Consider the following 72089-nt stretch of genomic DNA (forward strand, 5'->3'; position numbering starts at 1 on the left):
TGCCGCGTGGTGGTTGATTTGTAGACACTCTGGCTTGATGCGGAGAGCAGCCATTCTTCAATTTTGTTCATTAAATTGATGCACGATCAATCACTACTGAAGCGAGATTGTAGTCCAATTGAAGGCTTGAATGAACAAGTAGTTACCCCAGCAGCTCTGGTAAAGAATGACTGCTGTGGGTGAAACACAGACTCTTATGCTCCACATGCTGGGTGGAACCAGCAGGCAGGTTCTACCACTCATACCGCAGTATAAGGTACATGAAATGAAATCAAATGAAAATCACTTATTGTCATAAGTAGGCTTCAAATGAAGTTACTGTGAAAAGCCCCTAGTCGCCACATTCCGGCGCCTGTTCGGGGAGGCTGTTACAGGAATTGAACCGTGCTGCTGGCCTGCCTTGGTCTGCTTTCAAAGCCAGTGATTTAGCCCTGTGCTAAACAGCCCCTGACATCCTATCGAGATACCGCGATACCCCAAATATAGCCTACCACACACCACTCTTCCCAACACCATCTCTGCCCAAACACTCACTCACGGCATCCCTCCCAACCATACTCAATCATATCCTGCCATCACACTCAGACCTCAACTCACTCAACTCCTCCTACTTGGATTTCTTCACTTTACCTGGATGAGGGAGCTGGATTGCAAAGCAATGATAATGATGATGACTAAAAACGATAAAAGGAAATAATTTTATAAATTAGACTCAAATCTGAAACCAGTAAAAAACATTAATTCGGGTAGAAGTGGCTGTCAGGGACTAAACCTCAGGCATCCGTTCCACTGCATCCCGTCCCCAGTGGCCCCCAGGCTGACCAGATCCTCCCCACTGGCCCTCATCACCAGCAATATACCACCCCCCCCCCCCCACACCCCCCGGCCCAGCTCAGCTCCTCAGACTGCAGGCCTTGTCCCTGCTGTCCCTTGCTGGCCCGACTCCTCCCCACTGATCCTGATCACCAGCAATACCCCATTTCCGACCCCAGCCCAGCTCAGCTCCTCAGCTCCTCAGCCCCCAGGCCTTGTCCCTGCTGTCTCTTGCCAGCTCCACTCCAAGAAATCTTTGGATCTTCACTGTCTTCAGGTGATGTCCCGGAGGACTGGAGAATAGCCAATGTTGTTCCTTTGTTTAAGAAGGGTAGCAAGGATAATCCAGGAAACTACAGGCCGGTCAACTTTAAGTCAGTGGTCGGGAAGTTACTGGAGAAAATTCTTCGAAACAGGATCTACTCCCATTTGGAAGCAAATGGACGTATTAGTGAGAGGCAGCACGGTTTTGTGAAGGGGAGTTTGTGTCTCACTAACTTTATAGAGTTTTTCGAGGAGGTCACAAAGATGATTGATGCAGGTAGGGAAGTGGATGTTGTCTGTATGAACTTCAGTAAGGCCTTTGACAAGGTCTCTCATGGCCGACTGGTACAAAAGGTGAAGTCACACGGGATCAGGGGTGAGCTGGCAAGATGGATACAGAACTGGCTAGGTCATAGAAGGCAGAGAGTAGCAATGGAAGGGTGCTTTTCTGATTGGAGTGCTGTGACAAGTGGTGTTCCGCAGGGATCAGTGCTGGGACCTTTGCTGTTTGTAGTATTTATAAATGATTTGGAGGAAAATGTAACTGGTCTGAGTAGTAAGTTTGCAGACGACACAAAGGTTGGTGGAATTGCGGATAGCGATGAGGACTGTCAGAGGATACAGCAGGATTTAGATCGTTTGGAGACTTGAGCGGAGAGATGACAGATGGAGTTTAATCCGGACAAATGTGAGGTAATGCATTTTGGAAGGTCTAATGCAGGTAGAGAATATATAGTGAATGGTAGAACCCTCAAGAGTATTGACAGTCAGAGAGATCTAGGTGTACAGGTCCACAGGTCTCTGAAAGGGGTAACACAGGTGGAGAAGGTAGTCAAGAAGGCATACGGCATGCTTGCCTTCATTGACCGGGGCATTGAGTATAAGAATTGGCAAGTCATGTTGCAGCTGTATAGAATCTTGGTTCGGCCACACTTGGAGTATAGTGTTCAATTCTGGTCGCCACACTACCAGAAGGATGTGGAGGCTTTCGAGAGGGTGCAGAAGAGATTTACCAAGATGTTTCCTGGTATGGAGGGCATTAGCTATGAGGAGAGGTTGAATAAACTCGGTTTGTTCTCACTGGAATGACGAAGGTTGAGGGGCGACCTGATAGAGGTCTACAAAATTATGAGGGGCTTCGACAGAGTGGATAGTCAGAGGCTTTTTCCAAGGGTAGAGGGGTCAATTTCTAGGGGGCATAGGTTTAAGGTGCGAGGGGCAAGGTTTAGAGGAGATGTCCGGGGCAAGTTTTTTACACAGAGGGTAGTGAGTGCCTGGAACTCGCTACTGGAGGAGGTGGTGGAAGCAGGGATGATAGTGACTTTTAAGGGACATCTTGACAAATACATGAATAGGATGGGAATAGAGGGATACGGACCCCGGAAGTGCAGAAGATTTTAGTTTAGACGGGCAGCATGGTCGGCACAGGCTTGGGGGGCCGAAGGGCCTGTTCCTGTGCTGTACTTTTCTTTGTTCTTTGTTCTTTGTCCTCCCCACTGGTCCTGCTCACCCCCTACCTTGATTTCCAGACTCCAGGCTTGAGCCCCCTACTACTCGCCTTCCATAGTCCCATCCCAAGGGCTACCTCTCCCTCTCACACCTTCCTGCCTTACTTCTTCCTCCCACTCTGTGGCCCCACTCCTCCTTCCTGTCCCTCCTCAGCCCCCTCCTATCTTCCCATCCCTTTCACTGGGCGCGCTCCTCCCTCCTGCCTGGCCCATCTCCCACCCTCCTTCCCCCCATGGCCCCCACTCTATCCTCCCACACACCTTGCCTCAGCTGCTCCCTCACACACTCCTCAGACTGGTTCCTCTCTCCCATTCCACCTGCCTTCTCTAACTAGCCCGCCAACCCCCAAGCCCATTCCGCAGGCCTCAAACCCTAGCCACCAGGCTTCCAACCTGCTTCCATCCACAAACCCATCTAGTGGCAGTGAATTCTACAGTGGAGACAGAACCAGGAAGTCAGCCCAGTGCAGGGGGATGCTTTGCAAGTTGCACATGGGAATATCCTCAGCATCACCCAATCACAGAAAGTGAGTCAGATTGGCAGCAGATTAAAGAGAGAGGGGCTGAGTGACAGCTTGCCCAGGCCAGGTGGAGAACAGTCAAAAAATGATCCATTTCCCCCCCAAAATGGGATCCTGCCAAATGGCAGATGTTTCTCATCCCTGAATTCTGCCCCCAGTCCTTGGCTTGAAGGAGAAGGCATTGTCCCGAAAAACTTTCCATTTCTAGTGAAGGGCCCCATATCTGAAACATTACTTTTTTTTTTCTCTCCCCAAATACCATCAAACCTTCAGACGGTTCCCAGCAAGTTCTGCCTTTGTTCCAGATTTCCAGCATTTTACTTTGTGACTTGCCTTACCCTTTCTGCTGACATCCAGTTTTGAATGCTTTCAGCATGGCTGCTAGAGCAAACTAAGTCAGTAACTGAACACTCAGCTGAAAACACATGAAGGCTTTCCTCCAGTCGTGCTGACAGTTGCTGGAAGCAACTTCCCCATTCACGCCCCCCGCAATCTCCTCCAACCTATTAGCAACCTGCTTCTGGGAAAATTGATGGCTGTGACTGCTTCCCCCTGCACCCCACCTCTCCTCTCGAGTGGGTTTCCCCCCCCCCTTAGAAGAAAAATCAGACCCTCAGTTAAGTGTCTTACTTTTATGGGGATTAATCTATGTATCTACCTGTAGGAGGCATATGACAATAGCATCGCCTTGTAATCTGGACAAGAAACCCATGTCGTTTACAAACATACAATGGGATTCTATTCCCTGGACTAAGTGTTGATGCCGGGGCAGGATTTGTGGACTTCCACGACAGTAAAACTGGCGCCACATCTGGACCGATTCAGTGACTGTGAAGGGGCCAGCACCGGGGCAACGTGGAACACAATCGATTCCAATGAGAAACGGAGTGGGATACGCCAGATTCCCGATTAACACTCAGGAGGCTGACAAGATGCAGCTGCATATACCCGCTTCACTCCCCACACACACCATCCCAGCCAACAAAATGGCTGCCAGGAGAGCGGCACCCAGCTTCACTGATGCCGAGCTGGTGACCCTCCTGGACGCGGTGGAGGAGGAGCGGGCCATCATGTACCCTGGCCCAGGAAAGAGGCTGCCAGCCGCCATCGTTTGCCGTGCCTGAGCACAGGTGGTTGAGGTGGTCAGCGCCACCAGCAACACCGTCCAGACCGGCCTGCAGTGCCGGAAGAAACTGCACGACCTCCTGAGGGTGGCCAGGGTGAGTAGGCAGCACTGTGCCGCTAGCACTAACCCTGTCCCACGCACCCGTTAACTGACACACACCCCCGCCCCCCCTACACCAGAAGGGCAGGCGAACCCCCACCCTGCACCACATGCCGGCACCCACACCAGCCGCCATGGCCGGGTGCCCTGGACGTTGAGGCCACCAGCGTTCCAACCCCTGGTCTGCATGCGTCGGACTGTTTAACACTCATTTTCTGTTTCTCTTCCCCGGAAGAAGGCCGGCCATAACTGCTGGGAGCGGGAGAAATGTTGAGAGGGACCGCCAGACAAAGAACAAACAAAGAACAAAGAAATGTACAGCACAGGAACAGGCCCTTCGGCCCTCCAAGCCCGTGCCGACCATGCTGCCCGACTAAACTACAATCTTAAACACTTCCTGGGTCCGTATCCCTCTATTCCCATCCTATTCATGTATTTGTCAAGATGCCCCTTAAATGTCACTATCGTCCCTGCTTCCACCACCTCCTCCGGTAGTGAGTTCCAGGCACCTACTACCCTCTGCGTAAAAAACTTGCCTCGTACATCTACTCTAAACCTTGCCCCTCTCACCTTAAACCTATGCCCCCTAGTAATTGACCCCTCTACCCCGGGGAAAAGCCTCTGACAATCGACTCTGTCTATGCCCCTCATAATTTTGTAGACCTCTATCAGGTCGCCCCTCAACCTCCTTCGTTCCAGTGAGAACAAACCGAGTTTATTCAACCGCTCCTCATAGCTAATGCCCTCCATACCAGACAACATTCTGGTAAATCTCTTCTGCACCCTCTCTAAAGCCTCCACATCCTTCTGGTAGTGTGGCGACCAGAATTGAACACTATACTCTTAAGTGTGGCCTAACTAAGGATCTATACAGCTGCAACATGACTTGCCAATTCTTATACTCAATGCCCCGGCCAATGAAGGCAAGCATGCCGTATGCCTTCTTGACTACCTTCTCCACCTGTGTTGCCCCTTTCAGTGACCTGTGGACCTGTACTCCTAGCTCTCTTTGACTTTCAATACTCTTGAGGGTTCTACCATTCACTGTATATTCCCTACCTGCATTAGACCTTCCAAAATGCATTACCTCACATTTGTCCGGATTAAACGCCATCTGCCATCTCTCCACCCAAGTCTCCAAACAATCTAAATCCTGCTGTATCCTCTGACAGTCCTCATCGCTATCCGCAATTCCACCAAACTTTGTGTCGTCTGCAAACTTAGTAATCAGACCAGTTACATTTTCCTCCAAATCATTTATATATACTACAAACAGCAAAGGTCCCAGCACTGATCCCTGTGGAACACCAGTTGTCACAGCCCTCCAAATAGAAAAGCATCCTTCCATTGCTACTCTCTGCCTTCTATGACCTAGCCAGTTCTGTATCCACCTTGCCAGCTCACCCCTGATCCCGTGTGACTTCACCTTTTGTACTAGTCTACTATGAGGGACCTTGTCAAAGGCCTTACTGAAGTCCATATAGACAACATCCACTGCCCTACCTGCATCAATCATCTTAGTGACCTCCTCGAAAAACTCTATCAAGTTAGTGAGACACGACCTCCCCTTCACAAAACCATGCTGCCTCTCACTAATACGTCCATTTGCTTCCAAATGGGAGTAGATCCTGTCTCGAAGAATTCTCTCCAGCAATTTCCCTACCACTGAAGTAAGGCTCACCGGCCTGTAGTTCCCTGGATTATCCTTGCTACCCTTCTTAAACAGAGGAACAACATTGGCTATTCTCCAGTCCTCCGGGACATCCCCTGAAGACAGTGAGGATCCAGAGATTTCTGTCAAGGCCTCAGCAATTTCCACCTACAGCCTCCTACAGCACAGGAACCTACAGCCCCTTACCACAGCTGAGCTGAGGGCCCTCGTCACAGTTGGCAGTCCAGAGGAAAGGGAAGTCGTCAGGGTGGAGATCGGCTGCGAGCGAGGAAGTGAGACCCCACTTAGGTGCAGTTCCCCAAGATACATGTGTCAATCTACCCTTCCCAACACCACCCCACATTACCCTCACCCCACCCTAGCTCCATCCCACCCTCTCCCTCAGTCACACTCTGTGGTAAACCACTGTGTTCCTATATTAAGGGTTGTACGGGAGAACCTGCTCTACAGGTTCACCTGGGCCCCTGCATGCAAGCTCCGCCCAGGAGCCGGGTTATAAATATGCGTGGCCTTCAGCTCGCAGCCATTTCGTCGTCTGCTGTAGGAGGCCACACTTCAGATACTAATAAAGCCTCAGTTTGAATTCAACTTCGTCTCCAGCCAAATTGATCGTGCCTCACACTCTCAATCTCACACCACCCTAACCCCCTCCCTCACCCCCTCACCTCCACATCACCCTCATGCTCACCCCCACACCACGCTCATCCACACTTCGCCACCGGCCCGCGGTCTTGTGTCTTGCTGGTGATGGGACAGGTCCATCTGGTATCCCCTGCTCACAGCCAGTGCTGCACCCACAGCCACAGCCTGAGCCCCCCGTGTGCTGAGCCGTGACGATGACAGCAGCTCGGACAGCAGCATTCTGGAGCTCGAGTCCGGGAATGACACAGATTTCCCGTCGCAGCTGTCTCCAACACCCTCCACCATCCCAGAGACACTCACCTCGGTTGGGCACTTTAGTGAAGAGGCTCCTGGACACCTTCTAGTGTGCACCACACAGCTACTCCGGTACATCAGATGGAGGTGGGAACACCCGAAGGCGCAGTCAGTCGGAGCGCAGGCCACCCCAAGTGCTAGCTGCTGTCCAGACGGGTTTTGTACTCTGGAACGGACGGTCCCATCGATTGTGGAGATGCAGCTGCAGAGCCTGGGACTACATGAGGAGCTGTCGGCGGGCATCCAGCACATGCAGGTGCAGTTGGAGGAGTCCAACCGCATGCAGGAGCAGGAGATGGTGCTGACCATAAGTGCAACTCAGGCCAACGCCGCACGAGTGGCGTCCGTGGTGGAGTCATTGGGGGCGAGGATTTTAACTATGGATCAGCGTGTCCAAGGACTGGGGCAAGCTGTGCAGGCACTGACCAAGGCCCAGGACAGGATGGCCCCTCACAGGCAACCACGTGCCAGAGCCCCATGGAAATTGCAGTGGCGTTCCTGAGCATGGGCCAGTCACAGCAGGCCATGGCTGGGAACGTTGGCGGCATTGCCCAGTGAGGCACGATCAATTTGGCTGGAGACGAAGTTGAATTCAAACTGAGGCTTTATTAGTCTCTGAAGTGTGGCCTCCTACAGCAGCTGACGAAATGGCTGCGAGCTGAAGGCCACGCATATTTATAACCCGGCTCCTGGGCGGAGCTTGCATGCAGGGGCCCAGGTGAACCTGTAGTGCAGGTTCTACCGTACAACCCTTCATATAGGAACACAGTGGTTTACCACACCCAGGCACTGGCCGACGTGGCGCAGACACAGAGGGAGGGGGCCCAGTCCTAGAGGGAAAAGGCGCAGTCACTAGCTGATGTGACACTGGCCCAGAAGGTGGTGGCACAGTGAATGGGTTATGAGGCGATGTCCCAGACGGCGATGGTCCACTCCCTGTGCTCCATGGCCACGAGCATGCAGAGCCTACCCAAGACCAGAGCGGGAGGTGCCAGAACGCTGCAGCGCCTCAGACTCCCTCCTCCTGTCCCTGATGCATCTGGTGGGTTGTGGGCAGAACTGGGCAGTACCATGCCACCTGGGACACCCAAGCAACAGCTCGGCCCACCCAGACCCGGTCGCCTCAGGAGACGCCAGCCAACGGGAACCCAGGCTGCAGGACGGGAACCACAGCATGCTGCCTCCACTCTTGATGTACCCATCTGGGGATCCACCTAGACATAGCGTTATGGCCGTAAGGCCAGCAAGTTAGACACCAGTTAAGTCGGCACGAATGCAGGGCACAGTTCAGTTATACGGGCTCGGGCATGTGTCTGTAAATGTTTGTGCACATTAAACACCTGTCAACACAATCAGCCTCGGTGCTGTGTCAGATGGGTGTGAGGGGTGGGCTGATCTGGGCTGATCAGAGTGGGTGGGGGGGAATGGTGAATGAGAGGTCTTTGTGTGTGGGCTGGGCTCCCCATTCCTTCTCCCTGGCTGCCCCCACCACTGCCAACCCAGGGGTCTGATGGCACCGTGTGCTGGGAGGACCAGTTCGCATGCAGGGATCATTCAGGTGGACTGTGGAAAGTGTTACAATGGGCAGGTGTCAGACATTGTCATCCGATGTGGAGCACCAGAGCTCATCGCTGAGCGAGTTGTCATCATCCTCCATCCCATGCCACACCCTGTAGGCGACAGGTGTGTATCACGGAGGGTGTTGCAGGCAGGGAGGTGGCTGAGGGGGAGGGGGTGTGGGGGTGTAATTCTGTGTCCATGCCACTGGCCAGTTTCCCCGCCATCCCCAGTCGATGACCTGGAGGTGATTATAGCGTCCCGTGCACATTGGCCCTGGTGCACACATTGTGTGGCCTCCCTTGCTGCCTGGGCCCATGTCCTGTCCATCCTCACCCTTCCCCACATCCTCCTCATTGGAGGAGGCCTGATGTTCATCCTCCTCCTCCAGCATATTGCGATGTTGTGAAGGACGCGGTAGGCCACCACGATGCGAGCGACCCTCTCAGCGTCATACTGGAGGGCCCCTCCAGAGCGGTCCGGGCATCTGAACCGCATCTTCAGGATGCCGAAGCACCGTTCGGTCACACTCCTGGTCGCTGCATGAGCGTCGTTGTAGTGGGTCTCGGCATCGGTCTGTGGCCTCCGGATTGGTGTCATCAGCCACAACCGCAATGAATAACCATTGTCACCCAGGAGCCAATCCCCCCCACACTCAGCCGGCAGGGACGGGGGCAGGGGTGGGGTTCCGCTCGAACAAGAAATCATTAGTGTGCCAGGATGAAGGCATTGTGGACACTGCCCGGGTATCGGGTGCAGACGTGTACGATGCGCAGCTGATGGTCACATATCAGCTGCACATTCATCGAGTGGAACCCTTTTCAGTTTGTGCAGAATGGCCTGTCATCTGCAGGTGCTCGTAAGGGGAAATGCATCCCGTCGATCGCCCACTGGACACGGGGCATGTCGGTGATGGCAGTGAACCCTGCTGCCCGGGCATCCTGGTGGACTTGGTCCACATTGAAGTCGATGTATTGCGCCGACCGGGCATACAGGGCCTCCATGACAGTGCGGATGCGCCTGTGCACCGAGGTCTGTGAGATCCCTGACAGGTCCACACTTGGTGCCTGGAAGGACCCCGTGACGTAAAGGTTTGGGCTGACAATTACCTTGATGGCCACTGGAAGCGCGTGTCCTACCCCATACCCCCACGGTGCCATGTGTTCCATGATCTGACAGATAAGTTGCCAACCCCTGCTGCCAGGGGTACCATCAGCTGGCACTGCCCTTGCCAGCAATATGCTCCGTGTCCCCCACCCACGCCCCCATAGGGGCTACATTGGGCATTCTACTGGATGGGCCGCCTGATGCCCGGCCGGTGGGTGCAAGGCGATTGATTGGGGTTTGGAAAGTAGGGACTGGGGTGCGGGGGTGGTGGGTGGGGGCACCCATTCAGCCGGTGGCACTCTGCAGAACCATGGTCCTTGGTGAGTGGTCAATGAGGTGTGCAACAAGATGTCTGCCTTGCACGCTGCGGCAATGGCAGTCCATGCCTAGACACCGCCCCAGTTCCATGAAGGCTCACCCCAGCTACATGTCCCATTCCCTCGTCTCGCCACCCAGCCCTGGAAAGCCAGCCCCCCAGCACAGCCAGTCCAGCCAGTCAGTCTGGCCTGGCAGCCCACAGCCGCGCCTCTCCGTGTCCTACCTCCTTTCTCTCCCTCATCGGCCACAATGCCGGTTTCATGATTTTTAAAAGCGCAAGTGAACCTTGCCAGCGGGAATTCGGCTCATCGGAGGCGGATGATCGCGGAGGCCCCGGAGAATACCGGGTCGGTCCCGCTAATGATATGCCAATGGTGTTTACTGTACGTGCGTTCTGGAATGCAATGACGCCGCTGTTGAGTGACAGAGAATTGCTATTTGGCGTGAAATTGGCATTCCCCACGATTTCGCCATCGAAACCGATTCTCCGCCCAATCGTATTTCCTGATTTCGCAGTCGACCGACGGAGAATCCCATCCCTATTGCTTTAATCTCCCCTGATGGTGGATTCAGTGCCAGGAGACGTGGGGAGAATTGATGCAGATTGTTGAACTGCTTTTTCCACATCAAGAAGAATTTGCAGAAAAAAAGGAACAATTTCACTTACAACTATCAATGCAACTGGCGGTAATTTTCACCTTCATGGAGAGCAGGAAACTGGCCATTATGGATTGGCCACCCATTCTGCAGCCCATCTGATCTTTTGTTCCTTTGAGGTAAGTCCAATGGAAATTCAGGCAGGTGTGCAACAGGCGGACAATTCTCTGTTGCTGCCAGAAGTGAAAATTACCTCCAGATTATCTTCGTATAATCTAAAAATATGGAAAATATTATGCAACCCCACTTTGATGGGCCATTCTGTTTTACTTAAAGCTAATATCCTAATTCCTATGTATTCTATCTTTCTCTTTGCTTTTTGCTGTCTGACAGTCCCTAGTTTTTGCAACTTTTTTTGGTGGAATATTAACGGTCCGGTTCCATTTCTGTGACCGGACTCTGGCAGTGTTTGAGGCCCATTGTAACTGAAGGAAATCAGCTATTTCTGATAGTTACACTTCTCGGATGCAAAGTAAGAATCTTTTATTGCCTCTACTGATTACAATTGAGAGAAACTTAAATCTATTCTCCATGAAGCCTTGCCAGCAAAAGACTTAAAGAGAAGTAATTTATAAAACAATTTTAACTTTCAAAAATACAGTAATGGTTTCTTGCTTGAGGCAAAGACAGCTTGCGCAGACTTCAAGAGTTTTAGAAGGGAAAATATGAAAATAAGGATAGCGAATATTCAAGTAAAAGTACAGATTGATCCGGATAGAAAATGGCTGTCCGAACTCTCATATTTAAGGAAAATGTTATCAGTCTGAGGCCATCTGTCCATACCTCTATGTTGTCCTGATTGGTTTGAGCGAGTTTCAAATACATTTGATTGGATAGTTAACTGTCAATCCTCAATGTGCAACATAAGTTTTAAATGTTTCATGTTTGAATTTTTGTGTGTGCTATGGAATGTGATTTTGTGCTGTAATCGCGTCTGGTTCTTACTGGTTTTCTGCTGAGTTGACTTTCATTTTATCCATATTCTGAACAATGGTGGCTTCATATTGCTATAGTGCTTATTTCGACCTTGATCTGATTACTGGTACAGCTCATTTCTTAATATGAAACTAATTTTGAAATCTGTTCATTAGAACAATAGTCAGTTCATATTGTCAGTAAAAATGTTGCATTTATCTTCAACTAGTTTGTGGATGTGTCAAGCTCTGTACCTCTGTTTAAGTTATGTGTTTTGTCATGGCCTAAGGTTATGAATGAAATCCTTATTTTAAAATGGATTTTAAAGACTAGGTTTTAATATTTGCATTAAAATGGCCTTTTACCGAAGAGAAATAGCTGATTTCCTTCACCCATGTACCTGTACGATCACCCTGGAGACAGTTAATTAAGGAGCTGCCTCCACATTCACCAACCCATTGAGGAAGATGGACAGGCTCTGCAGGTGAGAGGACTGGTCAGAGCTCCTTGAGTCTGTGGGGTGCCGACTATTGAAGGTGGCTGCTGCCAATATAGGTGGGGCAACAAGGGCGTCACAAGTTTGGAGGCACCCTCTGAAGACTTTGGAATTATTCAAATAAAGTGTTGCCAAAGCTGCCAGTCCCTTAGTGCTGAGGGGGACCCCCCTCTCTATTATAGATAGTGTCCTTTTGACACCTGCAGCCCTGGGATGGGAGATTTAAAAGAGTTTCTGATGGACCTCACCCTACCACTGGGAGGCAGGAGTTCCATTTGTTGTCTGGAGGATTCCAGTTATCATCAATTTTCCCGACTCAGGAACTCAGTTAATCCTAATTGGTGACCTATCGCTGCAGGGTATTTGGTGTCAGACTGACCTGCCACTGTTAAGAACCTGGAAGTGGGAACGTGTCGGGTAGACAACCTGGATCACAACTTCCAGAAATTACACATCTTCCTGCCTTCAAAGCTGCCTTCAGAGTGGTTGATAAGATTCCACCCAATGTTTTAAAAGTCTGACTCCAGTATCAGTTTTAGTTAAATTGCATGGCCTGTTCCTCAAGAGTGGAATCCATCAGTCTAACATGGCAATGATCGCTACTGAGTTCAAATGAATCGAGCTGATGCAGCAGCTACAAATGTGAATGATCACAGGAATGTCAAACTATCTTTCAATGTCTCCAAAACCCACCGCAGTGTGATTCCTTGGCTCTCAAGATGAATAATATTGAAGCTTAAAAGTGCAACCAACTGCTGTTCTGAAGGAACGTTTCTGGAGGATCTTTTTGTGCTGCCCCCAAACCAAGGCTTCTCATGCTGCCCAGCTCTGCTGGTCAAAGGGAGTTCCTGCTCACCTGTTCTAACTCTGGCATAATAGCCATGGAACCACCTCCCAAAAAACAATGTAAATAGCATGCATGTTGGTTTTCTGATGTTTCCACACATCGGGGAAAGTCCCAATTGAAATTCAACATCCATTGTCTCAATTCATTCAGACCATTCCTTGTCACTTGAGTATGAATGAACATTGGTTTGAGTTTGAATAAACCTTGTTGTGAGTTTGAATGAACCTTGTTTTGAGTTTGAATGAACCTTGTTACCTGCAAAGATCAGGATGAACCGTGGTTTCTCATAAACAGAATAATATTGCTCTAAGTACACTACAATTAAAACTGCTTACAAGAGTTTTCCAAAAGCTTATTAAATTTATGACTCAATTGCCTTTGCCATTACATGCTGTATGGTGGAAGATATTTTCCCTTGTCTCTGATGTCGTTGTATTGTCAATTCTCTCTGACTATCCTACTTTCATTTCTGACTCTTTCTTTTCTCTGTGATCTCTCTCCCCTGATTAACATTTCTTTGTCTTTCTCTGTATATTGTATTCTACTTCTGTCTCTACCGCTGCATTTGAGGGAGAAGTGATTGGTAGTTTTCTTAAGAAAAACATTTGAATTTTATCTCACTAAAGCTTTTGAAATTTGCCCTGTTATTTCTCAAAATTATTTGAAGCGAAGATACTGAGCAGAAACTGAAAAGAGCTAAAGAATAATCTCCTTAGTACAGATGATTGAACAACAGTAATGTATCAGATAAAATTAAACATTCTGCACTTGCTGAGGCTCAGCTCACACACCTCTGAGCAGAAATTTAAATTCTGAGCCCAGGTTTTTGGAAGTGTCTGAGGACTTCAAGTAAAAATTGGAATGAATGAATTTTAAAACACAAAAGAAAACTCAGTGGATAAATTACATCACATTATCGTGAGTTGTCATTTAAAAACGTTCATTAAACATTTTGTTTAAACCCTTATTTGGGATATTAAAATTGCAGTTGCTAAGGATTAATTGCAGATGAAGAGAATTTCACCTAGTATTTCAAGCCTTCTAGGAAAAACTAGTTCACAACTTTAGGGTGATGAACTCACCGCAACATAGTAGTTATTATGTACCATCCGTGTGTCAGTTTTCACATGTATGCTGTTGCACCACACGTGCCAATACTAAGGGTGGCACGTGGCACAGTGGTTAGCACTGCTGCCTCACCGCTCCAGGAACCCGGGTTCAATTCCGGCCTCGGGTTATTGCCTGTGTGGATGGATGGATTGCCCCGTGTCCGGATGGATTGCCTCTGGTTGCCCCAGTTTCCTCCCACAGTCCAAAGATTTGCAGGTTAGGTTGTAGCCATCTTGGATGGCCACGTTCCGATTACAAAATGGACACCTGCAAAGAATGCAGGGAAAATTGGACAATGCTAAGAAACAAACAGGTGCAAACTCTGTCTGTTGATTAGAACTTTAAACTCTCAGACTAAACAGAAACTACCAAACAATCTACATATTAATGAGCCATCTCCAGGGACAAAAGGGAAACATTTAAATACACAATGTTAAGGCAGACTCACCGGCGCCAGAAGAAGCAAAGACAAAGCAGACTGACAGTCACCAAGACACGCCCAGCGATCAGGGAACCACCCCTCTATTGGAGGAAAATTGATACAGATGAATGGGAAAGATCCAATTAGTTGAGGCCAAGTTCAAGGCCCCCCCAAAAGCGCGCAAAGCCCCTTTTCCGTATAAAAGGTATCCCCCAAGGGAAACGCTCTCCTTTGGCTTTGGCTCTCACCGAAGAGAGAGACCTGCCTAGCAGCTGCACCAGACCAAGTAAATCCCAAGTCAATGCACGCTACGAGATAGACGCTCCTAGTTGCTACCCTGTAAACAGCTCAACCCAGCAGCCTCAGAACCGAACAACGACCATTGTTCTTCTGACTCAGTGGGTGCCCGAAGCTAAGTATAGGCTTTAATAATAGTGGTAGTTTAGGTTGTCAAGTTTATGCATGAGTAAATTTGACTGTGTGTAAATCAATGAGCATTGCTTTTGAACTTACTAACTGGTGTATCGAGTCATTGATCAGTATTCGGTTCTGAATCTTGTGGCGGTGTCGAAAGATACCTGGCGACTCTTGAGCAAACGTGATTAAACAGAGCCAAATTAAGAGCCAACCAAAAGTTAGCAACATTTACTGGCGACCCTGGTGGGACTCGACTTAGAAGTGGCCTAACCACTCCGAGAGAACCCAAAATTTGAATTGAGAATCCAATTGGGAACAGAAAGAAAAACCACAAGCGTCAAAACAGCACTGATCAAGCCTCTGAGATGTGAAGTGTGTTATTGCATGCATACTAACAGGGATATAAGGTAAACCTGAGAGATTTTGTTGCGTAAAACTGTCGGGGGTTTTGTAGGCCGGAAATTAGCGTAAGCCATACCCGTGTTTACATCAACACTTTATCACCCCCTGTTCCAAATTCAGTAGAGATCCTAGTAGAGAAAAAAGCAATGAAGGCAATGGAACGCCTTATGAACCCCCAGGAATTCAAGGTCGCAGCGACCAGCAGTAGAGTAGGACAGTGTCCGGTTTGGGAAGAAGAGATCAGGAAATATCTCAAAGGGAAAGGTTGGCCCCTTTGGAGTGAATTCTGTGATAATGAGGAAACAGGTCCCGGGAGTATAGGACATACTTGGTGGGAGAACCTGTCAGAGATTCACAAGAAGAGCTTAGTGAAAGCTCGCAATCCGATGGTAATCATCCCTGTTTGGCACAATTGCGAGGCACAGAGGAGGTTGTTAGGACGCTCCGTAGCGAGATGGAGGAGAGAGACAGAACCAGTGAGGTAGACGTGAGTGAGGTAGAGAAAGAGAATCGAGATCTGAAAGAGCAGTTAGCAGCAAGGGACAGAGAGGTGGATGATGCCAAGTGGGCACATCAGTCTTGTCTCACGCATTTGAACAGCTTTCAGACACAATACGATAAGGCCTACCAGGACACGCAACGTGCGGTCTTGGTAAGACATGAAATAGAACAGCAAGTTGAGAAATTGCAGAAACAGTGCAATGATTTAAAAGCAGCCCTACGAGCACTCCATACTTCCACGACGGAACAAAGGCAGAGCTCAGTAGACCACGCAAAATGCCGGAAGCAAATTGCAGAATTGCAATGTCTGCTGTCCGTGCAAAATGGATTTCAGAGTACATTCGGACCCCAATCAGGTCAAGAAAACGGCCCCGATTGGCAGGAATTGAATGAGACTGCCCATAGATACGTACATGGGACATGTACGCAGGAAAACCCCCAGAAAAGGAAAACGCCCCAACCCCCAACCGAACAGGCATGACACACCCCCATGAATCCTGTGACCACACAACGCAAGGCCGCAGGAGGTGGAGAAGCAGACTTCCTTTACACAACCCAGTTAACCGTGACCCAATTACGGGACGCGTGTGAAAAAATGACACCGTTCTTTCCCACTTCAGACCCCCACCAATTTTTCGTGAAAGTCAAACAACAGGCAACCATGTACGGCCTGGACGAAAAGGAGCAAGTGAATCTCACAGTTTTACGCCTCGACCCTTCAGTCGTAGCAGCCCTTCCCGACCCACAGAATGTAGGAGGAGGCACACTCCAAGAGATGCACACAGTGATCCTTGATGCGATCGGCTTTAACAGAGGGGACCACATAGAAGGCCTAAATAAGTGTTGCCAAAAGAAGACAGAGCACCCCACAGCGTTTGCTGGACGTTTGTGGATTCATTTCACCGCAGTTTTTGGAGAGTTAGCCCGCGCCCATTTGTCCCCAGATAATATGGCAAAATGGACCCGAATTCTAGTCTCCATGCCACAGAAGCAGGACGAAAAGCTTGTGCAAATTATGACCCCTCAGATGAGGCCCACAATGAAAAATGGGTTTTGAAGAGATTGTCCTGCGCTTGGGAGCAATCAATTGCAGGCAAAACCGCATTTATAACACCCAATGACGAGCAGGCAGAAATGAACCCAGTTAAAGCACACCAGAACCCCGCATGGGTAAATGAGGGCAGGAACAGCCAACCTCAGCCAAAACCTCAAGAATGTTATAATTGTGGACAGCTGAGACACTTTGCCCTAGAAGCAGCAGAGAAACCAACAGACAGACACCCTAAACAAGAATAGGGCAAAGCCGATCCATTCCGTTAGCGCCCGTTCAGAGAGTACAGACATGAACGGCACAGACTGACAGTGTTCGGGCTCCCCCAACTTGGGTCTGCGACACCCTTTGGGACAAGTCCGGTAGACCGGTAGTAGCAGGCAAAGTCCGGGACAACCCATAGAATTTCTTTGGGTCACGAGGGTCCCGCACCACACTCAATTCCTCCACGATGTTCCAGCGAGACACGTGGCCCACAACAGACACCATCATACTCAGCGGTTTTACAAGCCATTTACAACAGGGACACATCACGACCCCTATATCAATACCGATAGGTAACATCACAACCAAGCACCCCGTAGTTTTAGTTGATCCATCCAAGACAGCAGAACATATCCTTGGGATCGATTTCATGAGCCCCCATAACCTTTCTTTTGACCCAGTTAACAAGTGTGTTTGGAAAATGGCAAAGGCAGCACGTGCCCCAGCCACGCTCACAGTAGGAGAATACGTAAATAGGATTAGCTCAGTAGGAGACTTCTGGTTCAACAAACAGGTTAGGGCAGTCCTGCAGGAACATAAAGCAGCATTTGCACAGCACAAGCACGACTGTGGCAGTTTGGCTGGCTTTGTGAACATTACAGGTCCCGACCTTAAACCCCAGAAGCAGTACAGATTTCCCCAGGAAGCAGAGGGAGAAATCTCCAAAGTAATAGAGAGTTTGTTGGATCAAGGCGTACTCAGATCCGTAGCCTCCACAAACAACACACCGATTTGGCCCGTCAGGAAACCGGATGGATCATGGCGACTGACCATTGATTACCGGGAACTGAACAAAGTAACCCCAGCAGCAGCCCCCACGGTAGCCACGAGTCCCGAGACCATGCTCAAACAGGGACTCCAGTCAAACTTTTTTTCGGTTTTGGACATTAGAAACGGCCTTTAGTCCATTCCATTGGCTAAAGCGTGCCAGTACAAATTTGCCTTTACATTCCAAGGGCAACAGTACACGTGGATGTGCCTTCCACAAGGATTCCACAACTCCCCCTCCATTTTCCACCGACAGCTGGCAAATAGTTTAGCAAAATTTTCCCGCCCCGATTGTCTGGTCCAGTATGTAGACGACTTCTTGCTACAGACAGACACAAGGGAGAGCACATTTTGCTTCTCACCGAACTCCTAGCACTCCTAAAAGAAATTGGTTGGAAAGTCAACCCAAGAAGGCCCAGATTCTGAAAGAAAAAGTGATTTACTTGGGAACAGTGATCACTCATGGTAAACGCGAGATGGAGCCCAAGAGAATTGACTCGATTGTCAAATTGCCCCTTCCCCACAATGTCTCAGCCCTCTGGTCATTTTTTGAACTGGTTGGTTACTGCCGAAACCATATTGATGGTTTCGCCACTAAAGCAGCGCCCCTTTCTGAACTTCTCAAGAAGCAGGCACCTTGGGAATGGCTTCCACAGCATACAGATGCCATGGATGCTTTAAAAAGAGCACTCAGCACAGCCCCCGCACAACAGGTCCCAGATCCACATTCCCCCTACGCTATCGCGGTAGCATGCTCCGACCGAACCCTTTCGGCTGTGCTCCTCCAGGAACGCCATGACCAGTTACGCCCCGTGCATACGCCTCACACATGTTAGACGCCATAGAGCAAGGATTTTCTGCCTGTGAAAGGCACCTGCTCGCAGTTTTTTGGGCAGTACAATACGTCGCTTACATTACAGGACTCAACCCCATCACCATCCTCACAGAACACACACCGACACGGCTATTGTTAGACGGCCGACTTAAAGATGGCACAGTCAGCCAAATCCGCGCAGCCCGTTGGACCCTTCTTTTGCAGGGACGGGACATCAGGGTAAAGAGAACCAAAACCCACACATTCCTTGCCGATAAATTGCAGTATGCAGGCACCCCTTATGAATGAGGGATCATCACCACGAAACAGAACACAGGCCCATTTATTCCCAAAACACCCCCCAGGAAAACAGGTAGTACACCCCAGAGACCCCAGCCCACAGACACGTGCGCACCCCTAAGGATTTAGGTGGATGGCTCCTACACAGTGTTACATGGAAAGAGAATTACCAGTTGCGGTATATATGTAGAGGACGCGCCCTAGATGAAACTTCCTTAAAGTTGCCAGGACACTTAGGCTCGCAGGCAGCAGAGCTGGCAGCGATTGCATATATTGTAGACCACCCAGACTCGTTCCGGACCCCAGCAGACATCTACTCAGACAGCATGTATGTCTGCAATAGTTTGACGGAATTCCTACCCCTGTGGGAAGCAAGAGGATTTGTTTCTGCGGACGGTAAACCCCTACCCTCAGCCCCATTACTCCGCCATATCTTAGAGACAGTGAAGGATAGAGAATACGGCATAATTAAGGTTCGCAGTCAGCACCGTTCTTCCTCCCCTGGTAACGATAAAGCAGACGCCCTAGCGAAGGCAGGCTCCAGGCATGGTTATTTCTGGAACCCCCCTGAAAGCACCCCAGTACACGCAGTTCAGGTCTCACAGACCAACATTCAGGATTTAGCGCAGGCCCAGAAAGAGGACGAGAAACTCAGGGAAGTTTTAAACGGAACCTTCCCAGCCCCGTACCACAAGTTTAAAAACACAATCACCACACACGACGGTGTGATTTTAAAGGATGGCATTTATATGGTTCCCAGACAGGACAGGAACCAGATCATTTGTCAGTTCCATGACCATCATGGACACCAAGGAATTGTACCCACCCTAGCCCACCTCATGCCGCTTTGCTGGTGGCTTTATTTAAAAATAACCCCCGTGCAGAAATTGTTACAAGTATGTGTTGGTGGTCACAGACACCTTCACAAAATGGGTGGAAGCATTTCCATCACAAACTAATGCAACGACGACAATGGCTAAAATATTAACACACCACATCTTTACAAGATGGGGCCTCCCAGGCAGTCTAGAGTCCGACCAAGGCTCCCATTTCACCGGGCGTGTAATGAAAAACGTCCTCACGATTTTCGGCATCAGACAAAAGTTCCATATCGCATACCACCCCCAGTCAAGTGGTACTGTAGAACGAATGAATAGGACATTGAAAGCCACCCTCAGGAAAATGGTGCAGCAGAATAACAGCACCTGGGATTCAGTACTCCCATTTGCTTTAATGTTTTTAAGAAACAAGGTATCGACACCAACAGGATACACCCCCCAGACCCTCATGACCGGACGCCCCATGAAAGGCACTGAGTATTTATTAGGACTGGATTTGGCCAGCCTCGCAGTTACAGCCCTCACGCATGAAAAATGCGGTTAAACAACTGATACAGAACATAAAGGCAGCCCAACTCGCCGCAGCAGTGAGACTTGGAACCAGGAAGAAACAGAGCAAGGCTTGTTTCGACAAAACAGTACACGCCACTGAGTTTACAGTAGGGCAACAAGTTATGCTTTCCCTTTACAACCCCAGTTCATTCCTTTCCCCAAACTTTTCCGGACCGTATACTCCATTTCGGACAAAGTCAGCCCCTCAGTATACAAAATAACCTATCCCAATAGTAAGTCTGCATGGTTTCATATAAACCAGCTCAAGGCTTACGGCTCGCAGAATAACCATTTACACCACATCCTGCTCGCAGCAGCAGACGATCACGCCCCGCCCACAGATGACGTATTCCTACCCTCCCCCAACCACTCCAGCCCATCCTCAGACACGACTTCAACTCCGCCCCCAGGGGCACGACTCCGCCTCTACCTTCCTTCAACCAGCAGCGACAGCGACAGTGACAGCGATCACACGATGACGATAGCCACAGCACACCACGTTATGACTACACCCCTGCATCAGGCCCCACTCCCAGCGAATCTGAGCATGATTCTACCGACCCCTTTGAGATCACTTATATCAAAGCCCCTGACCCAGACCCACCGCCCGACGATTAGGGATTGAAGCATAGTAGCTCCAACCTCGACACACGATTCTTGCACCAAGACAATTCGTTCAGGCTCATCCGGAATGATGAGATGGACCCCAATTCGCCCCAAGCAGCTTTAGCACGGTTACTACAGTCAAGAGTTTGGCAGCTGGGAGAAGATGATGACTTAGAGTCTGACTCCCACCAAACGAATCCCTTTGCGACCCTGTTCGCTTTTGAGCAGTGAGGTGTCCAGATGATGGAGAAAAAAGGAACCGATGGAGAGATACGGTGTCCTTTCTGATGGAACCTTCACCATGTTGTTGAATGTTTGTTCATTAGTGTTATCGTTAAGTGTTGTTCGTAAACTCTAAAATTTTCACGACCACACATCACCACTCCTTTAACGCTCCCCGGCTGTTAATGGAACAAGTTTGTCCTGAGACAATAGTTCAGAGGAACTAGTTTGTCCCCAGAAACTTGTTAATGGAACAAGTTTGTCCCAGACAATATTTCAGAGGAACTAGTCTGTCGACAGAACCCGACTCATAATTGCTTTCCTAATTCGAGAGGCAGCCCCCACGACGACCACATTCTTACCCGTTCTTGCCGGTTGCCCAGGCAGTGGAGAAACGGCATTGGTCCCCACCCTGCCTGAGGACCCTCCCTCTGGTCAGCTACGCTCGGGTAGAGCACATACGGCATTGATCACCGTCCCACCCGGGGATTCCACCCATTTCTTACCCGCCGCAGCCCATACGCACCCCATTTTGGCTCGTTACGTTTGAAATTCTTTTGTTTAGTTTTGGCAATCATTAGGTTGCTTCCCTATGCTATTTACATCCTCAAACACTGGGATGGTAAATCACACAGGCTGCGAGATGGCTCACAGTACAGCAGTATTTTTCTTAGATGTCTAGTCCAAATATTCGTTTTTTTTAAAAATGAGGGAGTCACAGATGGTGACCAATTATAAAGGGAAATTGGCAATAAAGGACAGACAGACAGACATGCAAGATCTTAAGCAAGATAATAACAAAAATTATGCTTGTGTTCACAGAACTCAGAAACCCAGGAACCCCAGAGGAAGACAAAGAAGAAGTTCAACAAAGATGAAGACAGCCTTCGTGTTCACATGGATCTTAGCGGCATCCCTTCATTTGCGCGCGGACGCTACCTCCTTGACCCCTACCACACAAACCGTAAACGATTCTCACCCCTGTAATACACGGAACCCCGAGATAACTAGCCCAGCGACAGCTAGCAATACCCCGACCTGGTGTGATAGGTTTATCACCTGGTACTCACTCTCATATGTAGTCGAAGCACTCTGAGTGCTGGCAAGACTTTGCAGTGTCGTGCAAACGTTTAGAGCCAGGAAATGGCGAAGGAGAGCGTACCGCTCTCGCACCCCGGTATACAGATTTAGGTCCCCCATTTTCGGATTTCACCAGACCCCCGAACCCATTGGGACGGTTTAAAGAACATCCATTTTGTTTAATGTATTCTATGGAATAAAGAGATGTAAACCTCTGTGTCTGACTGCCAGGCCAGAGAAATTTGTGTGCTGCTATTTTGTACAGTTTAAGATGTATAGATTATTTTTGGATGGCTTGTATTTTTGGATTGTTTGAATGAGGATAGGTTATTGAGAATAGTTAGAGGTTCCAGTTTTTTTATTTTTCTGTAATGCGTGTATTAATGTCATAGCGCCCCGTAGAGTTTTATGATAATGAATGTATTTTAAATGGTTTAGGTAAAATTGTGTTGCATAGGATAGGAAGTGTAGAGCCTAAGTATGGGTGCCCCGGTTATCAGAGGATGAAAACGCCATAGTAATGTGATCCTTCACGCTTCACGTTGAGGATCACAAGGAGGGTGTGTAGCCATCTGGGATGGCCACGTCCCGATTACAAAATGGACAGCTGCAAAGAATGCAGGGAAAATTGGACAATGCTAAGAAACAAGCAGGTGCAAGCTCTGTCTGTTGATTAGAACCTTAAACTCTCAGACAGGCCAAAAACTACCAAACAGTCTACATACTAATGAGCCATCTCCGGGGACAAAAGGGAAACATTTAGATACACAATGTTAAGGCAGACTCCCCGGTGCCAGAAGAAGCTAAGACAAAACAGACTGACAGTCACCAGGACACGGCCAGCGATCAGGGAACCACCCCTCTATTGGAGGAAAATCGATACAGATGATTGGGAAAGACCCAATTAATTGAGGCCAAGTTCAAGGCCCGCCCAAAAGTGCGCGAAGCCCCTTTTCTGTATAAAAGGTATCCCCCAAGGGAGAACGCTCACCTTTGGCTTTCACCGAAGAGAGAGACCTGCCTAGCAGCTGCACCAGACAAAGTAAGTCCCAAGTCAACGCACGCTACGAGATAGACATTCCTAGTTGCTACCCTGTAAACAGCTCAACCCAGCAGCCTCATAACCGAGCAGCGGTCATTGTTCCTCTGACTGAGTGGGCACCCGAAGCTAAGTATAGGCTTTAGTAATAGTGGTAGTTTAGTTTGTAAAGTTTATGCATGAGTAGATTTGACTGTGTGTAAATAAACGAGCATTGCTTTTGAAATTACTAACTGGTGTATCGAGTCATTGATCAGTATTCGGTTCTGAACCTTGTGGCGGTGTCAGAAGATACTTGGCGACCCTTGAGCAAACGTGATTAAACAGAGCCAAATTAAGAGCCAACCAAAAGTTAGCAACAAGTTGGATTGGCCACGCTAAATTACCCCTTAGTGTCCAAAGGTTACGGGGATTGGGGTGGAGCTGTGTGTTTAAGTAGGGTGCTCTTTCAAGGTCCAGTGTAGACTCGATGGGCTGAATGGCCTTCTTCTGCACTGTAAATTCTATCATTCTATGATCACCTCACTCAGTCACTCCACTGCCTCTAAGTTGTCTAAATGCGTGTTTAATGTCCAGTACTTGAAGATGAGTATTTCCTCTAATTAAATACCGGGAAGACTGAAGGCCCTTTTTGAGTCCCTGATAGAAGGTCTGTTACCTAGCCATTTCTGTTACCTAGCCATTGACTCCATTCATCTGCTTGACAACTGCCACACGCCATACCAGACTGTGCTTAATCTTGGTGTCATATTTGATCAGAGATGTGTTTCTGACCACAGAGTCGCACCATCACTTAGACTGCCTATTTTCACATCTACACCATTGTTCAACACCATCCCCTCCTCGGCTTATCTGCCGCTGTAACCCACATCTGCACTTTTGTTATCCCTAAACTTGACTATCCCAGCCCGCTTTCTACCCACACTTGAAGCCACCCAAACCTCTGCTGCTTGTAACCCAGCTCAAACCACATCCCATTCAAACATTCCACCTGTGCTCACTGACATAGCTTGGCCCCCAATAAAGTAAAGCCCTAATTTATTATTCTCGTTCTTGTTTTCAAATCTCATCACAGCATTGCCCCTCTCTACCTGTGATCTCCTGCAGCCCTGTAACCCGTCAAATTAGCTGTTCATCCCAATTTTAATCATTCCAGTATTACTGATCATGTTTTCAGCTGCCAAGGTCCTAAACTCCCTCCATCTCTAAATCTTGCAGCCTCTTTCCTCATTTAAGATGCTTGTTAAAATCTACCTCTATGGTCAAGCTTTTGACCATCTCCCTTTTCACTCCTTAGGTGGCTTGGTCTCAAAATTTGCTTTTTAATGCCATTTGGGACACTTTATTACAATAAAGTTGCTTTATAAGTACAATATGCAGCCCTTAAGTGATATATTCAACAATGAAAATACCAATTCCAGGGCAGCTCACAGGTTTAATGGATTTGTAAAGAGTTTTCAACTAAATGTGCAAACAATATACCAAATTTAATATATAAGGATTAGAAATAAAATTGGCCCCAAATATCTGAAGGGTGACATTTCAGTATGATATCCCCACCAGGAACTCCACCATGGATTTTGGTGCACAGGGTCAAGAGAATATCCTTCTATTTTAATAATCTTAGTCTAAGGTGGCTGCACATGCATGCAGAATGTGAGAGGGATTTCCCACACTGAATGGGTGTGGGGATGGAATGGGGAATTTTGCATCTCTTCAAGGTTCAAGGCTCCATGTGAAATCCAAGACCAGGGGCGAAATTCTCCGGTATCGGCGCGATGTCCGGCGACTGGAGCCCAAAATGGCGCAAATCAGTCGGGCATCGCGCCGCCCCAAAGGTGCGGAATGCTCCGCATCTTGGGGGGCCGAGCCCCAACTTTAAGGGGCTAGGCCCGCGCCGGACTAATTTCCGCCCCGCCAGCTGGCGGAAAAGGCCTTTGGTGCCCCGCCAGCTGGCGCGGAAATGACATCTCCGGGCGGCGCATGCGCGGGAGCATTAGCGGCCGCTGACGGCATTCCCGCGCATGCGCAGTGGAGGGAGTCTCTTCCGCCTCCGCCATGGTGGAGACCGTGGCGAAGGCGGAAGGAAAAGAGTGCCCCCATGGCACAAGCCCGCCCGCGGATCGGTGGGCCCCGATCGCAGGCCAGGCCACTGTGGGGGCACCCCCCCGGGGCCAGATCGCCCTGCGGCCCCCCCCCAGGACCCCGGAGCCCACCCACGCCTCCTTGTCCCTCCAGTAAGGTAGGTGGTTTAATCTACGCCGGCAGGACAGGCATTTTAGCAGCGGGACTTCGGCCCATCCGGGCCGGAGAATCGCGGGGGGGGGCCCCACCAACCGGCGCGGCGCGATTCCCGCCCCCGCCGAATATCCGGTGCCTGAGAATTCGGCAACCGGTGGGGGCGGGATTCACGCCAGCCCCCGGCGATTCTCCGACCCGGCGGGGGGTCGGAGAATCTCGCCCCAGGTCCCCAAGTGGACCTATTTTCCACCAGCTAATAAGTCAATAGCGCCTCTTCCCACCTTCTTGTGTCACTCACCCTGGGACATGTGATTCCCATGTGCCAGTCAGGTGGCAGAAAGATAAGTAGATGGCTTCTAATAAGGATGGGTACAACATTTGATGGGCTGTATTGCAGCATATAATCTTGATTTTCCTCTAGTGCTCCATCAAGGCAAGAACCTACACAGAGGCTGCCTAGTCTTACTGATATTCATGTTCCACAATTGCTTCTCTCTAAGAACAAATAGATTTGCAAAGATGATTTTATTATCTTGGCTGACAGAACATATTGCTTGGTATAGAAAGCTACATATCGTCACGATTGTACTGTTGAATAAATGTGAACATGAATACTTGATGCCTTACCTTAGTCTCAAGGAGTAGGATCACAGCTCTCTGTTGGAGTTACAATTTATATCTCAGAAAGAGCCCCAGGAGTATTAAGATCTCTGATCCAGGCAAGGTTCGGCCCCCAATCCTAAAACAGGGTTACAATCTCACCGCAGAGGCACATTAGGATCTCTGACCCTATAGACAGGATTAGGATCTCCCCTCAAGGGGCTGGATTCGACGCAGCCCCATGCTGAAATCGTGTCTGGCTCGAGGGCAGAGAATCGAAGTTCCCGATCGAATCGTGCCCGGCACCGCTCCCGCGATTCTCCGGGCCCTGGAGAATCGCTCATCCCCGAATTACGCTGCGCGGCTGAGGGGCCATTGCCTGAGGCCCTCCCAGCGATACTCGGCTCCCGACCGGCCGAGTTCCCGACGGCGTGGAACTAATGTGGTATGGCCGATCGGGACTCTCACGCGGCAGCTGAGGACTCAGCCCTGGTGGGGTGCGGGGGGATCGACTTCCGGGGGGTGGGGGGTGGCTTATAGGCGGCCGTGGAAGCGATTGGGCCGGTCCGATGCAGCGACGAGCGGCCAATCGGTGGGGGGGTGGGGGGCCTACATTGTCCGTGTTGGTCAGCGGTCCGAGACCGCCATGGCGCTTGGCCGCTGGAGGCCGCTGCCGTGCACATGCGCGAACTTGGAACTGTAAGTGCGGTGGCCCGTATCCGCAGCCAAAGCTGAGAGCTTCACAATGGGTCCCTGCTAGCCCCCTGCAGGTAGGTGAATTGCCTTTTATTTTTTGCATGAAACAGGGGAATTTTTACGCCGCTTGGGGACATAGCCCCATTTTGGAAGAATCCAGCCCAAGATTGGAATACTGGGTTAGGATCTCCCCTCCAAACTGGGTTAGGATCTTGTGGCAGCGTGGCCCCTTTAAGGGCATGCCCTCACGGTCCATGTGGCTGGCTTGGGGCCGATCATGCAGGAGTGAGTGAACCCCAACCAATGTGGAGAAAGCACGGTGGCCTTATCAGAATGAACCATGGAGCCAGAGTGTGAAGGCCTGTATAGAAACTCTGTGCCTGCATATAAGTTACCCTTGTTAGTGGCCAATAAAATCTTTGTTCCTTCGCACTGAAGTCTAATGGTATTGCCTCAAGCTACCACATTGGCAGCGATTATTAACTGGATCAATCGCAAGCCTGCAGTAGTTGAATTTGAGGGGAAACGAGAGCTCCAAAATGAACAAAGTTGGAAAGCATCCATGATATCATAAAACAGTGAGTGAAAAATACTCATGATTGGGAAGTTGGACCCATTCAACCCATTTGAAGATGGGAGCCAATATATTGAGCGGCTCTTACTTCTTCACAGCAAATGAAATAATGGGGGAGGATAAACAAAAAGTTTTCCTATTAACAGTTTGTGAGCCAACAACCGACAACCTGATAAAATATTTGACATCTCCAGAGGTTCCTGACACAAAGTCGTTTGACCACTTGGAAAAGCAAAGCTTGTCAGGGAGCATTTCAACCCCATGCTTCACCGACACAAGTTACCCTACACAGGCCGATCGAGATTGCTCAGGTAACCGAGTGTGCTGAGAGGGAACATCAGAACTTCAATACGTTAGGGTAGCACGTGGCACAGTGGTTAGCACTGGGACTATGGCGCTGAGGACCCAGGTCCGAATCCCGGCTCCGGGTCACTGTCCATGTTGAGTTTTGCACATTCTCCCCGTGCCTGCTTGGGTTTCACCCCCACAACCCAAAGATGTTCAGCTTAGCTAGATTGGCCATTCTAAATTGCCCCTTAATTGGAAAAACAAAATTGGGTACTCAAAATTTCTATATAAAAAAAGAACTTCAATACGTTCAAGAATGCGAGCTGGACCAGTTGCCGGGCAGTATGGCTGCAAGGTGCGCAGCCAGGTCGACAGGCACAGAGGAAGTTCAGCCACCATCCTAGGAACAGACCCATGCATTTTTCAGAATGGGCAGCCCCCATCATCCCTGTATTAAATCTGGACCCCTTGGCCTGTGCGAAGTACGAGCGCACAATGGAAAATCTTGTTCAGGGCATCCCGAAGGTTGTGTGGTCTGCCTGGGTGATGTCTTGATCAGTGGAACATCACATGAGGGGCTCCTGCCAAGCTTGGAAGAGGTGCTGAAAAGATTTAGAGATGCGAGAATCCGACTGAAACGCGAGACGTTCACTTTCCAAGCTAGTAAGGTCATTTATCTAGGGTTCAAAGTAGACTCAAAACACCTGCACCCACTTGAAGGCAAGGTGAGATTGATGAGTCCAGCACCTAAGAATGTGGTAGAATCAAAGTCCTTCTGAGGGATGATAAACTATTACGGTTGTTTGATTCCCAACCTAGCAATGACATTGGCGCCACTACACCACTTGCTCTTGAGAATCATTAGCATTGGAAGGAACCATAGGAGCAAGCGTTCCAACACATTAAGCAGGTCTTACAGTCATTGAGTCTGTTGATTCACTCTTACCTGAGAAAACCCATCACTCTGACTTGCAATTCATCGCCATATGGGATTGGGGCAGCCCTATACCAATAAATGGAGGATGGCTCACCGAAACCAATTGCCTTTGCCGCTTGAATGCTTTCTGATGCCGAGCGTAAATGCGCACAGATCGATAAGTAAGGACTCGCTGTAATGTACGTCACCAAGAAATTTCACTGGTATGTTTATGAGCAATGTTTCACAGTGATAACGGACTACAAGCCCCTACTCGGGCTCCTTTGTGAAGATAAGCAGATACCGCCAATCGCCTCTGCCAGAGTACAATGGTGAATCTTGTTGCTGGCAGATTACGATTACATCTCTCAGCATAGACCATGAACACAAATTTCAAACACTGATGAGCTGAGTTGGCTCCCACTTCCTTGAGGTACCTCACTGGTACCTCACAAAATCGTACTGGCACCCTGTCAGTTACATCTGGTCATACAAAGAATTGGACACAACAGGACCCATCCTGTCCAAAGTGAAACTCATGACCTTGATTGGGTGGCACCACGATAAATCTGATCAGTTAAGACTTTACATTACTCATAAGAACAACTCAATTGTGAGGATGGAGTCATACTCTGGGGAGGTCCCGCTGGTGTATGAATTCACTGGGAGGAGTTGTAGCACTTTGTCAGAATGAATGACATTTGCTATGTCAGAACTGCCCCCTATTCACCCTGCCTCAAATGGGTTAATGGAGAGAGCTGTGCAAACATTCAAGGCAACTATGAAGAAACATTCCAGCAGAGCATTACTTCTTAGATTGGCCAACTTTCTTCTGTCTTATAATGTGACCCCCTATGCCACTACGGGCATCACACTGGCAGAATGACTTATGGGCCCTCGCCTCCAGACCCGATTGGACTTGTTTTTCCCGAATTTGGTGGGGAGGGAGGAAGCATGGCAGGCATCCCAGAGGACAAGGTCATGAGTGGGCAGCACGGTAGCTTTGTGGATAGCACAATTGCTTCACAGCTCCAGGGTCCCAGGTTCAATTCCGGCTTGGGTCACTGTCTGTGCGGAGCCTGCACATCCTCCTTGTGTGTGCGTGGGTTTCCTCCGGGTTCTCCGGTTTCCTCCCACAGTCCAGAGATGTGCAGGTTAGGTGGATTGGCCATGATAAATTGCCCTTAGTGTCCAAAATTGCCCTTAGTGTTGGGTGGGGTTACTGGGTTATGGGGATAGGGTGGAGGTGTGGACCTTGGGTAGGGTGCTCTTTCCAAGAGCCAGTGCAGACCCGATGGGCCGAATGGCCTCCTTCTGCACTGTAAATTTTATGAAAAAAAAAGGACACAGCATGTTTCACAAAAAGGAGACAGGTCAGCTGGGAGCAATTATTTGGGAAGCAGATGGAATGTGAAAGTGGTGTTTTTGAATGTTAGAGAAAGAGAATAACTAGTATTAACTGAGACGGAGTGGCAAGAGAGTGTTAATATTTACTGAAATGAAAAGTAAAAGAAAGCCGACATATATTTCAACAAGAGATTAGTTCCATCTTGAAATTATAGGTTTGGAGTTGGTAAAGGATTCCAGTTTGCCATGAGGGATGAATGATGGTTCTCACTTAAATGGATAGTGAATGAAGAAGGAAAATTACAAGGAGAAAATATGCCACTGGAAGGTTTGAAGAAAAGAAAGTTAATACCAGAAAGAGTGAAGAGTTGGATGGGGTAGTGTTTCTTTGCATTGCGTTGAGGGGGATAGATGGCCTCTGATGTGAGAGTTGAATATGAGGCAGTAACTGCTGGGGTAGCTTTTCTGGTAGTGGTTGGTTTGTTGAAAGTCCAAATTTTTGCTTTTCCTCATTTTTTAAGTTAAATACCAATTGCATGTCTAAATGTGTATAAAATTAAACTTTTTTGAAGTAAATTTAGAGTTTTCAAAGAAAACATGGTCTTGGACCCCTTTGAAATGAGAGGTGACCTTATTCAGATGTATAGGATTTTCAGGGGGCTTGACAGGGTAGATGTTGAGAAGTTGTTTCACCTTGTGGGAGAGTCCAGGATCAGAGGACATAACTCAGAGAAAGGGGCAACCCAATTAAGACAGAGAAGAGGAGGAGTTTTTTCTCTGAGATGGTCGCGAATCTGTGAAGTTCTTTACCACAGAGGGCTGTAGAGGTTAAGTCGTTAAGTATGTCCAAGGCTGAGATCGACAGATGTCTTTAATCAGTAAGGAAATCAGTGGTTATGGGGAAAATGGAGTTGAGGATTGTTATAACAGATCAGTCATGATCTCATTAAAAGGGATGTGGTAGCACAGCCCCTTTAACAGGCATGCCCTCTGTTATAACCTGCCTACTTACCATTGGCTGGGGACTAATGACTATCCCACAATCCTGTGGTGAGCTTCCCCAATGAGGGGGGCGGATAAACCACTAGTAAACTCCTAGTATAAATAAGCTGGCCAGTTCAGGAACCAGGGGGAAGGAGTATGTAGCAAGGGAAGTTACTGCTACTGTTATGTGTACATGGTATAGTAAATAAATAAATGTTATTACTTTGTATCCTTAAAACTCGTGCTGGATTCTTCGTGGCCCTTACAAAACCCTCATAGTTCATGTGACTGGCTTGGGGCCTTCATGCGGGAGTGCACAAACTCAAACCAATGAGGAGAAAATGCAGGGCCCTTGGAGCAGGGTCCTGGTCAGAGTGAACCTGGAGCCAGAGACTGAAGACCTATATTGAGACTCTATGTCTATGTTATGTTCGTGTACTATGATAATAAATGAATCAGTGTACGACAGAACATCTAGTTCAAGACGAGTTATTTAATGTTGAATAAACTGTGGATAAACTAAACATTTGCTAACCAAATTGAGGATTTAAAAAAAAATTTAGAATACCAAATTATTTATTTATTTTTCCAATTAAGGGGCAATTTAGCTTGGCCAATCCACCAAACCTGCACATCTTTGGGTTGTCCTTTTATAAGGTCGCACCACTGCTCATCTTTGGGTTGTGGGGGTGAAACCCATACAGACACGGGGAGAATGTGCAAACTCCACACGGACAGTGAACCAGAGCTGGGATTCGAACCCGGGTCCTCAGCGCCGTGGCAGCAATGCTAACCATTGTGCCACGTGCCGCCCGTAATTGTGGATTTTTGAACAATGCTGTGGTAGTCACCACTGTTTGTATAATACTTGTATTAGAGGTAATACGGTAATGCTCCTGTACTACAGGTACGGCCATGATGTGGAGATGCCGGCGTTGGACTGGAGTGAGCACAGTACAAAGTCTTACAACACCAGGTTAAAGTCCAACAGGTTTGTTTCGATGTCACTAGCTTTCGGAGCGCTGCTCCTTCCTCAGGTGAATGTAACGAACAGGTACGGCGGTAGATCCCTGCCTGCTGGTTCCGCCAAGTAGTCGGAGTATAAATGTGTGTGCACACCGAGCTTAGCAGCTGCAGGAGGCAACACATCTCTGCTTAATAAAGCCTTGATTACTCTCTACTCTCGTCTCGTCGTAATTGATAGTGCATCAATTTATTAAGCAGAGATATTACAACAATGGAACTACGCATCCAGCCTGATCGCCTACAGCTGCACCCACAAGCAGCCAACGCTTGTCGGCCTTCGACCACTGGCTCGCTTATTTCGAGAGCTACCTCCGATCCGAGTCAGACCAACCCTCGGAAGAACAGTAACTCCAGGTCCTATTTTTCCCCTCATCCGGGATGCGCCTACTTACACGGAAGCAATGGAGCTCCAGAAGGGACATTATATTCGCCCAATCAACAAACTGTACGCCAGACATCTCCTGTCCACGAGACAGCAACTCCCTGGTGAGTCTTTAGAAGATTTCTGGCGTGACCTGCACATCCTGGCGAGGAACTGTGATTGCCAGGCAGTCGAACATACTGAAGTTTTAATCAGGGACGCTTTTGTTACAGGCATGGGGTCAGCGTACATCCACCAGTGCCTATTAGAAGGGGGTATCCTCGACCTTGCGGCAACCAGGCAGCTCGCAAACTCACTGACTGTTGCCTCCCGTAACGTACAGTTGTACACCCCTGACAGCACAGCGCCCTCATGGACATCGTGGGCCCCACCAGCAGCCACCCCCAGCCAACCCTAAGCCTGCGCCGCATGGCAGCCAGCCTCCCGGGGGGCACAAATGCTATTTCTGCGGGCAGACAAAGCACCCTGGGCAGCGCTGCCTGGCGTGGAGCGCAATCTGCTAGGCCTACAGGAAGAAGACACATTTCGCAGCGGTGTGCCAGGCTCGGTCGATTGTCGCTGTATCCAGGCCCATCGTTCCTGCACCCCCCATGTGCGACCCGTGGGCGCCGCCATTTTCGTCCCCGCAGCCCACGTGCGGCCTGTGGGCACTGCCATCTTCCTCCCAGCAGAACACGGGCGGCCCGTGGGCACTGCCATCTTCCTCCCAGCAGAACACGGGCGGCCCGTGGGCGCCGCCATCTTCTTCCCATCAGACCACGTGTGGCCCGTGGGCGCCGTCAACTTTAACACCGCCTGCCACATGTGCCCATGGGCGCCAACATCTTTGCCATCATTTTGGACGACGCCTCAGGACCCCGGCTCGTCGGGAACCTCATCTGGCCGCTCATCGCCTGCCACCGCCGCCGACCAGCCCGGGGCCTACCAACTACAGCCGCAGCTCGCCTCCATCACGCTCGACCAGTCCCGGCCGCACAACCTCGCAACCGCGACGACGATGGTTAAAGTCGATGAACACAAGACATCCTGCCTTCTTGACTCCGGGAGCACGGAAAGCTTCATTCACCCCTCTACAGTAAGGCGCTGCTCTCTCGCGGTACACCCCGTTACCCAAAGAATCTCCCTGGCCTCCGGATCCCACTCCGTGGAAATCCGGGGGTACTGTATCGCCACCCTCATCGTCCAGGGCGTAGAGTTCAGCAACTTCCGGCTCTATGTCCTCCCCAACCTCTGCACTGCCCTGTTACTCGGCCTGGACTTTCAGTGCAGCCTCCAAAGACTAACTCTAAAATTCGGAGGACCCCTACCACCCCTCACCGGATGCGGCCTCATGACCCTTAAGGTCGACCCACCTTCCCTGTTTGCAAACCTCACCCCGGATTGCAAACCCGTCGCCACCAGGAGCAGACAGTACAGTGCCCAGGACAGGACCTTCATCAGGTCAGAGGTCCAGCGGCTGCTGTGGGAAGGTATTATTGAGGCCAGCAACAGCCCCTGGAGAGCCCAAGTGGTAGTAGTAAAGACTGGGGAGAAACACAGGATGGTCATTGACTACAGTCAGACCATCAATCGGTACACGCAGCTCGACGCGTACCCCCTCCCACGCATACCTGATATGGTCAATCAGATTGCATAGTACCGGGTCTTTTCTACAGTGGACCTGAAATCTGCCTACCACCAGCTCCCCATCCGCAAGGCGGACCGCCAATACACTGCGTTCGAAGCAGACGGCTGCCTTTACCACTTCCTTAGGGTTCCCTTCGGCATCACTACCGGGGTCTCGGTCTTCCAACGTGAGATGGACCGAATGGTTGACCGGTACGAGCTGCGGGCCACGTTCCCGTACCTAGATAACGTCACCATCTGCAGCCACGACCAGCAGGACCACGACGCTAACCTTTTCAAATTTCTCCACACCGCCAAACTCCTGAACCTCACGTACAATAAGGAGAAGTGCGTGTTCCGCACCAACCGCTTAACCATCCTTGGCTATGTTGTGGAAAATGGAGTTCTAGTGCCCGACCCGACCGCATGCGCCCCCTCATGGAACTCCTCCTCCCCCACTGCTCCAAGGCCCTTGAACGATGCCTGGGGTTTTTCTCCTATTATGCCCAGTGGGTCCAGAACTATGCGGACAAGGCCTGCCCACTCATCCACTCCACAGTTTTCCCCCTGACGGCTGAGGCCCACCAGGCCTTCAACCTATCTAGGCTGACATCGGCAAGGCCGCGATGTACGCGGTCGACGATACCTTTCCCTTTCAGGTTGAGAGCGATGCATCGGACGTCGCTCTGGCTGCCACCCTCAACCAGGCAGGCAGACCCGTGGCATTCTTTTCCCGCACCCTCCATACCTCCGAAATTCGCCGCTCCTCTGTCGAAAAGGCGGCCCAAGCCATCGTAGAAGCTGTGCGGCATTGGAGGCATTATCTGGCCAACAGGAGATTCCCTCTCCTCACTGACCAACGATCGGTTGCCTTCATGTTCAATAATACACAGCGGGGCAAGATCAAAAATGATAAAATCTTAAGGTGGAGGAGGATCGAGCTCTCCACCTACAATTACGTGATTTTGTATCGCCCCGGTAAGCTCAACGAGCCCCCCGATACCCTATCCTGAGGTACATGTTCCAGCGCACAAATGGACCGACTCCGGGCCCTACACGATGGCCTCGGTCACCCAGGGGTCACCCGGTTCTTTCACTTCATAAAGGCCCGCAACCTGCACTACTCCACTGCGGAAGTCAGGGCTGTCACCAGAGACTGCCAAGTCTGCGCGGAATGCAAACCGCACTTCTACCGGCCAGATTGAGCGCACCTGATGAAGGCCTCCCGCCCCTTTGAACGCCTCAGCATGGACTTCAAAGGGCCCCTCTCGTCCACCGACCGAAACATGTACTTCCTGTACATGTCGATGAATACTCCAGATTCCCCTTCACCATCCCATGCCCCGATATGGCATCTGCCACGGTCATTAAAGCACTCAACAGCATTTTCGCCCTGTTCGGATTCCCCGCTTACGTCCACAGCGACCAGGGATCTTCCTTTATGAGCGATGAGCTGCGTCAGTTCCTGCTCAGCATGGGCATTGCCTCGAGCAGGACGACTAGCTACAACCCCTGGGGAAATGGGCAGGTGGAGAGGGAGAATGGGATGGTCTGGAAAGCCGTCCTGCTGGCCCTGCGGACTAAAACTCTCCCGGTTTCCCGCTGGCAGGAGGGCCTCCCCGACGCACTCCACTCCATTTGATCATTACTCTGCACTGCAACTAACGAAACCCCCCATGAACGTCTCCTTGCCTTCCCCAGGAAGTCCACCTACGGGGTTTCACTCCCAACGTGGCTGGTAGCTCCAGTACCCCAACAGCCGCCAAGACACAGTCTCCCTCAGGGACCTGGCACCAGCTGGATCCCCACATCTGGCCCCACACCACCCGACACCTCTCCTCCGATTGCCCCGGTGCCACCCCCCACTCTCCCCCCAGCGCACCTCACTACAGCCCCCACCCCAGGACAATCCGTCCTACCGCTGGTTCCACCCGGGGATGAAGATGGGGACAACACGCTCCCGGAGTCACAGGCGACCAAACCGGCGCCTGCATCACCACCGGGACCGAGGCGCTCACAGTGGAGGATCAAGGCACCTGACCGGCTAAATTTGTAAATTTTCACCAGACTGTAAACTTTAAATGCTCACATACCTGTAAATAGTCTTCCACCAACCCCGCTAGACTCCTTTTTAACAGGGGGTGAATGTGGTAGTCACCACTGTTTGTATAATACTTGTATTAGAGGTAATACGGTAAGGCTCCTGTGCTACAGGTATGGGGGTAGATCCCTGCCTGCTGGTTCCGCTCAGTAGGCGGAGTATAAATGTGTGTGCACACCGAGCTGCTATCATATCTGGTAGCAGCTGCATGAGGCAACACATCTCTGCTTAATAAAGCCTCGATTACTCTCTACTCTTGTCTCGTCGTAATTGATAGTGCATCACATGCTACTAACAGCTCCTGTAACTCTGATCAAGACTGGCCCTGTTTGGTTCCAGTGTCCTGTTCCTCTTGCATGACATTTGCGGTCAGAGGCTATATACACTTTTATATACACTGTTATTACATATCATTACATCCTCTTTCCTTGAGTTTTTAAAACATACTACACATCATTTCTGTGAACAATACACATGATATGAGTAACAATGTACTTTACACAATTCACAGATGTTATTGTCCAATCAAAGATTCAGCCACTCTGGTTTCTTTATCTTCCTTGTCGATCTTCTCAACCTTAGACTTCATGAACCCGTGTTACTACTTTGAACATCTGTCGGTGTATCTGATAAGGCTGTGTCACTGTTTTGAACAGTGTTCTGTATAATCAAGTCTGACTCTTCTAATGTTTGTGCTGGTTCAGGTTGGTACAAGTCTTCACTAACACCATCGTCTTGCTGTTCTTGAGCAGATTACTTTGTTTTCAATAGTGCCTGACGATTTCTTCTCAAAATCTGCCCTTGTTCGGTCATTACCATGTATGATCTTTGACTTGCCTCTTGTAGTACACTAGCTTTTCTAGACCACCCATCAGGATCCTCAATCGTTACAACATCGCTTGGTAACAAAGGTTTAAGATTCCTGGTTGTTTAGGGTGGCACGGTGGTGCAGTGGTTAGCACTGCTGCCTCCAGCGCTGAGGACCCGGGTTTGATCCCGGCCCCGGGTCACTGTCTGTGTGGAGTTAGCATTCTCCCCGTGTCTGCATGGGTTTCACCCCCACAACCCAAAAAGATGTGCAGGGTAGGCAGATTGGCCACGCTAAAGTGCCCCTTAATTGGAAAAAAAATAATTGGGTACTCTAAATTTCTAAAACATTTTTTTAAAAGGACTCCTGGTTGTTCTATATCATGCCTTCTGTTATTGCTTCTGAGATTCCAATTTACATCTTAACTTTTCATTTTGCCTCATATTTGTGTGGAATGGCAATGTGGTATGTAGCTTGCGATTCATCAGTAACTCTGCATGTGACAAGCCACAGCTTAAAGGTGAAGTTCTGTAACTCAATAGAGCTAGATACAGATATTTTTTGCTGTCCATCGCTTTTTTTAATAGCTGCTTTATTATTTGAACTCCCTTCTCCACTTTATCATTCGATTGGGGGTATAATGTATTCAAAGTAATGTGTTCAAAATCATATTGCATCGCAAACTCTTGCCATTCTTTGCAATTAAACATGGACCATTGTCACTCACCAGTTTTAGGTATGCCATGTCTTGCAAACGTTGATTTTGTATGCATTATCACACAACTTGCCGAGGTGCTTGACAGAAGGGTTATTTCTGGAAAATTTGAATAATAGTCAACTAATATCAGATATTCTTTGCCATTGAGATGGAATAAATCATTCCCAACTTTTTGCCAAGTTGCTGATGGTGTTTTAGCTATTTTCATTTGTTCTTCCGCTTGCCGGTGCTGATACTTTTGACACATTTCACATTTTACTATCATGTCTTGTATATCCTTGTTTATACCAGGCCAATACACAGTGGGCTGGATTCTCCGATTCTGTGGGTATGTCCGTAGGATCTGTCTGGTCTTACGACCAGAAAGTTGGCGGCGCCCCGCACCGATCCACTGGTGGGGGGCCTAGCAGCCGCACAGCGGATACGTCCGCAGAATGGCCTGCCAAAAACTGCGCCCCGTAATCCCCCTCGCCAGCCCCCACCAGTCCCTGCCGAAGCCCCCCCTGCCAGCGGAACGGCTCCCCCCCGACTGTGGCGGTGCTGCACACAGTCCCCAGCCACCAGCGAGTTTCCCGAAAGTTGTGAGGACACGCACCCTACGCCGTTGGGAACTCGGCCCATCAAGGGAGATTCTCAGGTGACGTCCTGAGGCCTTCCCGACGGTGTGCAGCGTATACGCCGCTTTTGAGGGGGCGGAGCATCGCAAAAACGGCGACACCCACGATTCCAGCGTAAAAATGGATTCTCTGGCCGATCGCCGCACGCCGATCGGAGAATACAGCCCAATATCTGTGGCTCTCCATTTGCACTTCTCAATCCTGAGGTGACTCTCTTGAATTCGTTTTAGCAAATCGCTGCGTAGAGGCTGCAGAATCACAATTCTTTCTTGCCTTAATAGTAACGCATTTACTACATTTAGCTCAGATGTGATTTCATGCCATTTTGTGCATGAATCTTTAGTCCAGCCATTGTCGAGGTTTTGTATTATCATCTGCAACACCTCAGGCTGGATTCTCTGTTTCTGAGACTAAGTGTTGACGCTAACGCAGTATTTGTGGACTTTCACAACAGAAAAATTGGTGCACCACACATGCACCGATTCCGCTACTGCTAAGGGACTAGCACCGGCGCCATGTGGAACACAATCGATTCTAATGAGAAAAGATGCTGAATTCACCGGTTTCGTGATTTGCACTGAAAGGCTGACAAGCTGCAGCCGCATATACACACTGCACTCCCCACACACTCCATCCCAGCCAACCAGATGGCAGTAAGGAGAGCAGCACCAAGCTGGCGGACACTGAACTTCAAACCCTCTTGGATGCCATGGAGGACAGGAGGGTGACCCTATACCCCGGCCCAGGAAGAAGGCTACCAGCCTCCACCGTTTACCGTGCCAGGCGCAGATGGCAGAGGCCGTGAGCGTCGTGGGAAACACCATCCAGGCGGGCCAGCGGTGCTGGAAAAATCTGCATAACCTCCTCAGGGCGGCCAAGATAAATAGGCAGCAATGTGCCCCGGCACCAACCCCCATCCCATACACCCGTAACCCTACCCCTCTCACGAGGACGGCCGAACTTCCACGCTGCAACACATGCTGGTACCCATACTGGCTACCATGGCCGGGTGTCCTGGCTACTGAGGCCATCAGCTACCCATCCCCTAGGCTGCATGTGTCGGACTGTCTAACACTGGCATTTTCTGTTCCCCCCCCCCCACCTCCCCCAGGATAAAGGCTGTACATAACTGCCGGGAGAGGGAGAAGACAGGAGGGGGACCTGCAGCTCCTCACCGTGGCTGGTCAGAGGGCCCAGGATGTGGTCGGCGGCCCAGAGGAACAGGAGGTCGCCGAGGTGGAACTCGATCACGTCCATCTCCCTCACACTACCATCACCCCCCAGACCACACTCACGCCAACACCACCACATCTCACCCACACACCCACCCCCACTCCACCCCGGCCCGCAGTCTAATCATGGGTCTTGTCTTGTATCCTGCTGGACCTGATGGAGATGGGGCGGTCCATCAGGAATCCCCCGCCCCCAACCAGTGCCACAGCCGAAATCTGCCCCCCACTCCCGTGAGCCGACCAGAGAGAAGGAGAGCAACTGGGATACCAAACTTCCGTCCGAGACTCAGGAGACCCCGGAGCTCGGGTCGGAGGATGACGCAGATTTTGCCTCACAGTTGGTATCCAACACCCCCCACCATGCCAAAGATGGTCGGAGGGCAGTCCAGATGGGTCTCAAGCTTCTGGAACAAACAGTCCAATCCATAGTGGAGATGCAGTCGCAGAGCCAGGGACTACATGAGGGGTGATCGGCGCGCATCCAGCATCTGCAGGTGGAGGAGTCCAACCGCGTGCAGCAGCAGGAGGTGGTGCTGACCTTGTGTGCCACCCAGGCCAACCCTGCATGGGTGGTATCCACGGTGGAGTCGTTGAGGGCGAGGGTTTTGGCTATGGATCGGCATGTCCAAGGCCTGGGCCACTCTGTGCAGACGCTCACCACTTCACAGGCAACCTTGTCCCAGAGCCACCTGGAAATCGCAGCGGCACTCCTGAGCGTGGCCCAGTCACAGCGTACCATGGCTTGGAACGTTGGCGGCATTGCCCAGGCGCTGACCGAAGTGGCGCAGACACAGAGGAAGGTGCTTCAGCCCCAGAGAGAAATGGCGCAGTCACTGGCTTATGTGAAACAAACCCAGAAGATGGTGGCACAGTCACAGCGTAATGTGGCATAGTCACAGACGGAGATAGGCCACTCCCTGTGCTCCATGGCCGCTAGTGTGCGGACCATGGTTGAGATTGGGCCTCCAGGACTGGCAGTGGCGGGTGGGCCTCGGGGATAGCTCCCCTCGCACCTCTGTCACATGGAGTAGCCTGGGGGCCGGAACACTGCAGTATCTCGGACTCCCCCACTCCTATCTCTGGTGGATCTGTTGGGCAGCAGGCAGAATGGGGCAGCACCATACCATCTGGGACACCAGGGCAGCAGCCGGGTCCATCCAGGCCTGGTCGCCCCAGAAGGTGCCCACCAATGGGGACCAAGATCACCGAGCGGGAAACACAGCAGGCCATCTCTATTTCTGCTACAGTGTCTGGGGATCCACCTAGTCTTAGCATTAGGGCTCATAAGGGCAGGAAGTTAGACACTAGTTAAGTTGGCACGGTGCAGGGCACAGTTTAGTTGTAGGAGCTAGGGCACAAATCTGTATATATTCATTCACATTTGACACCTGTTGCCACCGTTACAACCTGCCTCAGTTCTCTGGTTGATGTGTGTGAGGGGTGAAGTGCTCCCGTGGGCAGGATCAGATGTCATCATATGATGCGGAGCACCAGTGCTCATCGCAGAGTGGGTTGGCATCATTCTCCAGCCCATGGACCAGACCTGGTGTTACTGCCAACCCAGGGCCCAAATCCCGTACTGTGCAGGTATGTATCACACAGGGGGTTGCAGCGGGGAAGGGGAATGAGAGGGTGTGGGTCCGTGCAATGTCCGTGCCCCTGGCCAGCAACCCCCCCTGTTGGTGAACCTGGAGGCGATCAGAGCGTCCCGTGCACGTTGGCCCTGAGGCACACATCATGTGGTCTCCCATGCCTGCCTGGGCCCCAAATCCTGCCCACTCTCACCCTTCCCTGCATCCTGCTCGTTAGATGAGGCCTGACGTTCATTCTCCTCCTCCAACATATCATCCCTCTGCTGTGCGATGTTGCGGAGGATGCAGCAGGCCGTCAAAAGAGGGCGACCCTCTCAGCATCATACTGGAGGTCCCTTCAGAGCTATCCAGGCTCCTAAACCGCATCTTCAGGAGGCCGAAACACTGCCCCTTCATGCTCCTGGTCACTGCATGGGTTTAATGGTAGCGGGTCTCCACGTCGGTCTGTGGTCTCCGGATAGGCATCATCAGCAACAAACGTAGTGGATAACCCCTGTTGGGGGGGCGCCTCGAATATGTGAGGAATCGTCGAGTGTGCCAGGATGAAAGCGTTTTGATAATGTCCGGGTACCGGGCACAGACGTGTATGATTCGCATCTGATGGTCACATATCAGCTGAACGTTCATTGAGTGGTACCCCTTCTGGTTTGTGCAGTGCAGCCTGTTATCTGTAGGTGCCTGTAGTAGAACATGTATTCCGTCAATCACCCCCTGGACATGGGGCATCCCATCGATGGTGGCGAATCCTACTGCTCGGTCACCCTGCTGTGCTCGGTCCACATTGAAGTGGATGTTTTGAGCTTACTGGGCATACAGGGCCTCCATGATAGCACGGATGCACCTGTGCACCGAGGTCTGTGAGGTCCCAGACAGGCCCCCACTCGGTGCCTGGAAGGACCCCGTTGCGTAAAGGTTCAGGGTGACGGTCAACTTGACAGTCACTGGGAGCGGGTGTCGTCTCCCATACCCTCATGATTCCAGGTGTGTCTCTCTGCTCAGCCGGAGTCTTCGATGCCATGCCCGGTCCGGAAGATCCTCGAATGCCAGATGGTGCTGGTACACACATGTGGCCCCTACTTGGCATCTCTTCCTCCTCGGCCTGTTGGGAAGCCGGCTCTCCAACCTGGGCAGCTGCCTCCTACACCTCTGCTGCTCGCTCTGCTGCTGCCCACTCCACTGTCGCAGCTTCCTCCTCCTTGAGCAGCTCCAGCTCGTACAGCCGCAGAACATCCCCCAGAGCTGCGGCGGATAGTAGGAAGGCCACCATTTCTGGTTGACCTTTTATGCAGAGGTCAATACAGAGTCATCGCCCCTGGCGGGGGGAGTTCGTAGTCCACGAGGACCACGGAAAAAATAATCATTCCCACCCCGCAGGTCTCATGCGGAATATTACAGCCTCCTTATTTAGGGGGCTCTGTGAGGGGTCTTTTTATTTAGGGGGTCTCTGTGGGGAGGGTCCTAGTGAGGGCTGTGGTTGCCAGGACTTGCATTGTCGGGAGGCCGGGGGGGGGGGGGGGGGGGGGGTACATCCGAAGGACTTTGGGGGAAACTGCCTTAAAGAGTAACACCCTTGGCCCACCACGAGGTCCACCCCATCAAATACACGCTTGTCAGGACCAGCACCAATTCTCGCCAACGTGATTCCTGGTCCCAAGGGCCAGAGAGGCGAGAGGGCCCAGAGAATATGCTGCCCAGCTCAGCAGTAGGATGTAAATGGGTTTTCGTGACCCATTTACATCCTGCTACTGGCACGGGGCACGAACCTCGATTACAACGGCATTGGGGGGGTCAGAGCATCGGAAATGGGTCGATGTCTGGTGTTGCTCCGTTTTCACCCCGACACTGGATTCTCTGTCGCATCCGGAACTCCGCTAACGGCAGCACGAGGTAGAGAATCCAGCCCATGATCTAGATAGGATTCCGATTTGCCATATTAAATAGGAGCTGGTTGGAGCATTTGTGTGGTAGTGCCTCAGGTTGGCGTCTGTATTGAGCCCTGCAACCTGGAAAGACTGGCCGGGAGGTTGGTGAACAGGACTGTAGCAGCTCAGCCCTTCTGTCAGCTAGACTGGCTAGACAGCTGGTTCATGATGCAGAGCAAGGCCAGCAGTGCAGTTTCTATTCCCGTACTGGTTGAGGTAATTCATGAAGGCTCTGCCTTCTCAACCTTGACCCTCGCATGAGGTGTGCTGATCCTCAGGTTAATTCACCACCAGTCAGCTCTGCCCCTTAGGGAAAGCAAAGGGAAAGCAGCCTATGGTCATCTGGCACTATGGCGACTTTACCTTGCCTTTACCTTACTTATACTAGCTCTTCTGTAAGCTTCACAGCCCCTCACCATACCTTCGCTATGCTGCCCTGGTAGTTATGGCCAATCTCTGTAATGTAAAACCATAAGTGAGCAATTCCATTTGGCAGTCAAGACAGCTTGAATTCTAGACCAACCCATTATTATGCCTTCTTCAATGCTTTGCCGAGTTTGGGAACCTCTGCTCAACAACCCAAAACAACAAGTTGAAAACCTGCCTCCGCTTATTTGGGGATTAATGGATCTCCATTTGCTATATTCCAACTTGCTGCTGCTTTTATATAACCTCTGCAATTCAAGACCATTCTTCTGTGCTAAACGGTGTGATGGTGGCAACTAAAGCAGTTTTTATACATTCCAAATGAACTAGTCAGATTTGATAAGGAGATTTGAAGGACCAGCTGCTTAATTGTGTTTTAAATAAATCCAAAGTTGGCAAACAAGTAATGCGGCCTATGTTTGAATCTAGAAACAGCGCATATCTAATTTCGTTTTTATAAAAAGCGGCCTAATGTGGTACGAAAGTTATTACTTCCTATGTGCTGGAAGCCAACTTCAAACATTAAGGCCCACCCAGCATGCATATAATTGAGAGGAATTACAATGAGCCAATTTTTAAAGCTCTGTGTGAACCTCTTATGCTTCCTGATCATAATAACCAAGCTGCTTAATTAGTGGACCCATTTGGCGAGGCATGTTTGGTTGCCTGCATTGGGAAAGAAAAAGAAAATCTAGTCTAAAAGAACAGAGAAAGTCAGAAAAACTATTATTCTGAGTGCAGTTCATTGGAATCCAAGGAAGAAAATAAACAACTGAACTGCAGAGTTCTTACAAATTATTTCATCAAGCAAGCCATTCTTCAAGTGTGGGTCTGGAAATGTGAAGACAAACTTCCATTTAATCATGAATGGCATTTCAGTCAAGCTCAATCCTGTCCTTAAGGATTTCTCAGATGAGATTACTGGACAACAATCAGGATTGGGATTGATGAACCAGGCCTTGGGATCCATATTTCCATGGTTACTGTCATTCATTAACACCAGACTGGAAACTCAATCTGAGGCCTTCTGGCCTATGCCTTAACCCACAAGGTTATCGGGGGGAGGGGGGGGGGGGGGGGAAACAAGACAATGGAAAAGTTTAATCATGATAAAGGAATGGGTGTGTGCCAGGTGGGATTTTAACATTTTCAAATTCATAAACCTAAACCCAACCCACCGCCAATTCACCCACCTCCATTTTTAACAAAAATGGGACTGGCAAAGGAGGCCAACTTGTTCCCAAGAAGCAGATTGCTCTCTTAAATATGTCATGACGCTGCATGCATTGATTGTTTTTCGCCGGTAAAGCTTTATCACTGGCTAATCCAGTTTCTAGGTTGTGGGAAATCCAACAGTTGAAAGGGAAACATAGACTGCTCCAGGGGAAAGGTAGGTATATTTTCAGTTTCTTGCACTGTTCAAGGGCCAGGTCCAAATTGAATGCTTCCCTTGACCACCCAAGCTGCTTCTATCCCTGCAATTGGACTTCTCCCATCATGATCGAACCCTCCATCCATGATTGGACAATTTCCCTCTTCTGTGATCAGACAGCCAGCAATCAAATCCCCCTCTGATTGAAACTCTTCAAGCTTACTGATGTCTCTGCACTCACTGACTCCACCAAGCCCCATTTTTGCGCCCAAACTCACTGCAATCGCCATGATCACGTCTGACTCCCCAAGACATGCCATAACCACCCGACTTGCAATATTTAACCTGAGCAGCAGACAAGAGACGTGTTTCTGGCCTTGACTTCTTCAGAATCTTTTCCACCTGACAGCATGCCAAGCCTATGGATCATTTCAAGCTTCCAGCCAAGAATTCCTCAAAAACTCACAAATAAGTAAGGCTTCTGGAACTCCATGCTCTAGGCTTAGAAATCCCACCCAGTAAAGAGTAGGGCCAAGTCAAAAGGAGCATTTGATTAAAATTAATATTTGATCAAGGAGACATTTTGCTTTGAAAAATGCATGACCAGCCACCCTGCTGTGATGATAGGTAGACTATCATCTGTACATAATATGAGTAGATCATCATCATCTGTATGGGTATTATAAGTTATATGTTTTACTATTGTAGTTCTAGCATCTGACCAGCATGTGGTACAAGTATGCAGGCACATGACCCGGAAGCATCATGTGTTTCAGGACAAGGTGTTAGTAAGGAGTTAATAGCAGTCGCATATTAGAGTAGCTCTATAGTTTCTTCGTGTAAGTTAGTGTTAGACCTATATTTCGAACTGTATTAATCTTAGACATTATAGTAATTCTTTAAAGTAGTGTAAATTCCAACAGGTTTGTTTCTAATCACTAGCTTTCGAAGCACAGCTCCTTCATCAGGTGAGTCTCACTGACCTGAGGAAGGAGCTGTTCTCCGAAAGTTAGTGATTCAAAACAAACCTGTTGGACTTTAACTTGGTGTTGTCAGCCTTCTGACTGTGCCCACCTCAGTCCAACGCCAGCGTCTCCACATCTTTAGAGTAGTGTTAGTAATAAACAGTTTTTTTGTAAAACTAATGTTCTTTGTTAACACTACCACATCAAGATTCAACATCAGCATAGTCAAAGAACATTACACCTGCTACTTGAGCTTGAGTTGGCCACCTTTTGTTTTTGACTCTGGTATCTGATTAACATGAACTAGCAGATGCCTGTGCCACTATTGCTTCATCCTAGGTACGAACTTTCATTAAGCTTAAGGGAAATCCAGGCTCCAGCATGCTCAGACAAGGGGAAGGCATGTCTTCCAATTCAATTGCATTACAAACCTCTAGATCTTTTGCGTTCCAGGCTGGTTCCATGGCCTTGGCCCCCAAAGAGCAGTTCCAATTTCAGTTAGCTTTTGTCGTGTTGGGTGCTCTGCTACACAGACGAACCAACACGGTTGCGGATGGTACAGCTCAGTTTTATTACTAACAATATTTACAATGGTAAACTGGTTACTGTGGTTCGTTCATTATCCTTGAATCTGTGGACCTATACCTAACACTATCTTGGAGTGGCACTCAGCACATGGTGGATGTCTGAGTGGCTTGCTGTGAGCTCTGTGCCCTGAGCTGTCTCCTGCTGGAATGAGCGGGATCTGTCGTGTTCCCTGTTTTATAGTGTGTATGCTCTTGCCTGTGATTGGCTGTGGTGTTGTGTGTGTATTGATTGGTCCGTTGATCTGTCCATCAGTATGTATGTATGTTTGCACCATGATGTTTACCTGAATATCATGACAGCTTTGTCTTAAAAAAGCTCTGCATAAATGCAATAATGTGGTTCAGGACCCAAAATATGCAGGTCCTGATTTGTTTCCCAAGCTGAATGATGCACTTCTGCTGAGTTACTGAAAGATTGCCAGCATGATTCTCTATTTCTGAGACTAAGTGTTGATGCCATGGCAGGATTCATGGAGTTGTACAACAGAAAAACCGGCGCCACACTTGGACCGATTTAGCTATTGTTAAGGGGCTAGCACCAGTGCCCCATGGAACACAATTGATTCCAATGAGAAACACTGCCGGGTTTGTTTGTCCAAGATTGATACTCAGGTGACTGACAAGCTGCAGCCGCATATACACACTGCGCTCCCACACACACGTCCCACCCAAGATGGCAGCGAGGAGAGCGGCCCAAAGGTTCACCAATGCCGATCTGGATGTTGTGTTTGGTCCTTTGTACTTCACAAAGGAACTCACCCAACAGTTCGACTTGTCCAAAGCAGAATCTTTTATTGAGTCTCGTGTGATAAGATAGCAATCTGATACGGAGCATGGAGTCTGCTAACTATTCCTCTGGAACTTGCACCTCGCACTGACCATTCACATATACCCTCTCAATCTTCTTCTGCAGATAGCCAGATGTGTCTCCTTTTATATCTGAGTCACAGGTCACATGACCTTGGTCTAGATATCACATAGTGTGCCTGTACCACCACCTGCTGGTTGGAGGTCACACACCATCCATCTATGATATAGCCCATAGGCATATCACCACATCCCCCTTCCTCACAAAACATTGAGATAATTTTTTCTTGCAGGTTACATTAAACATTACACTTTATACATTCATTATATGTAGCTGGTACAGTGTGCAAGTTTTACTAAAGTGTCCTTTTACATGCTGTGCCGGACAAGTGTCCATTTTCTTTGTGCAGATCTCATTCTTTTAAGTTGTTGCCCACTTCGTCAGAGCCTGTGTACTTGCCTGTGTCCTTCTTCTCTTACACTTCGCTCTGCGCCTTTGAAAGGCTTGTGTCCAAGGCTGCCATATTTGCGTTACCAGTCGCTTTCTCTTTCGTTTACTTGCATGCTGTTGCTTGCTATTTGCAACTGCTCTCATTGCTCATTGGCTGGTGGGGTGAGGTGGTTCTCCCAGTCTTCTCATATTTTTTCTTTTAATTTTTTGTATACGGTGATGTATTTTGGTGTGTCTCTTGGTTTTGGTTGTTTTCTTTGTAACAGCCTCAGGCGTGGCACTGGCTGTCATTGTGTGTTGTTTGCAGAGGTTTAGGCATCGCATCATCTCTGGGTGATGTGACCACGCCCAGTTCTTTGGCCTCATCGACATGCTGGATCACCTTGATTTCTAGTGCCGGCCTGAAGGATGGAACTGGGGTTGGCAGTTTCACCTCTTCTTGGCGTGCTGGAGCAACGGTGACTTGCTCTTCATCACTGCAGGTGACAATAGTTTCAGGCTGAGTTGGTCCAAGCATTGCGTCTTCTTGATCAAACTCGCAAATGTGCAAATGATCCGTGGAGCTGCATAATGAGGAAGTCATTAGGTCGTCCTCAGAGTCAATAACAGAGTTGCCTACTATTGCAATCTCCACACCGCTGTTATCAGCATCTTCATCTGTGTCCTCCCATTCGCCATCAGGGTCGTCGACTGCTTGGGAGTAAATTACCGGAGCCATTTCAAAATCTTGCAATGGGTCACCACATACCTCCGAGGCCAGTTTTTCCAAGATTGGGATGACTTCTTGGGTCTCTGTCTCAATCAATAGTTGATCGCCGGTTGTATCAGCAGCTCCAATTTCTACATGCGCCATCTCCAAACTCCCACTCTCCATTGAGCCCTGCGTGGTCTGGGTGTTCCCCGTGTCCACCTCATCATTGCTTTCAGACCGCTGGGCCCGTGTCGCTGGAGCCTCTTCTGTGCTGCTGGAGAAGAGATGTACAAGCAGCTCATCACGTTCATCATCCATCTCACCTTCCATGTCATCACTTTCTGCATCCTCATCGATAACTTCAAGCAGATTTTTATAGTAATCGACCTTGGATTCAGCATCAGCGTCAGTCTTTTCACCTGAAAAATATAACTTTGCATACGGAATTATTTGTTTTTGAAATAGGGCGGCAAGTTCAAAATCAGCCTTTTGTGTGGCCGCCAAAGCTGAACTTAAAATTCCACCCTGTGGAACTTCAGTTGGGACTGAAGAAGTTAAAGAACGATTCATTGGATATGTTCTTGTCGCTGTTCTTGGAGTGCTCCGACCCCTGGATTTTAGTTTTGTTCCAATTGTTCTTACTGTAACATTTTTGGCCTTCCCAAAGGTAGAGGAGTTTAGAACTAGAGGGCATAGTTTTAAGGTGAGAGGAGAGAGAAACAAAAGAGACCAGAAGGGAAATGTTTTCACACAGAGGGTGGTGAGAATCTGGAATGAGCTGCCAGAGGCAGTGGTAGAGGCGGGTACAATTTTTTCCTTTAAAAGGCAGGTAGACAGTTACATGGGCAGGGTGGGTATAGAGGGATATGGGCCAAATGCGGGCAAGTGGGACTAGCTTAGTGATAGAAACTGGGCGGCGTGGACAAGCTGGCCAAAGGGCCTGTTTCCATGCTGTAAACATCTATGACTTTATGTCCAAGACCTGGGGAATTCTTTGCAGATGCTGGCTGAGGCCCAGGACAGGGTTGAACCGGTTTTTAAAAACTCACCACTATTCTTAGAAGTCCCCCTATACCAAAAAGGACCGACATTCTAAATGGTGATCAGGGATTCTCACTCCCCGACTCTGATGCAAGCTTCAGTGGGTGCTATTCAGGTCAAACTATATTTTCAAGTTATCCCCTGGTATAACCCATACCTTCACCGAAGATTTCATCTACTTACCACTTAGTAGCATCGATCCTGGGTCCCGCATTGCTAAGTAAGTAAAGTAGACAAATAACCACTGTTTCAGGTTAAAACTTTTAAGTTATTTTATTATATTTTTTTTCTCTTTTTAAAAGATGCAATCACTGTCTTTACAGAAAAGTAAAAAGATCTTGATTCTGGATCCTTCTGGTTGGTTGAAGGGACCTTGAGGCCCAACTTGACAATCAATCTTCTTTAAAGTCTGGTCTTCTTTAGATGTATCAGCTATTTTAGATCGGCTGCTATGCCCTGTCCATTTCCCATGGCCGAGCTGACTATAATCTGTCTTTGCTTCTCCCCTCTCTCTCAATGAGCTCTGGTTCTCGTTCTGGTTCTGATAGTTCCTGCCCTGGTCTCGAGGTTTATATTTGCTTTCTAACCATTACGTTTTTTGATGTTTTTGTAAAGTAACTCTTATTTTCTTTGATTGTACAAAGTACCTTTGATTTAAACCTTTTAATTCAACTAAATATTGATTTTGACATGACTTCATCTCATAGATCTGATTACATTGTTTCCTTTGTGATGTTCAAAATGCTTTGACTTCAAGAGGTGTTACTTTTAATTCCTGTCATTTCTATAGTTTTATTTTCCAATTGTGACCTCAGCTCAATTTTGACTTTGATTTTGGCTTGATATTATGTTTCTCGTAGACTGATAGCCTCCAGTTTTCTTTAATTTACCTGGTATTAGCAAATTTTCACACTTAGAATTATCACAAAATTCAACTGAACCTCATCCATTCTTTTCCAGATCCTTACTAAGATAGTTACTTTCAATGAAGGTGTGAGCCATTGTCTTTGGCTTCATTCAAAATCCTGTTTGTCTTGTTTGCTAAGCCTGCTTGTCCAAGGCTATCTGCATTTTACAATCCTTCCCTGGCAGCTGCTGTTAACCCTTTGTGGGATATTTCCCTACATTCTCTCATGTTTCTCTCAGACCAGATATTGCCAGACTTCCATGTTTCAAATGACACATCTTTCCATATTTTCAATAACACACCTCACACGCAGCCATGTGCCAGAGCTACCTGGAAATTGCAGCGGCGCTTCTGAGCGTGGCCCAGTCGCAGCAGGCTGTGGCTGGGAATGTTGGTGGCATTACCTAGGCGCTGGCCGACATGGCGCAAACACAGAGGGAGGAGGCCAGTCCCAGAAGAAGATGGCGCAGTCACTGGCTGATGTGACACAGACCCAGAAGGTGGTGGTACAGTCAAGGATAATGTGGGTCAGTCCTAGATGGTGATGGTCCACTCCCTGTGCTCCATGGCCACGTGCATGCAGAGCCTGGTCGAGACCAGAGTGGGCCTCCAGGACTGGCAGCACCAGGTGGCGGGGGAACTTCAGAGGATAGCTCTGCTTGCACCCCTGTCCAATGGAGTACCCCAGGGGCCATCGGGCACCCCGAAGGAGGAGGAGGTGATGGGACCGTGCTAGTGACTCCCGCAGGGAAAGTGCTGGAACAGCACAGCACTTCAGACTCACCCCTCCTGTCCCTGGCAAATTTGGTGGGCAGCGGGCAGAACAGGGTAGCACCATGCCACCTGAGACACCCAAGCAGCAACTGGACCCAACCAGGCCAGGTCACCCCAGAAGACGGCCGGCAATGGGGACCTAGAAAATCACAGCCTCCAATTGTGATGTATCTACGGATCCACCAAGACGTAGCGTTAGGCCAGTAAGGCCAGAAAGTTAGACACCAGTTAAGTTGGCACGGGTACAGGGCACAGTTTAATGATAGGGGCTAGGCCACAAATCTGTATATATGTTGTCACATTAAACACTTGTTCACACTGTTACAACCTGCCTCTGTCAGAATGGTGTGAGGGGTGGGCTGGTTGGGCTGACCAGAGAGTGGGTGGGGGAGGAATTGGCGGATGTTGTGGAGGTCTGTACCACCCCCCCGTCCCCCGAATGTCCCCACCATCTTCACCCCAGGGATTCAATGGCACCATGGATGGAATGGCCAGCTCACATGTAGAGATCACCCAGGTGGATTGTGGAAAATGCTACCGTTGTCAAACGAGGCGGAGCACCAGAGCTCATCACGGAGCGGGTTGTCATCATCCTCCATCCCATGGACCAGACCCACTGTTACTGCCAACCCAAGGCCTGCACACCGTAGTGCAGCAGGTATGTATCACGGAGGGGGTTGCAGGCAGGGGCGGGTTGGGTGGGGGGTTTGACCAGGGGGGGGGGGGGGGGGTTGACCAGTGGGGGGGTGCGGGGTGTGGGGGTGGGAATGTGATGTCCGTGCCCCTGGCCAGTTTCCACCCCCCCCCCCCCCCCCACCCAGAGTCGGTGAACCTGGAGGCGATCAGAGCATCCCATGCGCATTGGCCCTGGTGCACATGTCGCGCTGTCTCCCATGCCTGCCTGGGCCCATGTCCTGCCTATCTTCACCCTCTCCCCTCGTCAGGCAAGGCCTGCCATTCAATCTCCTCCTCCAGCACATTGTCCCTCTGCTGCACGGTTTTGTGGAGGACGCAGCAGGCCGCTACGATACGGGCGACCCCCTCAGCATCATACTGGTGGGCTCCTCCGGAGCAGTCCAGGCACATGAATCGCACCTTCAGGAGGCCCAAACATCGCGCGATCATGCTCCTGGTCGCTACAATGGCATTTTTGCAGTGGGTCTCCACGTTGGTCTGCGGCCTCCGGATAGGTGTCACCAACCACTACCTCAGTGAATAGCCCATGTCGCCCAGGAGCCAGCCCCCCAGCCAGGGAGGCCATCTCGAACATTTCAGGAATTGTTGAGTGTGCCAGGATGAAGGCGTCATGCACACTGCCAGGGTATCGGGTGCAGACGTGTATGATCCGCATCTGCTGGTCACATATCAGCTGCACGTTCATCAAGTGGAACCCCTTTCAGTTTGTGTAAAGTAGCCTGTCACCTGCAGGTGCTCAGAGGGCGACACGCATCCCGTCGATCACTCCCTGTACCTCCTCCTTGGCCTGTTGGGTGGCCGGCACTCCATCCTGGGTGGCTCCCTCCTGTTCCTGTGTTGCACGCTCTGCTGCTGCAGCTTCCTCCTCCTCCTCAAGCAACGCCAGCTCATACAACGGCACGGCATCCATCAGGGCTGCGGCGACCAGCAGGAGGCCATCATTGTTGGTTGAATTCCAATATCCATTGTGTGCACGGGTAAAAGGCCGACACTTTAGCATGGTGCGCACCGCTGTGCCCAACCAGGTCCAATGGGCTACATGGTGCCCCCAGTTGATACTGCGGGCTCTGCCACATCTCCGCACCCTTGGTCCTGTCATTGCCCAGCACTCGAGGACTCTGGCCCTGGTGCCCGTCTCTGATGCCAGGGTGCCATCGGATAGCACTGCCCTTGCCAGCGGTATGCTCTGCAGCCCCCACCCGGTGCCCCATAGGGGCTACTGTGGGCTTTACCCTTGAGTGGACCCCATGATGCTCCACCGATTGGTGGCGGCCAGGTGAGGGGGGTATGGTGAAGGTTGGGATTGGGGGTGGAGGGATCAGGGCATTCTTATGGCTGGTGTCACTCTGCAGAACCAGAGGCCGAGGTGGGTGGTCAATTGGTGTGCAGCGAAATGACGATCCATGACTGGTTACCACCACAGTCTTGTAGGGGGTCATCCCGGCCACTCGGCACGTTCCCCCGTCAGCCCCCCTCCTCCCCCAGCCTTGGCACGGCCCTCCCCATTTCAGCCAGCCTGACCAGTGTCTGACCCGGCAGCCCACAGTCGCGCCTCTCTGTGTACTACCTCCTCTCTTTCTCCCCCAACAGCCACGTCACCGGTTTCACGATTTTTGAAAACACAAGTGAACCGCACTGTTGGGAACTCGGCCCATCAGAGGCGGAAAATCACAGAGGCTCCAGAGAATATCGGCTCGGACCCACGAATGATATGCAAACAGCGTTTCCTTTAAGTGCGTTCCGGAACGCATTGACGCCGCTGTCAAGATGATGGAGAATCGCGAATTGCCATCAAATCGGCACCCGCGCCGATTTTGTCTTCGGAACCGATTCTCCGCCCAATCGCATTTCCCGATTTAGGCATCAGTAAACAGAGAATGCCGCCCTGCTTTTTCAAGGCTCACACTTCCATGAGTTCTAATAGAAGATTAGTGATTTATAGTGGTATCGTCGCATCAATATGTCCAAGAAACCTTTTGGGAACAGACATTTGAAAAAGCTACATTCAATGTGGGCACTATATCACAGAATTGTAATGGTGCAGAAGGAGGCCATTCAGCCCATCAAGTCTGTACCGGCTCTCCTCGTGAGCAACATGACTTTGTGCCATTCCCTTGCCTTTTTCCCCATGCCCCTGCATATTGTTTCTATTCAAGTAATCCTCTAATGCCCCCTTGAATGCTTGGATTGAACCTGCCTCCATCATACTTCCAAGCAGTGCATTCCAGGCCCGAACCATAGACCTGTACATAGTACATAGTACATAGAACATACAGTGCAGAAGGAGGCCATTCGGCCCATCGAGTCTGCACCGATCCACTTAAGCCCTCACTTCCACCCTATCTCCATAACCCAGTAACCCCTCCTAAACTTTTTGATCACTAAGGGCAATTTATCATGGCCAATCCACCTGACCTGCATGTCTTTGGATTGTGCGAGGAAACCGGAGCACCCGGAGGAAACCCACGCAGACACAGGGAGAACATGCGGACAGTGACCCAGCGGGGAATTGAACCTGGGACCCTAGCGCTGTGAAGCCACAGTGCTATCCACTTGTGATACCGTGCTGCCCGTGAACCACTTGTAGTATGAAAAGGGTTTTTCTCACATTGCATTTACTTCTTTAGCAAATTACTTTAAATCTGTGCCCTTTCATTCTCAATCCTTTTACCATCCATGTCCAACCCCCTCATGATTTTGAACATCTCTTTCAAATCTCCTTTAGCCTTCTTCTCTCCAAAGAGAACAGTCCTAATCCCTCCTAGCCCGGCATCGGTGAAATGTGGAGTTGCTTTCCTTGCTTCCATCTTGTTGGCTGGGATGGTGTGTGTGGGGAGTGAAGTGTGCATATGCGGCTGCAGCTTGTCAGCCTCCTGAGGGTCAATCGTGAAAATGTCGAATCCGGCAACGTTTCTCATTGGAATCGATTGTGTGACATGTGGTGCCGGTGCTAACCCCGCAACAGTGGTGGAATCGGTCCAGGTGTGGCACCAGTTTTGCTGTTGTGAAAGTCCACAAATTCTGCGTTGGCATCAACACTCTCAGAAAAGGAAAATCATGTTGCAGGTTTTTTCATTAACACATTTAATATAGCCAGGAGGCGGTGTCCTAGGAACTCAGTAGACAGACTGATCATTTAGACTGATTAGGCTCAACACAGTAATTCAACATTCCACTTTATAATTGAATGAAAACCTACTGTTAAGGATTGGCTTGCTGTAGCTGTAAGAAGAGATACTAAAGTCAGTTGAGGCCTCTTTCAATCTTAATTTGCCTCCTCTGTGCTGGAAGCTGGCGACTCTATTACCAGCCTCTTTCCGGTGAGCTGTGCCAGCCCGTGAAAGTACAACTCCTCATCCCATTCCCGTCTCTGGACACCTTCTTTATTATCGCTGCATATACGTTTTGTGTAATACTCAGAGGATCACAGCAATTTCACCAATGAAGGAAATCAATCAAGCCATCATGCCATTGCCACCACCAACTATTTCAACTGGGGCTCTTTATTCTTTGCCAGTTACGGTAGTAGAAACTCGAGGAGACAAATGGATTGTGCACCACGAGAGAAGATGTATGAGAGTTGGAGGCCTGAAGGAGAGTTCAGGACTCTTACCAATGGAGAAATAAGAAAAAACAAACAAGAGAATAGTATCTGTTTGTTATAACCCGCACAAGACCTATGAGGATGGGCCGATTAACCTCCCAGCGAGCCTCGTGGAATACAAGCTTCCCCAAGAGAGGTGGAGCCCCATCAATAGAACAATGGACTCAACATAAAAGCTGGTCCAGAGAGGAGCTGAACTAGTTTTAATTCCAGGCTGGAACCTGAATATTGTGTGTATATTGTTTGCTTTAATAGTAAATAGTTTTCTTCACGTTTCTTGAATTGGGCTCCTTTGTGGCCACTAAATTGGCCATGAGGGTAAAGTGGAGCTACAGTCAACGCTGCTGACTAGCGAAAGCACAGCCATCTCCTCTCATTGTACTAGATTAAGGTTTGAACCATTTCCAGAATGCTGCTCTTTGGCAGATTTGATGTGTTCAATGCATGCGTGAAAGATTGGATGCAATATGCGGATCGGATGCACTATTTCTTTAGTGCATCTATTGTCGGTGATGAATGACAGACGGTGATCCTTTTAACTGCCTGTGGGGCCCCCACTTACAGCATAATAAAAAGTCTGATGAACCACCTGCCCCAGATTCCAAGTCATTTGAGGAACTGGTCGCATTGCTGGCAAACCACTGTGACACCCAAGTCATTGGTAATAGTATAACGGTATAATTTCTGTACGACTGAGAGGACCAAGGAGAGTCTATAACTGAGGCATTGACACACTTGCAGAAAGTAAGTGAATTTTGGGACTATGGCCCGTCCCTTCCCGAGATGTTGCAGCAGTGGCAGGTATGTGGGGTGAACAATATGGGGACTCAAGAGAATGTTACTGGCCGAGACATTGTCGGACCTTAGAAAACCTGTGGCAATCTTGCTTTCATGCGCGAAGAAGAGTGTCCAGGTAATCCAGGGGACAACAAAGATGGAGGTGAACAGCATGGGACATACACCACCCCGACGTGCAACACCCACCAAGACCAGGATCCCCGGGACCCAGCCTTGGGCCAAACACTTCCGAAGCCAGGTCCATTGGTCTGGGACCACGATGACCAGGCTGGATACCTCCACTGAATCGGGAGAGGGTGACCCCAGTCGATGCAGAGTGTGCGGCCGGAGAAAGCACAGAGAGTGAAAACTGCAGGCCTGCCAGCAGGCTTGCCTCCCTATCTGAGGTACTGACGAAGGTCGAGGCAGAGCTAGGCTGTCTGGAGGGTCTTAGGATCACCAGGCCTGTAAGATTCGCTGATTGGACAGCACCGGTGGTCCCCATACTAAAACCGGACAAAACTGTTTAACTTTACGGTGACTGTAAGTTAACCATGAATAGGGCATCCTGACTGGACAGGTACCCAATGCTTCAGATTGAGGATTTGTGTACGAAATTGGCTGGGGGTCATTCCTTTACAAAACTCAACATGTGCCATGCATATCTCCTTCTGGTATTGGACTCTGAGTCCAGACAGTACTTGACTATCAATACCCACAGGGGCTTGTATGAGTATGAACGATTGCCACTTGGAGTGCCACCAGCTTGCGCCATCTTTTAACGCATCATGGAAAACATTGTGCGGGGACTGCCATGGGTGGCGGTCTACTTGAATGATGTCTTGGTTACGGGAGCCACAGAGTGCGAACATTTGAGCAATCTAGACGAGTTCCTCCCCTGCTTTTCGGAGACGGGCATCCACCTCAAAAGAGAGATGTGTGTCTTCCACGCCAGGGAGGTCATCTACTTATTGTACCGAGCAGACCACGATGGTCTGCACTCGATAGCAGAGAAGGTGTGAACAATTCATCAAGCCTCACTCCGGAAAACACGACGGAGCTGTGCTCCTTTCTGGGGCTTGTGAATTCTGATGGGAAGTTCAGCCCAGGCCTAGCGAACATATTAGCTCCTCCACACACCCTGCTGAAAAAGCACCAGGAGTGGTTGTGGAGAGCACCTCAGGAGGAAGCATTTGATTGGGTAAAAAGACAATTAATGTCTTCCGGCCTGTTGATGCACTGTGAACCCACCAAACCGCTTGTGGCCATGAGTGACGCCTCACGGTACGTTATTTGCGCTGTGTTTTTACATGATATGGTGGACAGAAAGGAACGACCAACAGCATTTGCCTCCCGGGCATTGGCTGTGGTGGAGCAAAACTACGCGCAGATTGAAAAGGAAAGTTTCGCCATAATATTCATTAAAAAATTTCCACCAGTACGTTGCAGACGTCATTTAACTATCCTATCGGACCAAAACTGTTACTGGGACTTTTCAAGGAAGAGAAGGTGATCCCGCCGATAGCGCCTGTCAGGGTCCAGAGGTATGCCCTATTACTAGCAGAATACGAACATCTGTTTGAACATCGGCAGGCACACAAATTGTGAACGCCGATGCATTGAATAGACTTCCACTGCCGTCGAACCCACCATCTCCTCCTAAAGCTGACAAAGTCATTGCTACACTGAACTACATGAATATTTTGCCAGTCACCACAGCCCAGATACGCGAGTGGGCACAGAAAGACCCTTTGCTGTCAAAAGTCTGCCACATTGTGTTATACGGAGGTGAGCACCAATAGGTTGCCCAATGAATTGAGGGCCTTACAGCCAAGGTATCAGAGTTCAGCGTCAAAGACGGCATCCTTCTGTGGGGAACTCGCGTCGTGGTCCCTCGACAGAGTCAAGACCCCATACTACATGATCTGCACAACGGGCATCCAGGAGTTTCAACGATGAAAATACTCGCCCGTAGTTACATCTGATGGCCATGCCTGGATAGTGAGATAGAACGGCTGGCTCAGCAGTGGGGTGCCTGCCAACAGCAGCAGAAGCTCCCACCAGCTGCACCCCTTCACCCATGGGAATGACTGGGCCGGCCTTGGGTGGGGCTTCGCAACGACATCGCTGGCCCTTTTCTGGGATCCATGTTTCTGATCACTGTAGATGCTCATTCAAAGTGTCTTGAGGTCCACAGGACGTCGTCTACTTCATCGAGAGCGATGATCGAGAAGCTTCGACTCTCATTCAGTAAACATGGCATTCCAGAGGTGCTGGTCACGGATAGCTGTACACCCTTTACCAGCAGGACGTTCAGGGGTGTTATGAAGGCCAATGGGGTGGAACACATCCGCACAGCCCCATACCTCTCAACCTCAAACGGACTGGCTGAAAGAGCGGTGCAAATTTTAAGAAGCTTAAAGAAGCAGACTTTGGGGCCTTGGAGACATGCTGGGTAGCTTTTTATTTTGCTGTCGCACCATTCCACGTGTCGTGATTTGCGTCGCACTGGCAGAGCTTTCAATGGGCTGGCAGCTCCGGACTTGTCTCAGCCCGCGTTCCCTGATATGGACGGAAAAGTGCGGTGCAATCAGGAGAAGCAGGGGCATAGCCCAGACAGGTGAATGCAGACCAGAAGGTTCGAACCAGGTGATGCAGTTTATATCTGGAATTTCAGGGGGGGCGCCAGTAGGGTTCCTGGGATGGTAATACGAGACAGGACTGATCTCATATCAAATTCAGGCACAAGAATAAATAATGAAGAAGCATGTGGACCACCTTAGAGGCAGGAGACCAGCATTACTCCAAACTCCTCCAGAAGAGCCAGTTGCTAAACGGATCTCCCTGACGTAAGCGGGTTGTGGGGAATCACCCCCTGGGAGACCCAACACAGAGATGCGTGAAGTCGTCGACCCTGACCCAGATATGGGAACCCAGGCGTCGGAAGTTTCAGACAGTGAACAAATCGGAGGGCAGTCTCCAGTGGTAGTGCCCACCAGATTGGTGATTCCCCGGAGCGATACATGCCCTTTGAATCAGCCCCGCAGGTGCAGGAAGTGCAGCCTCGAGTGAAGAAGACCAGTCGCCATCCTGCTCCACCTTCCTCAAAAGGGTCTTCAGACTTTGCTGGGGGGGGAATGTTATAACACACACAAGACCTGTGGGGATGGGCCAATAAGCCTCCCCGTGAGCCTCGTGGAATAAGAACTTCCCCGATGAGAGGCAGAGCCCTATCAATAGAGTACTGGACTCTAACAAAGGAGCCGAGCTAGTGTAGTCCCAGCTGGAACCTGAATGCAGTGTGTATAGTTTACTTAAACAATAAATAGTTTTCCTCACATTCTCGAATTGGACTCAACTGTGACCACTCAACTGGTGTAATTATTACTGCTGCAATGGATAATAGAAGCTGGCCTGTTAGCTGATCATTGTGAAGTGAAGATAAATGAGACTCTGTTAGCGACTACAATGGAAATGACTAGGTGACACTGAAATATGCACAGCCTTCCATGCCTGGATTCTTGCCATTTTACTGTGTCCTTTATATTTCTCTTTTCGAAGAGCTATCTAATTATCTCTGAAATTATTTTCTAATCTCTGCCTCAGCAACAATTATGGTGAAAATGTCCATAATGATCTTTTGTGTTACCAATGGAAGCAATCTTTCATTATTTACCTTATTGAATCCTTCCATGACTATGAAATGTTCCTTTATCTTTGTCTCTTTCAGTGAAATGCGTCAATATTTGGAGGGTTATTTTATAACCTGCTTTTCTCGTATAATCCCAGTGAAACTCCACTGCTCCATTGTACCCTTTTCATGCCTCTAATATCCTTCCAATAATGGTTGATAGGATCGTGCCCAATGCTGCAATTGTTGCCTAAACTCTGGATGTGATTTATCGGCTGCGCGTGCCCGACTCGGGACGTGATGAGGCCGGTAAATCCCACGAGAAGCCTCTCGCAAGATTTACCGGTCTCATCACACTTTGGAGATTGGACGACATCTCGCCAGCTGGATGTCAATGGATCCTGCCGATTGAAGTCAGGACCCAGATTTTCAATTTCAAATGAGCATTGAATCTCACCTGAATATATCTTCATTGGATCTATCCAGCGCATGCGACCAAACGACCTTGAATCAGAGACCTTGAGCCAGCACCGTTTACCACTGGTTTCCACAAACCTGGATCAGGTGTGCTGGCACTTGGGGGACGGGGGGGTCTCCTAGGCGATCATGGACCTATAAGTGGTCGTGTTTGAGGCAGGGTGATCCCCTGGCACCCACAATGTCACACGGGGACTATGGCACTGCTGGCCCGGCATCCTGGCAGTGCCACCTGGGAAACCCGGCAGTGGCGCTGGCAGAGGCAATGTCAGGATGGCAATGTCCAGGTGGGATCATGCACTTGCTGGGAATCGGGCCCAGGGATACGCTGCCCCTGTGGGGTTCCAGAGGCCAAGGTAGGGGGGTCTAGAGATCTGGACGCCATTTAAAAATAGCACCCTGATCACTTCCTGCACCTGCGAGCTGAAACGGGACTAAGAGCAGCCTCGGCGGGACATTCCTCATCGAGACCTCGAAATGAAGCAGAGTCCAGTTTAATAGCGGGGTCATTCACGGTGCTGTCAGCGCCGGGCAACAGTCTGCTAAACGTGCTCAACACAGGACTTTGTTTCATTTCCATTAAATCCTATGTCTTTTACATTTTCAATATAATTTCTATGCTTTAAGATCAAGGTTTCATAAATAAAACCCCAAATCCCATTTACCTTTTAACCTGCCACTCCCATCCTTAATGATCTAAGTTTCTACCTATTCTGCGATTCTTCATTCTATTTAGATGTTTATTATTTGAGACACTGTCCTTTTCACAAAATGTAACACAAAGTGAGGTCAAAGTCGCCCTAGTCCCTGACAACATAAGCTTCTCTCCCCTTTTGAGAAAGAGTTGATTAGTTGGTGATTTAACCTGAGGGTCACCACACCTCAGATGAGGGGCAAGGATGCGAATAACCTTGGATAACCATGAATAACCTCTCAAAATGTATTGCACAATTCTTTACATTGAATTGTATCTGCCACTTCTCTAACCAATCTATTAATTGTCAACATCATCGTGCAATCTCCCACTTGGGCAGCACGGTAGCACAGTGGTTAGCATTGTTGCTTCACAGCACCAGGGTCCCAGATTCAATTCCATGCTTGGGCAACTGTCTATACACGTTCTCCCTGTGTCTGCGTGGGTTTCCTCCGGGTGCTCTGGTTTCCTCCCAAAAGTCCTGAAAGACGATGCTGTTAGGTAATTTGGACATTCTGAATTCTCCCTCAGTGTATCCGAACAGGCGCCGGAATGTGGTGACTAGGGGCTATTCACAGTAACTTCGTTGCGGTGTTAATGTAAGCCTACTTGTGGCAATAAAGATTATTAAAATTCATTAAAACTTGTTTCTCACAATTTGTCACTCTTCCTCATCTGATATCTTTAATGTGATTCCATTTCTTCCTATGTCAAAATAATTTATCTAAATTGAGATACTTCAAATATGAGCTATGCTTCTAACTGATCTTTGTATAACTTTTCTTGGTTGTGAAATAATATAAGCCAAAATTTCAAATAAATGTTGCCTGGTGTTTGTTCTCTTCTGTCATTACTTCAGTACCTCTTTTAGTAATATCTCATTTGCAGAAAATGGGTTGCTTCTGAACATCCAGAATTGTGATATCTTCTAAACTGTGGACAAAGTGTTGAATATTCTGAAGAATGAACAAAAATAAAAAGGAGCAACATGAAGAGCATTTATTTTTGAAGAGTACTGTTGAGTTAACTTCAGAAAAATATACCAAATGCTGTCCAGCATTCTCACCAAAAAGCCCAAGGAATCCCTCATTAGCACATTAAAAAAATCCCAGAAATGCATTTAGTATAATTGACAGCACAGAAGTGATTATACTATCCACAAACTCAAGAGTTACATTGATGATTCAAAAGCTGGTAAGTTTAAAACTTCAGAAGCCTTCCATTTTTGAAGTTGTGTCAAGTGAAGTGTTATGCTGAGTTTTCTCCAGGAATTATGTAAGAATGATCCACTCCAACAGGAAAGCACGTAGCACCTTGGCAGCCAAGATGAACTAAATTAATGTTACAGAGGCTAGGTGGAGTCTGAATCACGTATGTGAGGACAAAGAATCTCAGTGTAAAAGGAGCTTAGAAAGAAATTAACTAAAGGTCATGCTTGTGGGAACAGAAAGGCAAACAGTGTATGTGGTTGCTAAGCAGAGTGATGTCAGACTTAGATGAACCACTTAGGCTTTGAAATGGAGCCAAGCAATTATTAAAGAGACAGAACTGCAAGGAAACAGTTAGAAACTGTAAAAATCATGTCCGCATTGCTCTATAGGTCATAATGTGTGATGCAAATAACATACCAGATACATTTAAAAGTTGCATTGCCATTAATAAGCATGCCTAAAACTGACTGGCATTATTCTTAAATTGCTTAATATAGCTTGTCGCAAAATATATTCCTTCGTGATGTTTCTGATCAGCATAGCAAATGTAGACTTCAAAATGTTGATCACATATTGTGGCGAAGGTAGAGTATTTGACTGAGATCAATACATCTAGTTCTGGAAGCAGACATTAGAAGTTCCATTAATTTTATTACCCAATTAAAACCAGGGTGAATATTGCAATCCAAGCAAGGGTACTTTGAAAAGTGCTGCATTCTGATATAAATTTGACACAGTCATTAATGATTGTCACTAGTGAACTAAATTAGCTGAATGTGTAGATGGGCCACATTAGCTTGAGTAGACCATGCATAAAAGGCATATTAAAGCATTATGACAGATCAGATTCTACAAAGCTCTGCTAATGGCTCCCAGCCTTGAACTTGCTGTGTACAAGTTGGCCGGAATTCTCCGAAATCCCGGCCAAGTGTTGATGCCGGCGTCAAAACTGGCTTGAGCGACGCCAGCGTCAACTGGCGTCCAGGCCCAGTCATTCTCCCCTTCCTTGGGGGCTAGAACGGGGCCGGAGTGCTGTGCGCTGCTCCGGCACTGAAAGCTGGCCCTACACGGCCGGCGCAGGTCCGCGCTTGCATGACACGGCTGGCGCGAGTCCACGCATGTGGCCACGGCCGTCTCCACGCTGGCCCTCGGGCAACATGCCGGAGCCCTACAGGGGCCAGGCACAGAGGAACATAGCCCCACCCCCCCACCCGGAATGAGCGGGCCCGCCGATCAGTAGCCCCCGATCATGGGCCTGGCCACCGTGGGGGACCCCCGGAGCCTGCTCTACCCGCCCCCCGCCCCCCCACCAAGACGGCCCCGCAGCCAGAACGCCGAGGTCCCGCCGGGTAGGACCATACGCGAACGACGCCGGCGGGACTGGGCAGACACTCGGCCAATCGAGCACGGAGAATTGCCGCGGGGCCACTTTCAACGGCCCGACCGGTGCCACAGCGACTGTGCCGGTGTGATTGGCAGCGATTCTCTGGTCGGCAGAGAATCGGCTGCTCAGCGTCGGGGCGGCGAGGTAGGATTCGCCCACCCCCCGCCCCCCGCCGATTCTCCGACCCGGCGCGGGCTCGGAGAATCACGCCCATTATGTTTTACAAGGCACAGGTTGCTGGACAAGAAGGTATAAGTCTCATATCAATGGAATAATTCGACAATTTATAAAAGCTAAAATATGTATGGGTGCGTGCTAAGATAACTTGTATATTTTTCATTTATTATCAGCATTTGGCAAATGTTGGAAATGTCGGATTAATTCTCCATGTACCCTGAGAAAGGGATAGTGTGTCTTCACTTTGAACTACTACAGTCCTTGTGCTGTAATTAAATTCAAGGATTAATAGTAGAAAACACGGATTAGTGTTTGCAGGGGTAGGGCAGAGGGGGTTGGTACTGGGGTACCCTACCTAACAATTTTGGCTGTATATAAGTTTGTAATGAAATAACCTCAACATCTAAAAATACTTACTCGATGTGAAGAGGAAAGTTTCCGGTGGACATCAGCAAGGGAGATGAAGTCAGGTGTTACAACACCCTTGCCGAGTGTGCGGTCAATTCCAGCCCCACACACTCCGGAGTCTGATCCTAAGTAAATTAACCAATAATTTGTGTATTTTCCTGAGATCTTTGACCCTTGACTGCTCCAATGATTTACAGGCACCAGGTTTGTAAATAGATCATTACAAAAACTGTGTATTATAGCGGTAGCTCAGTGGTTAGCACTGTTGCTTCACAGCGCCAGGGCCCCAGGTTCAATTCCTGTTTGGGTCACTGCCAATGCGGAATCTGCATGTTCTCCCTGTGTCTGCTTTGGTTTGCTCCGGGTGCTCCGGCTTCCTTCCACAAGTCCCAAAACATGTGCTTGTTAGGTGAATTGGACATTCTGAACTCTCCCTCAATGTACCTACTTGTGACAATAATAAAGATTATAATTATAATTATAAGAGAAATGATAAACATGTAATGGAAATAATAAAACAAATGTCTAATAATCTAACAATTCCTTAAACCCCGTCCCACCCTCCACCCAGACACATCCAAAACAGACACATGGGGTACAGGGGAGGAAAGGTTCAAAATAACAGGGATTGAACTGGGGATGAGAGATAGATATTTGCTGCTGAGGTTGTAGTCTTTGTAGTTGGCGGTCTTCCAAGGATTCAAAGTGTTTAAATCACCACCTGGGTTGGATCTTCTAATGCTCCAGTTCAATTAGAACATGTTGGTTGTAGAATTATCTCTGTGGAGCCACATTCATTTGAATGAACTCTACCAGACTGGCTGTCAGACACACTGAGATAATATGAGGATCTTTCACCTGAGAATTTCAAACATGTTTTCAAACAGCCCCCTCTTCCTGTAGGGCTGGACTGGAACTTCCTGCAGTTTGAACTTACTGCAGAGAGAAAGGCCTTGAAAACATTTCATCAGTTGTGAAAAATCAGATTTAACTCCCCAGCCTTTTAATCAGATGTTCCTTCACAGGCCTGGCTGGATAGATCTGCTTTAGCTTTCAGTGGAACTTCTCACAGGATGGCTGGAAGCATTTTACACCGTCAGCCTCAGCAGATGGAAAGAGTGTTTTAAAATCCTAGCCTTCCAAGCAGAGATTAGGCTTTCACAGAGCTGGCTGGTGAGTGCTTGCGGCCGTTTGATCATTGGTTTAAACGTGCACAGGCCTGGCTGTATAAAGTAACAACTTAACACATAGTGCACCTGATATTTACATGTTGTGATGTTTCTTATTTACAAATCTTTACATACAATCTCTCCATCTGCCCCCCCCCCTCCCCCTTGTTTGTACTCTGTTCCTTCCCTGGCACCAACTTTTGCCTTGGGTGTCTGTAGCGCACAATGACTTACGAGAGAGACGAGTAGAGATGAAGTCGATGAGGCTTTATTAAGCGAGACTTGTCCCCAGCAGTTCAGCAACAGAATGGAGCGGCAGGGAGAAGCTCGGGTTCCTATACTCCACCTTCAGGGCGGAGCCAGGAGTCAACAGCCAACCAGGACCCGGGATCTGTCAGCCAATAGCATCACGGCTTCACAGTCCCACATGACCCCAAATACATACTACCACATTCACCCCTTGTTAAAAAATGAACCCGGCGGGGTGGTGGTTCGCATGGTGGTAGGGGTTTACAAGGCTGGTCCTGGGAGGAAAATTTCGGGCATGTCATTACAGTTTTAGCCCTACCCTGGGCTATGTACAAGGTTTGTGAAACTATTTACAATATTAGAAAGAGAAAAAATTTTTGTTACAGTCCAACAACATGCTTGGTGTCACGCCGATGCCACGAGTCGAGCGGGCGGTCTGGTCTTCCTCGTCGATCGCCTCAGCCCCGGTGGTGGTGCAGGTGCTTGTTCCGGCATTATCGTCTCCGGGAGCGTTTCGGTGTTTGTTCCAGTTTCACTCCTGGGCGGACACGGGAGGAGGACCGATCCTCCCGGGAAGGGGGCGGTCGCGGGGTGCGCCGGTGGCAGGGAGGGGATGATCAGTGTCGGGGGGGTGTGTGTGTTGCCGGCGGGCGCCAGGTCTCGCAGGGAGACCGTGTCCTGTCGGCCATCGGGGTACGCCACGTAGGCGTACTGCGGGTTCGCATGGAGGAGGTGAACCCTCTCAACCAACGGGTCCGACTTGTGCGCCTGCACATGTTTCTGGAGCAAGATAGGTCCTGGGGCCTCCAGCGACGTTCCGGAGGAGGACTTCCTGGGGAAGACAAGGAGGCGCTCATGAGGCGTTTGGTTAGTGGTGGTACACAGCAGCGACCGGATGGAGTGGAGAGCGTCCGGGAGGACCTCCTGCCACCGGGAAACTGGGAGATTCCTGGACCGTAGGGCCAGTAGGACGGTCTTGCAGACCGTGCCGTTCTCCCTCTCTACTTGCCCGTTCCCCCGGGGGTTGTAGCTGGTCGTCCTGCTCGAGGCTATGCCCTTGCTGAGTAGGAACTGGCGCAGCTCGTCACTCATGAAGGAGGACCCCCTGTCGCTATGGATATATGCGGGGCAACCGAACAGTGTGAATATGGTGCCAAGGGCTTTAATGACTGTGACCGCTGTCATGTCGGGGCAGGGGATGGCGAAGGGGAAACGGGAGTACTCGTCCACCACGTTCAGGAAGTATGTGTTGCGGTCGGTTGAGGGGAGGGGCCCTTTGAAATCCAGACTGAGGCGTTCAAAGGGGCGGGAAGCCTTGATCAGGTGCGCTCTATCCGGCCTGAAAAAGTGCGGTTTGCACTCCGCGCAGATGTGGCAGTTCCTGGTGACTGTACGGACCTCCTCCACAGAGTAGGGGAGGTTGCGGGACTTTATAAAATGGTAGAACCGAGTGACCCCCGGGTGGCAGAGGTCCTCGTGGAGGGTTTGGAGACGGTTTATTTGTGCATTGGCACATGTGCCGCGGGATAGGGCATCGGACGGCTCGTTCAGCTTTCCGGGACGGTACAAGATCTCATAGTTGAAGGTGGAGAGCTCGATCCTCCACCTTAAGATCTTGTCATTTTTAATTTTGCCCCGCTGTGCATTATCGAACATGAAGGCTACCGACCGTTGGTCGGTGAGGAGAGTGAATCTCCTGCCGGCCAGGTAATGCCTCCAATGTCGCACAGCTTCCACTATGGCTTGGGCTTCCTTTTCCACTGAGGAGTGGCGGATTTCTGAAGCGTGGAGGGTTCGGGAGAAAAAGGCCACGGGTCTGCCCGCTTGGTTAAGGGTGGCCGCCAGAGCTACGTCGGAGGCGTCGCTCTCGACCTGGAAGGGGAGGGACTCGTCGATGGCGCGCATCGTGGCCTTTGCGATATCCGCTTTGATGCGGCTGAAAGCCTGGCGAGCCTCTGTCGACAGGGGGAAGGTAGTGGTCTGTATTAGCGGGCGGGCCTTGTCTGCATACTGGGGGACCCACTGGGCGTAATATGAAAAGAACCCCAGGCAACGTTTCAGGGCTTTGGAGCAGTGGGGGAGGGGAAATTCCATGAGGGGGCGCATGCGTTCGGGGTCGGGGCCTATTATCCCATTGCGCACTACGTATCCCAGTATGGCCAGCCGGTTTGTGCTAAAAACGCACTTTTCCTCGTTGTATGTGAGGTTCAAGGCGTTAGCGGTCTGGAGGAATTTTTGGAGGTTGGCGTCGTGGTCCTGCTGATCGTGGCCGCAGATGGTTACGTTGTCGAGATACGGGAACGTGGCCTGCAACCCGTGCTGGTCAACCATTCGGTCCATCTCCCGTTGGAAGACCGAGACCCCGTTCGTGACACCAAATGGGACCCTTAGGAAGTGGTATAGACGCCCGTCTGCCTCGAAGGCTGTGTACTTGCGGTCACCTGGGCGGATGGGGAGCTGGTGGTAGGCGGACTTGAGGTCCACGGTGGAGAAAACCTTATACTGGGCAATCCGATTTACCATGTCGGATATGCGGGGGAGAGGGTACACATCTAGCTGTGTGTACCTGTTGATGGTCTGGCTATAGTCTATGACCATCCTTTGCTTTTCCCCGGTCTTTACTACTACCACCTGGGCTCTCCAGGGACTATTGCTGGCCTGGATTATGCCTTCCTTCAGCAACCGCTGGACTTCAGACCGAATAAATATCCGGTCCTGGGCGCTGTACCGTCTGCTCCTAGTGGCGACGGGTTTGCAATCCGGGGTGAGGTTTGCAAACAAGGACCTTGAGAGTTGCGAGGCCGCAGATAGTGAGTGGGGGTATTGGGCCGCCGAATTGAAATGTTAGGCTCTGCAGGTTACACTGGAAATCTAATCCCAGTAATGTGGGCGCGCAGAGTTGGGGAAGGACGTAGAGCCTGTAGTTTTTAAACTCCCTCCCTTGCACCGTTAGGTTCGCGATGCAGAACCCTTTGATCTCTACGGAGTGGGATCCTGCAGCTAGGGAAATCTTTTGCGTACTTGGATGGATGGTCAGAAAACAGCGTCTTACCGTGTCGGGGTGAATGAAACCTTCGGTGCTCCCGGAGTCGATCAGGCATGATGTCTCATGTCCGTTGATCAGCACCGTTGTTGTCGTCGTCTGGAGCGTCCGGGGCCGTGATTGATCCAGCGTCACCGAAGCCAGTTGTGGTCGTAGTGTCTCGGCGTCTTCTTCGGACCCCGTGGAGCCGTCGATGCTGGGGTCATAGAATTTACAAAGCAGAAGGAGGCCATTCGGCCCATCGAGTCTGCACCGCCTCCTGGAAAGAGCACCCTACCCAAGGTCAACACCGCCACCCCATCCCCATAACCCAGTAACCCCACCCAACACTAAGGGTCCTTTGTTGTCATCCAAGTTCACGAATCGCACGCGGCCGGGGGTGGACAAAATGGCCGCCCCCATGGATCGCACGTGGTCGGGGGTGGACAAAATGGCCGCCCCCATGAATCGCACGTGGCTGGGGAGTCACAAGATGGCGGCGCCCATCCTCCCCTCGTGGTGGCCGGGACCCAAAATGGCGGCGCCCGCGGGTCGCACATGGTGCGCTGGGGGGGTTGGGGAGCGTTTGGGATGCGCTGGGCTCATTCTTCTCCGGGGATTGCGGCGACCCCCCGGGACCGGCACACAGCCGCGTAATGGCCCTTCTTGCCACAGCTTTTGCAAATAGCTGCGCGGGCCGGGCAGCGCTGCCGGGGGTGTTTCGCTCGCCCGCAGAAATAGCAGCGGGCCCCCCCGGGATGATCTGGCGCTTTAACCGCGCAAGCCTGTGAGGGAGGGGGGGGTTTGTCGCGACGGGGGTCCACGGAGCCCAAGGGGCTGCCGCGCGGTCGGGGCCGTAGGCGCGGGCATTTTGCGAGGCCACATCTAGGGAAGCTGCAATGGCCCGTGCCTCTGAGAGTCCTAGCGACTCTTTTTCTAAAAGTCTTTGGCGGATTTGGGGAGAGTTCATACCTGCCACAAACGCATCGTGAATTAGCATGTCCGTGTGTTCAATCGCGTTCACCGGCGGGCAGCTGCAGCCCCGTCCCAAAATTAGCAACGCGGCGTAGAATTCCTCTAACGATTCTCCGGGACTTTGCCGTCTCGTTGCGAGTTGGTAGTGTGCGTAGACCTGGTTCACGGGGCGAACGTAGATGCTCTTCAGTGCTGCGAGCGCCGTCGGGAAATCCTCTGCGTCTTCTATGAGAGGGTAAATTTCCGGGCTTACCCTCGAATGCAGGACCTGCATTTTCTGGTCTTCTGTGATCCGGCCGGGGGCCGTTCGGAGGTAGCCTTCAAAACAAGCTTGCCAGTGTTTAAAAACTGCTGCCGAGTTCGCTGCGTGGGGGCTGATCCGCAGGCATTCCGGGGCGATCCGGAGCTCCATAGTCCTTTAAGCTCGCTTAATAAATTGTAGCGCACAATGACTTACGAGAGAGACGAGTAGAGATGAAGTCGATGAGGCTTTATTAAGCGAGACTTGTCCCCAGCAGTTCAGCAACAGAATGGAGCGGCGGGGAGAATCTCGGGTTCTTATACTCCGCCTTCAGGGCGGAGCCAGGAGTCAACAGCCAACCAGGACCCGGGATCTGTCAGCCAATAGCATCACGGCTTCACAGTCCCACATGACCCCTAATACATACTACCACAGTGTCATACTACTGAACACCCCTCCTCTCTTCTGCGGTTTTAGTTGTTGTCCTTGTGGATTTTTTGTCCCCACCCCTTCCTGCGGGATCAACTATATTTAACTGGTGGATGCGCCCCTGCACTCCGGGGTTTCCCTTTTTGCTAGGGGGCTGTCCAAAATGGCCACGGTCACCGTTCTCACCATGAGGTCGGGCCCTTGCGCTTCGGGGTTTCCCTTTGTCCAGGTGGCACCCAATATGGCCGCCAGCTGTGTGTATGTCACATGGGTGCTCCCCTGTAGTCCGGGGTCTCCATCTGTTTCAGAACCCTCCAAAGTGGCTGCATGTGGCGCCAACTTGTTCCCTCAATCTGCACCTTAACTGCCGAAGCCAAACCAAAAACGAACCCTTTCTTCCCATCATGTTCCTTCTGTGTTCCTTCTTCCCCCCTGTCCCCCCCCCCCACTGTCTCCCCCTTCCTGTGTTGCCACCCTCTCTATCCCCCCCTATGCACCCCCACGCCCCCCTGTCCCCCACCACCCTACCCCCCCCCCTCCCTCTTAACGGCCAGGTGCTGTCTTCTTGCCGGGAGGTGAGACACTGCCCCACATGCTGTCTGTCTTTCCATGCTAGTTATCCCTGCTAGTGTGGTGGCTCACCTCCCTGGGTTGGTCTTCTCCTGACTTACACCCACTGACTGTCTGCTTTTTCTGCCTGTCCCTCACCTACATTCCCCTGTCCTTGCCCTTCCCTGTGACCCAGTCTTTTTGATTAGAGCGAGGCAGCATAGTCCCACGCAAATATATCAAGTGTCCGAGAAGCCTCTTTCTCTTTTGCTTTCCTTCTCTGATCCCCCGTCATCGCCGCTTGGCCTGCCCCTTGTCCGGGCCGTTGGTCCGCACAGATTTGTTTGCCTCCGCCGGGGTGTTCCTTGTTCTGGAATGTGACCCAGAGCCTGGCTGGGAACTGCATTACGAATCTTACCCCGTTCTTGTAAAGGACCGATGTTGCCTAATTAAATTCTACCCTGCATTTTACCAAGTCCGTCCAATGCCCTGCTATACCCAGATTTTGCGTCCTTCCCGGGTACTCGCCTTAGTCTGTCTCACCCACCTCAGGATCCTTTCACGATCCTGGAATTGGTGCATCTTCACGATGACCACCCTCGGCTTATCCCCTGCCTTGGGCTTTGGCCTGAGCAACCTGAGCACTCTGTTGATCTCCGGGGGTGTTAGGGAAGCTGTCTCTCCCGACTAGGCTACCCAGCATTTGGGCGACCTCGCCCGTCGTGTCTCTGCCCTCAATACCTTCTGTCAGGCCTCCAAACCGAATGTTTTGGCGTTGGGACCTGTTTTCGTGGTCCTTTACTTTCCCTTTTCAGCTCCCTTGGGCCGCCACCAAACTTTTAACTTCTGTCTCCAGGGCGACGATCTGTTGCTCTGGTCTGTCGAGGCTTTCTCTAGTTCGTTGGTTTTATTTTCCTATGCTTCCACCTTCTTCCCCAATCCGTCAATCATTATTTGCATGGTGATCATCGCCTATGTCACCGCCACCTTGACCGCCACCTGGGTTTTGACCTTTATTGCCTCTTTCATGACTGTCAGCTCCTTCATAAGGAATGTCTTCCATCCACCTCCAGGTGGTGGGGGGAGGCTGATGCTTGAGTTGATGGTCTCCCTCTCTCTTGGGTGGCTGGGGCCCCCTCGTGGGTCAGCCAGCTCGTCCGCCTGCTGCTCGGGGCCTCTTCTGCCACTTCTGCTGTCCCTTCGACCCTTGTTCACTGGCATTTTGGTTCTAATCTTTTCTTCTCTCAGTGTAGATTAAGATGACTTTGAATGTTTGGGCAAAATTCATCTAAAAGTGTCTATTTGGTTCCGGTCTGGAGGAGAGCTGCCTGATGTGCGTCCACTCAGAACATCACCATCACCAGAAGTCCATCTTTTCAGGTTCTGATCAGATACTGTGATCTGTTGCTAAGTGAGGAAGTGTGGCCTTCAATTTGGCAGGAAAAAAAGAGCCATAAGAAGGAAGAACAAGTTCAATTACTGGTACCAGAGTTACGGAGAAAGA

This window comes from Scyliorhinus torazame, chromosome 15 (genome assembly GCF_047496885.1).
Source record: "Scyliorhinus torazame isolate Kashiwa2021f chromosome 15, sScyTor2.1, whole genome shotgun sequence".
In the NCBI taxonomy this organism is placed as follows: Eukaryota; Metazoa; Chordata; class Chondrichthyes; order Carcharhiniformes; family Scyliorhinidae; genus Scyliorhinus; species Scyliorhinus torazame.